Source organism: Pygocentrus nattereri, chromosome 16 (genome assembly GCF_015220715.1).
Source record: "Pygocentrus nattereri isolate fPygNat1 chromosome 16, fPygNat1.pri, whole genome shotgun sequence".
In the NCBI taxonomy this organism is placed as follows: Eukaryota; Metazoa; Chordata; class Actinopteri; order Characiformes; family Serrasalmidae; genus Pygocentrus; species Pygocentrus nattereri.
In genome coordinates, this window is record NC_051226.1 from 39,938,164 (window position 1) to 40,010,252 (window position 72,089).

At 43.6% G+C, this 72,089-nt stretch overlaps 5 protein-coding genes across 5 annotated transcripts; all 5 read right to left on the reverse strand.

Moving 5' to 3' along the window:
* Positions 1-7,460: 7,460 nt before the first annotated feature.
* On the reverse strand, positions 7,461-13,007 carry f2rl1.2 (coagulation factor II (thrombin) receptor-like 1, tandem duplicate 2). The gene is made up of 2 exons (XM_017688304.2): positions 12,723-13,007; positions 7,461-9,060 (listed from the first exon to the last, which is right to left on the reverse strand). Exons 1-2 carry the CDS (start codon positions 12,859-12,861, stop codon positions 7,961-7,963), a joined length of 1,239 nt encoding a protein of 412 aa, XP_017543793.1. The 5' UTR covers positions 12,862-13,007; the 3' UTR covers positions 7,461-7,960.
* Positions 13,008-14,589: 1,582 nt separating this feature from the next.
* LOC108415283 (proteinase-activated receptor 2-like) lies at positions 14,590-23,810 on the reverse strand. Its single transcript, XM_037546290.1, has 3 exons — positions 23,574-23,810; positions 23,364-23,441; positions 14,590-19,491 (listed from the first exon to the last, which is right to left on the reverse strand). The coding sequence occupies exons 2-3, from the start codon at positions 23,431-23,433 to the stop codon at positions 18,392-18,394; spliced, it is 1,170 nt and encodes a 389-aa protein (XP_037402187.1). The 5' UTR covers positions 23,434-23,441; positions 23,574-23,810; the 3' UTR covers positions 14,590-18,391.
* Positions 23,811-37,585: 13,775 nt separating this feature from the next.
* Positions 37,586-41,847, reverse strand: LOC108415280 (proteinase-activated receptor 2-like). Its single transcript, XM_017688303.2, has 3 exons — positions 41,739-41,847; positions 41,296-41,427; positions 37,586-39,661 (listed from the first exon to the last, which is right to left on the reverse strand). Exons 1-3 carry the CDS (start codon positions 41,845-41,847, stop codon positions 38,556-38,558), a joined length of 1,347 nt encoding a protein of 448 aa, XP_017543792.2. The 3' UTR covers positions 37,586-38,555.
* Positions 41,848-45,776: 3,929 nt separating this feature from the next.
* LOC108416692 (proteinase-activated receptor 2-like) lies at positions 45,777-48,617 on the reverse strand. The gene is made up of 2 exons (XM_037546270.1): positions 48,471-48,617; positions 45,777-47,023 (listed from the first exon to the last, which is right to left on the reverse strand). Exons 1-2 carry the CDS (start codon positions 48,499-48,501, stop codon positions 45,924-45,926), a joined length of 1,131 nt encoding a protein of 376 aa, XP_037402167.1. The 5' UTR covers positions 48,502-48,617; the 3' UTR covers positions 45,777-45,923.
* Positions 48,618-56,574: 7,957 nt separating this feature from the next.
* Positions 56,575-59,685, reverse strand: LOC108415711 (proteinase-activated receptor 2-like). Its single transcript, XM_037545791.1, has 2 exons — positions 59,565-59,685; positions 56,575-58,301 (listed from the first exon to the last, which is right to left on the reverse strand). The coding sequence occupies exons 1-2, from the start codon at positions 59,572-59,574 to the stop codon at positions 57,175-57,177; spliced, it is 1,137 nt and encodes a 378-aa protein (XP_037401688.1). The 5' UTR covers positions 59,575-59,685; the 3' UTR covers positions 56,575-57,174.
* Between the last annotated feature and the right edge of the window lie 12,404 nt (positions 59,686-72,089).

Genomic DNA, 72,089 nt, shown 5'->3' on the forward strand with positions numbered 1-72,089 from the left:
ACTGAAAGGGTTAACTTCTGCCGCGTGCACCGTGAGGTCGCCTCTCAGCCACGCGCAGCACAGGCTGTGTCTAAAACGCGCAAAAAACCTGCAGGAACTCTGGAGTTCGACAGATTTCTCTTATATAACTTACTCTGGGTTCGCTGTTCTACTACCGAGTTATAAGAACACGTTCAAACACATTATACCGCTAGTATTTAACGCATTGCATATAAGTAAATACTAACTTAGCTTAGCATAATCGCCTGTAGCATCGGCAATGCGGTCCACTGACCAATGCGAAAATCCGTTTATGTCGGCAATTAGAACTCCTTGTTCGCCGGGGAAGTGCTTTTTTAGGTCCAACCACTGAGCAGTTTAGATAAACAAAAGACTCTTAATCCCAGCGCTGTTTTTATTGTTTTTATAACTTTTAGCTTATCTCTGTTCTCTTGCAGGGAAATCCACCGCCTTGGCTGCTGGCTGAACCCAAAAAAGGGAGTTGGGCACCAAGTCCAGCAGTATTTCACCCTCACATTAATGTACCTGGCCACCTTATTGGCTGGCTAGATCAGTGACATGAACTCTCTCTCCAATCAGTGAAATGGATACTTACGAACTAAATAAACCTATTTTTGTTTTTAATATTTGTGTCCATTTTATTTTATTCTTCTCAGCTCATTTCATATAGATTGAGCTTGGCTCAGGCTCAGAAATACTTGTACATTAAACTTTAACAGTTAAATATTAGTTTCTTCTCTTAGAATTAAGAACGAGTTATTTCGTGGTTCCAGTGTTCTGTAGCGAAATTCTTAATAATTAGACTGTCTTATTCAGAACTTTTGTGACCTGGGTTACACAGGTCTCTGTTACCCGATGTCCTGATCTCGATTCTGAATACAGCTGCGCCCCAAATGTACAAGAATGTAATATTTCTGATTATTTTTATGGATTGCAGCATCACTTTAACCTCTTAACCAGCCAAAGCTGTATTATATACATCTATAGCCGGAGAAGAACTCAGCCAGTTTGCACTGAAGTGCCTGATGTTACTGATTAATAGGCCTTAGTGTGGATCAAGCCTGGGATTTTATGGGGTTAAAGGTGGACGGTTATATCCACTGGACGGTTTCAATATCCAGTACCTGCTTTATCTAATAAGCACAGATGGAGTTGAATAAACACACTACGGCAGGTGAACCACGTACAGGTGATGGGGTTTCTGTGTAAGGGTTGTTTCTGTAGAAACTGATGGTATCTGTGTTGACGCCGCTGTGCGTTCCTCTATCTCTGGTATGATCAAAACCACAGACCACGTCACTTCGTCACTCCATCCAGTTACTCGGGTGACAGTCGTCCTCACGGCTTTTACCTGTGGGATGTTTTCTGCCTCGTGCAAGAGGAATAAACCTCAATCGAATAGGAAGAGCAAGACTTTATCTGAAGGCTGAAGGCTACATAAGGACGTCATAAGACGCTTATAATGCGCTTAAACAGCAGGACTTCAGGATTTATCAACAGCTTGTGCCCGTGTTCATAAGGTGACATTACACAAAGTAAAGTAATGAGCATTGGTCTTATTGGAAGTGCTGTTATGAGGCATCACTCCCAAGGAAGGGCTCTAACAAGGCAAACACACTTTAGCAAAGGAGATGGTTCTCTTTAGAACCGTAGATTTATATAGAACCATTTTATGTGGTGCAGTCGTTTCCCAGAACATCGATGGAACATGTGTTGGCACCGTAACAACAGCGGGACCCTTTTTGGTGATAAATAGAACTATTTTCAAAAAGGTTCCATCAGAACCAAATGCAACACTTTCTCCAACAACCTAAAGAACCATTTCAACGTGCAAAGAACCAACCTCTGTGAAATCGACTGTTTATAATCATGTTTTAATCATGTTTTTCTTTACCTGGCCGACTGGCGGGCCCAAAGTCTTCTATAAACGAGGAGTGGCTGAGCGGGTTTGCACTAAAGTCCCTGTAGTTACTGGTAATGTAGTTAATAAGCCTGCGTGTTTAATAAGCCTGAGATTTTAAGGGGTTAAACTTGTTCTCAGGGTTTTAGACCATTCCAGGACACTAATGCAAACATTGAGACAAAGGCCTGCAGCAGCATAACAACATGCCAACCCAACTGCTACCGTAAAAGGGAAACGTGAGTGACCACAACAAACAAACCGCTCGTAAAGCAGAGACACAGCACAACAGGGTCTCAGCGCGGAGAGCGAGGCAGGCTTTGAAGGGCGGACAGAGAGTCAGCCTGGTGTCATTAATACTCTGCTGTTTTGGAGCAGGTTGTCCTGGAAACAGGAGCTGGAGGTGTGGTTTCTGGCTGGGCATTGTGGGAAATGTAGTGTTAAGAGTGCGGCTGTAACAGTGTTAAACCGCAGTGTTCACTCACCACACACCTCACTGCAGCTCCACTGACCGTTCAGCTGCACTCTGTAGTTCTACAGTTACAGACTGTAGTCCATCTGTTTCTCTGATACTCTGTTACCCTGTTCTTCAGTGGTCAGGACCCCCATGAACCCTCACAGAGCAGGTACTATTTGGGTGGTGGGTCATTCTCAGCACTGCAGTAACACTGACGTGGTGGTGGTGTGTTAGTGTGTGTTGTGCTGGTCTGAGTGGATCAGACACAGCAGTGCTGCTGGAGTGTTTAAACACCTCAGTGTCGCTGCTGGACTGAGAACCAAAAATATCCAGCCAACAGCGTCCTGTGGGCAGCGTCCTGTGGGCAGCGTCCTGTGGGCAGCCTCCTGTGGGCAGCCTCCTGTGGGCAGCATCCTGTGGGCAGAGTCCTGTGACCACTGATGAAGGACTAGAGGATGACCAACACAAACTGTGCAGCAGCAGATGAGCTGTCGTCTCTGACTTTACATCTACAAGGTGGGCCGACGAGGTAGGAGTGTCGTTTAATAATAGGACCAGGCTTAAACTAAACTATACTACAAATGCCTGGATGTTAATCATGAGGAACACTGTGTTCTGCAAAACTAGATATCAAGAACTATTCAAACTATTCACACTGTACACACAGCACTGCACACACACACACACACACACACACACAGCACCGAACACACAGCACTGTACACACAGCACTGCACACACACACACACACACACACACAGCACCGAACACACAGCACTGTACACACAGTACTGCACACACACACACACAGCACTGAACACACAGCACTGTACACACAGCACTGCACACACACACACACACACACAAACACACACACACACAGTACTGCACACACACACACACACACAGCACTGTACACACAGTACTGCACACACACACACACACACACACACACACACACACACACACACACACACACACAGCACCGAACACACAGCACTGTACACACAGTACTGCACACACACACACACACACAGCACTGAACACACAGCACTGTACACACAGCACTGCACACACACACACACACACACAAACACACACACACACAGTACTGCACACACACACACACACACACACAGCACTGTACACACAGTACTGCACACACACACACACACACACACACACACACACACACACACACACACACACACACACACACACACACAGAACCGAACACACAGCACTGTACACACAGTACTGCACACACACACACACACAGCACTGAACACACAGCACTGTACACACAGTACTGCACACACACACACACACACAGCACTGAACACACAGCACTGTACACACAGTACTGCACACACACACACACAGCACTGAACACACAGCACTGAACACACAGCACTGTACACACAGTACTGCACACACACACACACACACACAGCACTGAACACACAGCACTGCACACACACACACACACACACACACACACACAGCACTGTACACACAGTACTGCACACACACACAGACACACACACACACACAGTACTGCACACACACACACACACACACAGCACTGTACACACAGTACTGCACACACACACACACACACACACACAGTACTGCACACACACACACACACACACACACACACACACACACACACAGCACCGAACACACAGCACTGTACACACAGCACTGCACACACACACACACACACACACACAGTACTGCACACACACACACACACACACACACACACACACACAGTACTGCACACACACACACAGCACTGAACACACAGCACTGAACACACACACACACAGCACTGAACACACACACACACACAGCACTGAACACACAGTACTGCACACACACACACACACACAGCACTGAACACACAGTACTGCACACACACACACACACACACAGCACTGCACACACAAATACACCTACCAAAACATGACAGTACTATCAACTCCACATTCTCCCTCTCCCTCCCTCCGTCCCTCCCTCCGTCCCTCCCCCTTCCCTCTAGTACATCACTTTCCGTTAGCATATCTGAGGCCGACTGGCCAGACCGGTTAAACAGGCCTGGACACTTTCCCAGAAATGAGAAGACAATAGTGAACATGTAAACAGCGCTGAGCATTTATTAGAGTCGGCAGAGGAGACGCTGCCTCTGTGACACCAAACACTGAGGCCTCCAAAATGAGCCTCTTGGGATTCAGCCTGGGTCTGACGGGACCTCTGACTGAAACACGGAGCTTTTAAGTGTGTAAAACATTCACGTGACGTTCTTTAGTCCTTTATCCAGCAGTTCTGCAGTAAATTATACTGGAAGTGCTTTAATTCAAGCCTGTGATATGAATGATGGAGCTGTTTAGCCCGTTAGCTGACTGACCAGCCTGGTTCTAGAACATAAGCGTCCAGCCCCTCAGTTTAGACAAAAAAAAAACAGGTTCTAGCTTCATCCGTTCACCCGGTGATCCGTGCGAGCAGCACTAGAGCCAAAGATGAATCATTAACAGCAGAGGGTTTACCGCCGTGGCGCACTGAGACAGAGGTCAGTCGTGGGTGTGGCTATATTGTGGATTTTAAAACAGCTTAGAAAAACGTGGCTCAGCCAATCAGGTTGTAGGACACAGACTTGTGTGTCTGTGTCTGTGGGTGGCCTTGAGGCCTGGAACAGGGAGGCCTACTGTGAATGGCCTTGAGGTGTCGGCTGTGACCTGATGGGACACACATACAGCTGGAGTCTGTTTATATCATGAGAACAATGAAAACTATCGTTGGGAAAAGAGGGAACGTGCATGTGTAGCAGGAACAAATGAAATAGATGAAGCAGATAAAGCTGGAAGGTTTGGGCCCGAGAGCGGCCGAGAGCGGCCTGGACCTGCAGCGTATAGAAGATGTGTCGTATAATATATCAGAAGCCGGAAAGCCTTAATCTTCACGAGAAGAGTCGCACCTTTCCCTGCCTCTGGTGCTGAATCCTGAGATCTTTTTTTCCATGACAGTCATTCAGACAGGTTTGGTGTGAAGTGGTCTTTACAGTGGTGGTACCCAACCCAGGTGAAACCCAAGGTTCGGCCCACCCGTGCCCATCCGAACGGCACTTCTGACTGTTAGTGGTATAAACACAGCGATTCCCAACGTTGGTCCTGGAGGACCCCCTGCTCCCAAAAACATAATCCAGCGAATCAGCTAATTAACAAACCCTTCCTTAGTTAAACTGCATGCCATTTGGTCCAAAAATATGCAGAACAGTGGATCCATCAGGACCAGGGCTGGGAACCACTGGTAGAACATACTGTAACCTGTAAAAATAAAAATGCAGTTCAGGCTTTTTTTGTCAGCTACTGCTGTTTTTAGCTGTACAGCAGGTCATTTTTGTGTATAACTGTCAGTAGCAGACCACATTCTTGCTCTAAAGCTACTGCGCAGGTACATGTTTAGTTCGCAAGGGTAAAAACTGTAAACGCAGCCTCAAATCAGAACAACAGTGGTGTTAAGATCTGAGCGGGAAGTTTTTCCCGGTGAAAAGCTCGGATTTGTACCTCGGAGTGCGTGGACTCTATATAGCTTAAAAACAGAACTGAGATGGATGATGGTAAAATTATGCTCCCTAACCAAAAGTACTGAAGAGGTACCCTTGAGGGTTCCACCCCTGTGACACCACCTTGCAGTGAGAGTGTAAGAAACGTCTGAGGACCCGTTTGAGAACCACCGTCAGAAACACATTAGCAAGTCTGTATAAACTCCAGACTCATCATGGGGATGAAGCGAGGAATCTGCTTTTAAAGAGTCGCAGTTTGTTTATTAGACAGGTTTCACAGCTCATGCCACACTAACAAGCCAGGAAGTCTTCCAGTGAGGTCACCATGACTGTAGTTTCCATCAAGTCTCATTACAAAGGAATGAAAACAATCCACAGTTTCAGCAGCACAGCTTCTCCCCCGCTCCGGTTTAGTCCGGTTTTTGGCTTTCGGGATATACGGCACTCAGTCACAGTGTCAATATTTAGATAAGTTTTTTTTTTTTTTTTTAGATAACTCCTTTTTCTCGGCCGAGCAGCCCAGCTTGAATTCATTATTGGTGTGAGGTCATTAATAACAACACGCTGACATAAGGAGTGTTTCAGCCTGATGACAGCACAACATAGGACAGCCAATCAAAGCAGAGCTCATTTACATATATGAGTTTTAATAGAGGTACAGAGAGGTAAGACAGTGGAGCTAAAAATCAATGTTTTTTTTTTCCTTTGGTACATGAAGTCACGCAAATGAAGTGGGGAAAATAAAATACAAGATCTAAATATCTGGGCCATAAAGTCATAAAGAGTTCTGCCGGCTTGAGCTGTTCTCTCAAATAAGCCCAACTTAACTCGGTAAGAGAACGAACTCGCACGTTACAAACCACACTGTGGACGGAAAGGACGCTGTGGAAAGCAGGTCATGTGCAAGAGCCCAGAATTGGGCTCAAATGACCACAGAGGCTATAAACAGAGCTGAACAGAAAGAACTATAAAACTGAGGTGCGTCACGTAGCCGATACCAATGGTCAAGTAACTAGGACACGTCCACCACGGTGAGAGAGAACAAACCAAGTGAGTTCAGTCTATTAGTAACATCACATTCACAGACTTATCAGAAGAGAAAACAAAGCAGTAGCACTTCATCATCAATGGAAGGCAGCATTTAAAAAAAGCTACACAATTAAATGTTCAAGATGTTCCCAGTGGAGGTGATGGGAACCAGACGTCCCCTCTAAAAGCTCCTCACAGTGGTGGTGATGGGAACCAGAAGTCCCTCTAAAAGCTCCTCACAGTGGTGGTGATGGGAACCAGACGTCCCTCTAAAAGCTCCTACAGAAAGTTCCTACATGAACTGGTTCTGAATTCACTGCCTGATGACTGAGACACTGTTTTATGAGAGTTTAGAGAACTTCAACTCCATTCATGGTGGAGGGAGACATGCAGGGCGCTGTGCGGCAAAATAGTCCCCAAAGAAAACTCATTATTCCAGATTTTCCACTGTTTTCCATCATCAACATTCCATATAAGCTCAGAAGACTTGTGTAGGTTCTCTGGTGGTTCTGGATGGTAAATAAAATGTCTATATCTGTGTTGTAGTCATGGCAACGCCTGGTTCCCATCACCACCACTGGAAAGACGTCTGAACCGTTTCACTCCAAACCCTCCGAATGACTGTTTACATCCAAGCCACTGAATTATGGTGAAATTTGGAAAGATCACATTTTACATTGCATTGTAACAGAAATTCAGTGCACTATGCCTCAGACAGTCATTTGTGCGCCACAGTGCTGACCGTTTTCAGATTGGCCTTTTGCAGATTTAAGGTTTAAGGGCTGAACAGAGTTCGGTTCAGTCTGAAATAGTCCATAACTTTCATTTCCAGTACAGGCGTTCATCCACCACTCCTTTGACCCCACCTATCTGTGTTTTTGATTCCTGAGAGGACGGCGCAGGGGTTAATATTCCCAGTAGGACCTCAGAGCATCACGGTCAGTCATTTGCTCCCTCCAGCTTATTTCAAGTGTCACTGCCACATACAGGTGCGCTAGGTCTGCACTCAGCATGTGCTGCTATCCGTGTGGCCACTGCTGGATGTGTAGATTTTGCTCTTCTTGGAATACTTCATGGAGCTGAAGGAAACCCTCATCCTCTCTACAGTCCGGCTGCTTCGGCAGAGGAGAGTGTTCTTCACGTGCTCCCGGAACTCCTCCGACACGTAGTAGTAGATGAACGGGTCCAGGCAGCTGTTGAGGCTGGCCAGACAAAGCGTGGTGACGTAGAAGGCGTATCCGTTGTTGGAGAATCCATTGCCCAGCAGAGCGTAATGTATCACCAACATCAGGTTACTGGGAATGAAGCACACCAGGAAAGCGATGAGAACCGTAATGATGAGGATTATGGCTCTGCGACGGTTCTTGCCAGCGCTACTTCCCTCCATGTTGGAGTCCCCCAGTTTGCGGAGCATCAAGACGTAGGCGACTATGATGACCACGCATGGCACGAAGAACGCCAACCCCGCCATCACCATGAAGTAGTAGTAGGGATTCTGTACATCTTGAAACATTTCCTGTGCCTGGAAGTTCTTCCGGCTGATGACGTTGACATCGTGGCAGGTGGTGATGTTCGGGTCAGCAAGTTGGGCCGTCTGCTTGTACAGGTACAGCGGCGTGCTACTGATCCAAATAAAGGCCCAGATTAACAAGGACACTACGATGGCCAGTCTGTTGTCCATCCTTTGCTGGGTGAGAGGATGAGCCACCACCCAGTACCTCTGGACGCTCAAGCACGCAATGAACAGGACGGAACAGTACATGTTCCCGTAAAAGAAGCCCACCAGAACTTTGCACATCCCCTCTCCAAAGGTCCAGTTGTTGCCGTTGAAGTGGTAGATGATCTTCAGCGGGATCCAGATGACGAACAGCAGGTCGGCCAGCGCCAGATTAGCCATGTAAATCGCTGCCGGGTGGATTTTCTTGGACCTGATGACCAAGACCCATATGGCCATGCCATTGGTGGGCAACCCAACGGCAAACACGAAGATGTAGACGAGAGGCAGGAAGACGGTGGTCAAGCTGCTCTTCAAGGTGTTGGCGGTGACTTCGTCAATATAGACGGTGCCAGAGTCCTCAATTCCAATGAAACCTCGTCCTCGTTTACCTGAAATAAAGAAGAAATAATAATAGTATCACGTTTATGTGGTGCGTTTCAACAACAAAGACATTTACAGGTACTGAAACCTCGAGCAGCCGATGCAGATACCATCGCAATATTTAAACCATCACGTGATCTGAGTGCGGTATTTCAGACTAGCAGGGTTACAGCATCGGATCTCATTCTTCTTCATCCCTGCAAAATCCCTTACAGCATTTCCAGCCCAGTCCCGGGACCTGGGGGTGTTCCACAAAGCAAGATCTCTCAGTCAGCCAGACAACTTAGGCCCAAATATGAGGGCTGTCCAGTAGGAATGTCCCTCAGCTCATCGAACAGGCTTGACTTTGGGCTTAAGTTATCTAGCTAAACTGAGAAATCCTGCTTTGTGGGACAAACCCTGGTGCCATTTATTACACTGCTTGAGAACATGAATATAAAGTAACACACAAAATTTAGGCCAGTTAATGAAAATAAAACGAAATAAATACAGAAGCAAACAAAATGTTTTATTTACAGTTAAAAAAGTTTTAAAAATCAAAGTTAATTTGAAGTTTTGAGAATCATATCATTAGTACACTGCATATAAAAACTCCACTACAAAGTCATTCTTATGACCATGATTCATCTCTAAAGCAGCTTTGCTCATCACTGCATGCTGGAGGGTCATAACCACAGACATCCACGGCGCCCAGTTAAGCGCTTATTAGACTCCCTTTCCATGACAAATAGAATAAACCTTAAAATATACGACAAGAATATTAAAGAAAGGGACGAATACAGAATGTAAAAATATAGGGATATAATAACACTCGTAGGTGTGTGTACTGCGCAGACGTGTGTGTACTGCGCAGACGTGTGTGTGTGAACGAGCAGGAGGCAGCGGAACTGAAAGGGGCTCATGAACATCGTATGCATTAATAAGCATTGCCGTGTGTTACGCCTGCAGGGTGTATGGGTGTTGCTCTGAACTCCAGCTGTGTCTAAACAGTCCTAGTTATCGTCCTGGTTGAGGGCTTGAATGTTCTAGGGGAAAGAAGCTCCTCCTGGATTTGGTCCAACACCACTGCATTTTACGTTGTTGATGCCCGATCACTTATAAGCTCTACACTGTTAGAAATGAAGGTTCTGTTCAGGTCCAATTCTCCTTCATCGAGGTCCAATCAGTGTAAAAGTTCCCTCAAAGCTCCAGCAGTGGTTCTAAGGTCTGATTGTGGAGCTTAAATCAGGTTCTCCAGGTGAAAAGTTGGTATTTGTTCCTTTTCATAACCGAATGTTTTAAATCAGAGCAGTAGAGTAAAAGCCTGGAGGCGAGGCGAGGCGAGGCGGGGTGTGTGGAGTCAGTCCAGCTTAGAACAGATCATCTCAGTGGATTATGGTTCAGTTATGTTCCCTGACTGAAGGCACTGAGATGGAGCCTTGAGGGTTCCACCCCAGTGACAGGAGGGGAACTGACCCAGAGGGAGTCTAAAACCTTTATTTCTGAGAGTGCACAGTAAACAAAGAAACTGCATATAGAAACATTAATAAAGCAGCCCTTAGATTTGGTTTGTTTGGTTTCCATCGAAAGTAGGTCTAGGTCTGAAAACGTGGGCCTAGGCCATCTGGTCAGTGTTGTGGGGTCTGTAAATGTAGGACAGGACGCTGTAAATGACTGAACAGCAGCGTTTGATCAAATATGGTTTAACAGCTGGACAGTTTATGAAACTAACTACTGAAAAACATTCTCTAACAGAGGGAAGTGTTAGTCACAGTATGGGACTGATGATGGCTGTATGTGCACTCTTAGTAATGAAGGTTCTGTTCAGGTCCAATTCTCCTTCATCGAGGTCCAATCAGCGTAAATGTTCCTCAAAGCTCCAGTAGTGGGTTTAAGGTCTGATTGTGGAGCTTAAATCAGGTTCTCCAGGTGAAAAGTTGGTGTTTGTTCCTTTTCATAACCGAATGTTTTAAATCAGAGCAGTAGAGTAAAAGCCTGGAGGCGAGGCGAGGCGGGGTGTGGAGTCAGTCCAGCTTAGAACAGATCATCTCAGTGGATTATGGTTCAGTTATGTTCCCTGACTGAAGGCACTGAGATGGAGCCTTGGGGGTTCCACCCCAGTGACAGGAGGGGAACCGACCCAGAGACAGTCTAGAACCTTTATTTCTGAGGGTGTAGGGTATCTAACAATGCGCCTTGGAACAAAAACCTTCATTTACACAATTAAGATTCAATTACATAAAAAGGGTGGATTGAAACCACAGGTCATAAAAATCTGGCATGTGTAACAAAAATATGCTTAAAAAATGAGACCAGCTCATAGGTGGAAACGCTTTATGACACAAATATAATATTTCTCTATGATTTTCACGCTAAAAACGTGAGAACACGCATCCGAAGAATCTACCGCGGGACCTATTTGCGGCTTTTGCTGAACGGTTGTTCAATTGGTTCTTTTGGTGCTATACAGAACCACATACAACACAATTTCAACACAGTTCTTTAAAAGGATGCCTCTTTCAGGGTTCTCTAGTGAAGAGAATGATTTTCATTTGGAACCTGGAGTTCTATACAGAACTCTTTCTTGATTAAATGGTTCTTCAGATTGAGGGGAGATGTATTGTATGCTGTTTTATACAGAACCTTTCTGAAAGTGGTTCTATATAGTAGCAAAAAGGGGTTCTTCTGTTATAAATGTTACAAGCTTGACATCATAGCACCAGAACGGTGCTATGAAGAACCATTTCAACACTCTTTAAAAGGTGGCTCGTCAGGGTTCCTCAGCAAAGAAACTGTTCTGTATAGTACCAAGAATACTCAGAGAACCCATTGCATGATTAAAGGATGGAGAATGTGCTGTAAATGATTCTATATAGAACCTTTTTTGAAAATGTCTCTAGCACCAGTAGGGTTCTTCTATGATTACAAACTTGAGGTCATAATAAAAGAAGAACTACTTTGGTGCTATATAGAACAATTTCAAAGGGCTTCTGTATGGAACCACATACAACATCGATCTGAGGAACCATTTCATGACCCTTTAATCATGTAAAGTTCTCATGGTGCTATATAGAACCATTTTAAACTAAAAATCCATGAAGAACCATCTTATAGTAAAGAGAATGATTCTATGTAGAACTATAAGTTCTAAACAGAACCATTTCATGCTTGTTTAAGGTTTCCTTGCATTGTGAAACGGTTCATCAGATGTTCTAGAGTTCATCATATGGTTCTATATGGAACCAAAAATGGTTTTACTGTTACAAGCTCGACATCATAACAACAGCAGAACCCATTTTGGTGCTTTGAAACCACTGAGTAAAGAACCTTTTTATTTGAGTGGATGAAATGGTTCTAGATGGAACTTGTGCCTGAACACCTTCGCTGTTGGTTTGAGCAAATTACAGAAGTCATGCAGGTGGATCAAAATCCCTGGGTGGGTTTTTACTCTTTGGACCTGGATTATCCGCCTCTATTAATGAGGGACACCTGAGAAAGAACCAACTCCGAGAACATCTTAAACGGCAGCTGAAGGTCACGTGATCGAAAAGGGTTAAAAGGACAAAATAATGATTGATGTGTCGCGCGAGGGCAGTTGTAAAAGGTTCTAAAGACGCTGGAGAACCCCGTGAAGCGTCGCGTACAAAGACACGGCTCAGACAAAAGGAGAGGAGCAGGAGGAGAAGCTCACCTGGTGGCCTCGTGGTGGTGGCGCCTCCAGCTTTCTGCGCAGCGCAGGCGAGCACGGCGCAAACCAGCAGCGCAAACAGACTGCGCAGCGCGGCTCCAGCTCCAGCTCCTGCTCCTGCTCCTGCTCCTGCTCCAGCCATGCTCCTCTAAAGCGTCCCCACTCAAAGCTCTCCCTTCTGTCCGCCTGACGACCAGCAATGCGCGCGTCCCCTGAGCTCTGCCACTTTTCTTCCTGACTGAGCGAAGGGCGCACCCTCAGGTTGGCCAACACCTGAGTTACGTCACAGAAACTGCGCATTCTCACGCGTCTCTCTCTCTCTCTCTCTCTCTCTCTCTCTCTCTCTCTCTCCCACGCGCGCACACACGCCCACTGGTTTCAGGTGACCTAAAGAAGAACGTCTCTGGCCTGAAGCTCAAACCATTTCCCCGTTTGTGTCCTCCTGAAAGGGAAACTCTACCCGCGTCTCTTCATCATTCCTCCCATCTCCTCTAAATCCCACCATCATTCATCATTTCAAGCTTTTATATAGGCGATCATTCACAAGAAAGCTTATAGACTATTCTATACAAAAGCCTTTCAGTGGTTTGGTGTGAGGCGGTTCATCGTCTTCTTTACGGTGGCGGTGATGGGAACCAGGCGTCCCCAACTGTAGACATGTCCTACTATCCAAAAGCAGCAGGGAACCTACACGTTCATTTATCGAATACTGATGGTAAAGTAGTGGAAGATCTGAAAGTATTAGGTTTTCTTTCATTTTAGGGACTATTTTCCCTCACAGCCATGACCACATGAGGTCCGGCGTTGCATCCGATTCCGTTCCCCTTCAAATTCACCTTCCCCTGATAAGTCATGGCTGCCGGCGCTTTCCGTAGTTGCAGTGTTTGGTTCTGACTTGTAGTCGGCGTCCTGGTTCATGAAGGGAAACGTGGGCTGTCTAGCCTAGGCTGCACTTCTCAGCCGCTTCGTATACAGCCTAGAAACAGTCTGAGTGATTTCAAGGACTCCTCAGATGTTTCCTTCCAGACCTTCAGTTACCCACAGCTCTCTGCGCACGAACAACACGAAGGAAAACAAACACAGCACCAATGAAATGGAGAACGCAGCCGCTGGAGCAGAGCTCGTTTTACAGGGTTAGTCGTCACCTTATAAAGTGTAAAATGACCGATTAATTAAAGCTTTAGTTCATGAGTTTCATGCCGATCTGGTGTCGTCATCACGCAGCCTCGTTAGGGCTCTTCCATTTGTGTAACCAACAGGCTACTGAGGAGGAGTCTTCACCGGACAGTCCTACCGAGGACCTCGTCTGCTACCTCGGCTTTGGAGCGCGCCTGTGAATTTGAGGGGGGACTGAATCGGACGCAACACCAGCTTCTTTTTCTGACTCGGTCAGTTTCTCTAGAACAGAGCGTTTCACACCAAGCCGCCTCTGTTTACATCTGAACTGCTTAATTATGTAGGGATTTTGAGAACGCTCCGACTCATTTTCAGAGCATTCATTTGTGCAGTTTCAGCAATGCTCCCTCAGGACTGTAATGGAAGTGATTCCCCAGGGAGGATGAAGACGTTCTAGGGCGCTGAACGAGCTGTGGTAAACGTAAATGATATTACAGCACTATAAATAACCGACCATAAACGGCCACCATTCGCAAAGTCATTGCCGGTTAATGATTGGCCAGTGTCATAAAAGCTGAAGTTCAGACCCCATTGTGCAGTTCCTGTAAAGGAAGGTTCTCTCTTCCCTCCCCTGTTCCACGCCACGGCACTGCGTCTGCATATACAGTGATAGACAGCGTGTAGAGAATTACAGTAAACAAATGCACCACCTTTCAGCGACAGCATCCCACTCCCACCAAAACATCAAACCCTGTTAAAGTGTAAAACTCAGCTTTATTGTCGTTAAAAATGCATAGCGAATATGACAATATGACTCCAGAAGTAATAGGACAGGATTTATAACACACTCTGGAAGATGGTCAACATCATATACAAAACACTGTAGAACACAAATCTTAAATTACATTTAAAGCCTTTCAGTTACAAATAAATGCCTTTTAAATGACCGTTGAAAAAACAGAAACATGGCCCTCGGCCAAAGCGGTGGAATAAACTGGACGTGGATTGTTTTGGAGCCACGGACGCCAAACGCCTCGTCATTTCATTCCTGGTGAACCAAATGTTGTGAAAGGAAAATAAGTCTACAGAGTCCTCCTGCAGTTTTCCACCTCATCCACTTCCAATCATCCATTTTTGCTGGTAACAGTGTCACCGTGGCAACGCTTGCACGGCTTAATGCCACTGTTGGCCAAGCACCGCTATGACAAACATGAAGAGTCTGCAGACTTTAACGCCAAGGTTTCCTGAAAAAAGCAAATGTACAGTGTTTTAAATATTTCAGATATTTGAGACTGTGAGACTAGGAGACCCATCAGTTACATCAGTAGCTCAGTGAACCACCAAAATCCTTGACCAGACCAATGGTCTAGATTTAAGGACCAGTGACTTAAACTGAAATCTATATGTTAGATGCTCAATAAGCATATTTAAATGACCTGTAATAGTAATCATTGTCTGGGCAGTTTCACTGTCCTGTCAGAATGACCCTACAATGATACAATACACTGTAAAAGTACTGTATAAAAATAATATACTGTACAGTCTTAAAAGTGAAGGTTCTTCAGGGGTTCTTTACTAAAGACCGTGGTTATTAAGTATAATTCAACTAAATATCTAGTAAATGAAACTGAACTTCAAGTTCAGTGTGAAAGAGATTACTAAATCTATTCCTAAGCCTAAGCCTAAGCCTAAACTTAACCTCAAGGTAAAACCTGCACCTACTCCTAACCCTGACCCTAACCATAACCATACTGTTGGTGATAATCCACTGACCATCTACAGAAAGTGATTTCAGTATCTGGAGAGCATCTATAGGAGACCATCCAAGTAAAATGTGACCGAAACGTTTTGATAAGGTTTTTAGCACCAATAAGGGTTCCTTTGACTTCGTAATGATAGCAGAACCCATTTTGGTGCTATATAGACTTTTTAGATATGGCCAAAGCAGATTTAATAAACTGACCAAGTGAAAAATGACTAAGTAGCCCCCAGTTTGAGAACCGCTGATGTATAGAGGCGCGGTACATATAAGTTTTAAGGAAAGGTCTGCAATACATGAGCGGCGAGTACAGATGCTTTTATGATGCAGTTAAGCCATTAGCATCCTACCGTGCTCTGTGGCCATGTGCAAACAGGAGCAGGAGGGATATTATAGCAGAGCTGCAGTGCAAAAACCCCTCGTAACAAAGGCAACTGGCTGTCTGAGAGGGGTTGTTGTTATGTTGTTTTTTTCCCTTTAATTTGTCAGATCAGGACCCGGACTGATCATAGGCCTGCACATTTAAAGGCAGAAAATATTTCTGGTATTTGATTTGTTCTGAGCGCTGTCACTGTATCATGGCCAAAACTTTTATGCTCGCCACCAAGCTCCGGCTTATTCTCCTCCAATCACTGCTCCGCAACTGCTGCTTTCCCATTGTTTCAAGCCTTAGTACAATATGAGCGCCCATCATGTCCAAAAGCAGCATTAGGACGCTGAGCTCCCTCGTCGTTTCCCGTGTGGAAACAGTGACGTATCTACACAGTAAACAGCTCTGGACTCCCACGATGTTTATCTCTGTACAGGACGTTACGACAAAGCTATCCAGACTGAGTTATTCAGGTATGAAGGACACAGATGTGAGAGCTTCAGTTTAGGTCTGTGAAATGCAAACCCGTTTTTATTTTGACATTATTTTCATGTCCAGGCTGAGTAGCTGCTCAGTTGAAGCCAGCTCCTTAGGCTGCGATATTGGCAATCAAACGAGGAAGAAATGGTAGTCTGAGCTAGTTTTTGTAACGTGTTACCACAACTTTCAAAAACTCCCTGTTAACTGTGAGATTGGTGGTGTAGTATTATGTAATGTAATTCAGACACCAACAGGTACATTAGGTTGATTGTGTTCTGTGAACTGTAGGAGTAGCCGCCGTTTTCTTTAGCTGGGGTTCGGTAGAGACCGACTTTTTAAATGTGATTTCACAGCAGTCGCTGAGAAGGAGTCCTAAAAGGTGTAACGGTGAATGCACTGCTGTTAGCTATAGGCTACAGTCTGATATGACACTGAACACCTGGAAATTATATCTGCTGACACCCTTTTCCACTGGCCTAGCCAGCGATGTCCTTCTGCCTGCACTGCTGCTGTTTAGAAAGTTTTGAGTCTTCCACATCTGGCGGAAAATGTGTAGTCAGTGTCTGGCAAAGAACTTTGTGGGCTTTCGTTTTGCGTTCAGTTTGGCTATAAATCTGTATCGTGTCCATTCCCCCAGTTAGGAGCAGCTCTGTGCCAGGACCATTTCTACACTGCTCGTGGAACATTCTCAGTCGCCGTTTTCTGACCAAACATGGAAAGTTGTCCAACCACGCTCAAGTGAAAGGTCTCGTTCTTGTTGTCAGTGTACTAGTGTGGATACTGAGACCATCTCAGGCCTGGATGTTTCATGCGTAGCATGATGTCATGTGTATCAAACTCCAGTTTGCATCATTATTCTTCCTTGGGTGCATCAGGCTACATGAGCTGGCATGCACTGCTTTTGGCACGGGAAAGCTCTGGCTCTGTCTGCTAAGGTGTGTCATATCATAACAAACACACTGCAGGAAACCTGGAAGAACCTGGCAGAACAGTAAGTCTGAAATGTACTTTCTGAATCTACGAGTGACAATTCGTCCTCAAAAAAGGCGGCTGCGACAGCGTCAGCGGTTCTTTTAGATAAGAATCATAATCAAGCTATGCGGCAATTTGTGGAAGAGCTGGTATAAGCACTGCTGAGATTTATCCACCTTTGCCACTGCATTCAAAGTAGCCAGCTTGGACAGGTCAATGGAGTGCACCGTTGTCTTGGTACAGTGTGGTGCATTTTATTACACCATGTCTACGACCATCCTGGCTACAGCATGAGGCCAATTGTTCCAGTCTTCTTGTAAACACTGAAATAAGGTCGAACAAATAACAAGACGCTAAATTGTGATTTTTGAAGTAACAGTCGTCTTTTGAATAGAACCCAAAAACCAAGGAACAGCGCCGGCGATGGGTTGTGGTATATAAGCCGATTTGCACATGACTCGCCGCACAACAATCAGGTTTCTGCTTAGCTGACTAGCAAGTGTGAACACCTGGTTAAGTTCCTATCAGGTTACAATCACATAAGCGCAAGTCGAGAAGGTGTATATGGTCGCCGTGGCCGTTTACAGAGACTTTCATTAAATAGTCACTCAATCTTCTTGTTCTAGCTCTCCTTTCAGTTCTAGGTGCTTTTCTAGATGTGCTTGTGTTTTAATCATTTCCCACAGATGCATGTGGAATAGTTTATAGAAGATAGAACAACTGCTAGTGTGCTTTTGTTTTTGAATCATTCATTCATCACCTACATCTAGATAACATTTGGCGTATAGCCTGTCTTAATGCAAACAGAAAGCATTTAGTTGAAAGATGCTGGGGCATGATGGGGAATATAGCTAATTTGAACAGGCATCATGCATTTTAGCCCCACGTTTTAAACCAAGAAAGACATTCCTTGTTTTACCATAACTCAGTAGGTAATCATTTAGGCATCGATGGTTTGGCTGTCCATTTATACCCCTAATCAGATGTCATATTCTGAAAACTCTCATGCTGTTGATCCACTGAAGATGTGCAAGTTGAAGGTGTTGGGGTATCTGTGGAGTCACTGACAGGTCTGAAGGAAACCTTCATCTGTTTGGATGTACGTTCACTGCGGCAAATCAGCGAGTTCTTCACATGATCTCTGAACTCCTCTGAGATATAATAATACACGAATGGGTCCAGGCAGCTGTTCAGGCTGCCCAGACACAGAGCAACCATGTAGACCCCATAGACATTGTTCTGAAGATCTGCAGCCAGCAGAGAGTAATGGACCATCAGCATGATGTTACTGGGAGTGAAGCAGACCAGGAACATCACCAGCACAGTAACCATGAGGACTATAGCCTTCCTTTTCTTCTTACTGCCGCCACTTTCGGTTATGGACCTCCTGAGGGAGAGGAAGGTCAGCAGGTAGGACACTATGCAGACCACACTGGGAACTACATATCCCACAGTGCCCATGGTCAGGAAATACCCAACAGGGATGTGTGTTTCATTGCGGCGAGTGACATCATGGCAGGTGGTTATATCGAGATTACTGACTTTAACGGTCTGGTCATACAGGTATAGCGGTACAGTGAGGACCCAGACTACAATCCACACACAAACACACACACACACTGTTACACGGCTGTTTGGTTTCCGCGAAAGTGGGTGAGCTACTGTCCAGTAGCGCTGGACGCTGATGCAGGCTATGAAGATAGCGGAGCAGTACATATTCCCGTAGAAAAACCCCACTAGGACTTTACACAGCGGCTCCCCGAAGGTCCAGTCATTGCCGTTGAAGTGGTAGGTGATCTTCAGTGGGAGCCACACGATGAAGAGCAGGTCAGCCAGCGCTAGATTGGCCATTAGGATGGACGCTGGATGCTTCTTCTTGGTCCTGAAGAGGAACACCCAGAGGGCCATGGCGTTGGTGGGCAACCCCACAATGAAGATGAAGATGTAAACGAGAGGGAGGAAGACTGTGGTGAGGCTGCTGTTCAGGACCATTTTTGAAATGTCAGCGATGTTCACACCCTGGTCAGTCTCGCTGTGCACAGGAAATCCAGCAAAGGTAAACTTAGTGCTACTTTCTGTAGTGAGAGAAAGAAGATTCAGTAAAACCGAGAGCAGTTATATTCCAAATCTACCAAAAAACTTCAAATATAAACACATTTATACGTTTCTGTGATCTCTGTAGGTGGCAGTTCCCCGGGGACCCCATGCTGCAAATGTTTGCGCTTTTATCTCATCTAGCATACCTAATTCAGCCTCAACAAAACACTGAGTGTGTTTACATGCAGTGAATAATCTGATCATAATCAGATTTTTGGAGATCGAGTAAGGTCTAGAAATCCGGCTAAGAAATCCAGTACAGAAGCTGGATTTTATCTCAGTAATCGGATTTCTCAGTGAATGTGAACTGATACTCTTTCATTTCTTTCATATCTCTGAGCTTGTGTGAGATCAGACTGCAGTACCCGAAATAAGCGAGCAGTCCTGTCCGTCTGAAAGTTGAGATGGTTATTGTTGTTTTTGAAATATTATCTGTTTTATTTTCACTTTGTACATGGATGTTGCAGTTGCAGTACCAGTTCTATCCAGGCGAGGGCACTGCCAAATTAGCAAAGACTTCACCGGTGTTTTGCATCCCTGGACTTGTCCTACACATTTTAGAACTTTCCCACTTTTTGGGACGCACCTACTTCAGCTCAGAAGGGGCTGGTAATGAGCTGATTCACTGGATCATGGGAATTGAATGCTTGGAAGATCCTGTCATAAATTTTTGCCACTGAATGTTTGGTACGTCAGTAAGAACAGATACCAAAATAGCAGCTAAAGTAAAATTATGTACAGTATGTGATTGGAGAAAACTCAATCCATTCCAAATTAGACACGATGGTTTCGTTTTAGAAGGTAGTTCTGCTTTTAAGATCTGACCGTTGAAAGACCTCACAACCAAATTCTGTATTGATGTGTGGAAAATAATCTTTGACTGTTTTGTTGCTGGATGAACATGGTCTACAGTTCTTCAGCTACACTGCTGGACACAGTGATGGACACGGTCTACAGTTCTTCAGCTACACTGCTGGACACAGTGATGAACATGGTCTACAGTTCTTCAGCTACACTGCTGGACACAGTGATGGACACGGTCTACAGTTCTTCAGCTACACTGCTGGACACAGTGATGAACACGGTCTACAGTTCTTCAGCTACACTGCTGGAAACAGTGATGAACACGGTCTACAGTTCTTCAGCTACACTGCTGGACACCGTGATGAACACGGTCTACAGTTCTTCAGCTACACTGCTGGACACAGTGAGGAACACGGTCTACAGTTCTTCAGCTACACTGCTGGACACAGTGATGGACACGGTCTACAGTTCTTCAGCTACACTGCTGGACACAGTGATGGACACGGTCTACAGTTCTTCAGCTACACTGCTGGACACAGTGATGGACACGATCTACAGTTCTTCAGCTACACTGCTGGAAACAGTGATGAACACGGTCTACAGTTCTTCAGCTACACTGCTGGACACCGTGATGAACACGGTCTACAGTTCTTCAGCTACACTGCTGGACACAGTGATGAACACGGTCTACAGTACTTCAGCTACACTGCTGGACACAGTGATGGACACAGTCTACAGTTCTTCAGCTACACTGCTGGACACAGTGATGGACACGGTCTACAGTTCTTCAGCTACACTGCTGGACACAGTGATGGACACGATCTACAGTTCTTCAGCTACACTGCTGTGCTGGGTCTGTCGGGCATCGGGTCTGTGCCTTGGGGTTCTTGGGTGCCTGGGTGGCGGGGGTGGGGCGGTGGCCATTGGTGGGTGTGTAGGGTGGGCTGGGGGCAATGGGTTCCTGACTCAGGCCAGCTTGTCTTTTGTCTCATTGATGTCTGTTGTTGTTTGACTGTTGTTTGACTAGAATGGTTTGGTGCAGGTGTATATAGGTGTGTGGGTCTATGTGTAGGTGTATATATGAGAGCAGGTGGATGTGGTGGTGCATATATGTGTGGGTGTATATGGAGGGTGTCTAGGTGTACATATATGTCTAGGTGAATGTGTGGGCACACATGAGTGTGGATGTATGTGTGGGACGGGTGTGTGTATGTGTGGGGGTGTGTGTTTGCGAGGGGAGGGGGGTGGGTGGGGTTGGGGTGTGGCTGTGTGTGGGTGGGGGGAGGGTGTGTGGACGTCCGCGTTCGCACGGGCATGTGGTGTTGTGTGGTTGGTGCTGCTGGGCGGGCTGCTCTCTGCGGTGGGGGCGGTGGGGTGGCGGCGTGGGGTGTCTCCGTGACCTCCCTGGGCCGACCTCATCCTGCCTCGAGCGGGGGGGACAGTGAAACGCGGAGCCTCATGAGCCAGCTAGTGAGCTGACTCTCCTCTTCCAGAGGACCATTGCCTCTGGACCTACATACCCCCCCCTCCATCCACCCCCAGACACACACACACACATAACGCAAAAGACAGGGGAACAGGCACCAAGACAGACACAGGAACAGAAACGGGCACAGAAACAGAAACAGGAACAGAAACAAAAGGAGACAGAGGAACGGGAACCACAACAGGAACGGGAACCGAGACAGACACAACAGTAGGGAACAGGACAAAACCAGGGACTGAACAAGGCAGAAACAAAGGAACAGAAACAGACACAGGAGGCACAGAAGGACCACAGGGAACAGAGACAGGAATGGAAGGCCCAGGGGGAACAGACACAGGCGAGGGCGGGAACAAAGGGGATGTAATGTCCACGGATGCAGACGGGCTTGCTACAACGTCCGCGGAGGCAGGCAGGCCTGCTACGACGTCCGTGGCGACTGGCGGCGGGTCCGGAGGCGCGGCGACTGGCGGCGGGTCAGGTGGCGCGGCGACTGGCGGCGGGTCCGGAGGTGCAGGCTTGCCGTGGGGTGCGGCCACGGGATCAGGAGTGCCGCGGGGTGCGGCCACGGGATCAGGCTTTCGGGCTAGGGACCTCTGCTCCAACCTGGAGGAACACACAGACACTGGACCCACTCGGCCGTTCCCAAGGCTCACTCGAGCGATAGGCAGCTCGCAGTGGCGCTTGCGAACGAGCCGAGTTCCAAGAAACGGGTCATCTGAATGCTCCTTCCGTCTCACCTCGACTTGCGCTGCAGGTCGCTCCTCCCTGCAGCGCTGTTCAAGCCGGGTGGACCCAAGGCGCTTATCTGAGCGCTCGTCGCCCGGACACAAGGCGGGAAGGTCCTTCGCTTTCTTGCGGGACCGACGAGACGCTCGTGTTCCCACAGCGCCAGGGGATTCACTCTCACTGGCGGGACGGTGTTGGGACGCGGGTAACTCGGGCTGCATGGAAACAGCCGGAGTTTCGTCCCAACGGAACTGCCACAGGCCAGTGTGTTGCTTACCTGCTGCGTCCATAGGCGGCTGGTCGTTCTGTAACGGGGAGCGAGGTAGCGGACGCAAGTGCGGAGGTAAGCGACTTTTATTGAGGGCAAATCCAGAATCAGGGTCATAACGGTCCAGGGTCAACGAGCCAACACGAACAGATTGCGGGTAAGACATAATAAACAGCTGGTTACGGCAAACAACACCAATACGACAAGCATACAACGACCAGCGAAAACAAAGGGCAAACAAAGGGCTTAAATACACAGGGGCAACGAGCGACAGGTGAAAACAATCAGGGCCGGGGTTACAAAACCAAAACAAGAACACATGGACAGGACTGGGAGGGGCCAACCGTGACATCACGGTTCTACATAGAATGATTATCTTTATTAAACATTTCCAGTTTGGTCAAAATCTCACAATATGGTTTTATCTTTAATAAAAAGCTGCATCTTTACATGAGTTACATTTCCTTTGAAATCTGAGTACGAGTGAAGTTACCCCAGGAGCTCGTGTCCTTGTTCGCTCTGATTTTCTCACGAATATGGTTTGGTACTAATGCCAGAGAACTCACCAGGTGGATACGGCCAGGGGTAGTCCTCGGAGGAGGAGTTATCAGGTGCTGGGTTCTCGTAATATTTCATAGCGATATCTGTTTGGACAGAAAGTAGATTGAGGCTCTGAGGTTGGTTGATTGATTGCTTTTACTGTATCATAAACATTGTGTACGACTGGTCCTTTTCCATACCTTTCAGCAGCAAAGACAAAGAGAAAGAGCGCTTACCTTCAAACACGGAGGTGATGTTGAATAAGTCTGTCTGCTCTGAAGAATTCCAGCTTAAATCCAGGCGGGTGGCTTTGAGTGTTGTTCTTATTTTTGATTTAGTGAAGTTAGACGGCTGTTTTCACATTCCCTTCATCTTCTCTGGCGGAGAAGAGCTGCGCATACATACTTTCAGCGGCGTGTGTGTGTGTGAGTGTGTGTGTGTGTGTGAGTGTGTGAGCGTGAGTGGCTGCCACGCCTGTTACCAAACACACTTCCAGTGCTGTGGGTTTGCTCTTTAGAGAGAGAGAGACAGAGAGAGAGAGAGAGCGAGAGAGAGACAATGGGAGGAAATGGAAAGAGTGAGCCTTGAGGAGCTTAATGGATATTAATGGAGCTTCTGTGGAGACTGATGAAGACTGATGAAGACTGATGAAGGAGACTTTCTCTTAATTAGAAGCACATCCTGTCCAAATCACATTTTAGCCAGTTTTCCAGTCAAAACAGTCGTTAAGTACATTTTTTTTATTTAACAGCCAGGAAAAAAACAATAAAACGCTTATGTAACACAAAAACATAGAAGCCTCAGCCACTAAGTCTAATATCAGAGGTTTCAGTGTTTACTGTGTCCACTTTTAACCCTTCATTCCAGCTTCCGTTCTTCTCAGGAGCCTCACTTTCAGCTCCTCAAAGAACCTGCAGACATGCCTCCAAAGTTCAGTCTGAGAAGCTGGTTGATGATCAAACCCATTCAGTGGTGCTGAGGTCTGGACTCTGTGGCGGTCAGTCCATCGTCCAGCTTCTTTGTTTGGTGTGTCCGTCTCCTTTTCTCAGTGAGGTTCTTCTTGATCAGCTACACGTCCTTTCAGACCCACAGCGCTGAGTGGTCTTCTCACAGTGGAAGGATGGACAGAAACACCTGTGGATGTTTTCAGATCTGAAGCAGCTTGATCTTCTCCTCTCTCTCAGAGATCAAAGATTTCAGTGCTGTTTATCTGATGGGGGAAGTTTTGGGGTCGGCCAGCTCTTCCAGGTGGTTGTTAGGAAACATTTTGTCTTAGTTAGGATTATCTCCTAACTAATCTTACAAATATCTCATGGAAAATCAGTTACAGGTATTTTTGGGTGTCTCAGACTGTAATGTGTCATCTGATATCACAGTCCAGGAGATGTTCCCTGAGAATGAATCATCAGTTGTGTTTTTCAGCTGAATTTCAACTGAATGCCTCACAGCATGAAGGGCCTGGGTTCACTAGGGGTCCTTTGGTCAATGTAGGACTATGAGTTTATCAAATGCTATTTCTTTGGCATAAGTTGCCATAGTAACCAGCTCACAGTCTCAGAGCGGCATAAAGCGAGGGAGTTAAACTTGTTTAGAACCTGTTTTTTTCAGCAGAGTGAATCCAGTTTCACATTTATAAATGACACAAGTGCAGATTTGTCCGAGGCTTGTTACTATATGCATTTGCCTGTATCTTAAAGCCAATGGGGGCATTCGTTTAGAACGAGGACGGGATGCTTTTTCAATCAGAAGGAAACATATTGCAAAGCAATCATCTGCTGGTCTGCTCTAAATGTGGATCTATTTCTGAACACATTTGTTGTTACATTTTCCCATGAGGTGGATCTCTAAGAAATCTGTGGCCCTAGACATTCGGTGATTTATTCACAAACATATAAATGGTGCAACATCATGCTCACAATCCAAACATAGACCTCTGTCTGCTGGACGCCGGCCACGTTAAATGCATGACGAGTTTTCACAGGCTGTTGCTTAGGTTATGTAACAGGAGCAGATATTTTTTTTTTGGCTTTGTACAAGAAGCAAAGTGGCCCTGTGGGAGACCTTAACGCATTTGTGATTGCTGGAGGTCATGGTAGTGAAGCTGCATAGAAACAGCCACTGGAAACTTCTATAACATAGACAGTATTTGTTTTTGAATTCAGGGACTGTGGATGTCCTGCATAGCCATTATTTATCATACCGTCTTCACTCATTCACTGGCGTTCAGGCAGCATGACAAGTTCATAAAACCCGCATAGTGGTGTTACATTTGTACTGTGACACTCCTGCATTCCTTCTAACATGCCCAAATGAAGCATGCTGACACTTGCATTCACTAAGATTTAAAAAATACGGCAATATGAACTTTCAGGCAGCCTTCCTATATTATTTGGCTGAATTTCTTGAGATTCTTGAGATCTATGTCTATTTTATGTTTATTTTAATTATTATTATTATTATTATTACCCCTCTTTTCCCCTTATGGCAGGCCATAGTACATAGTTTACATACACTATGTGCATGTACAATATGTTATTATTATTATTATAAAACAGGAAGCAAGCGAAGGTCAAGAATCGGAAAACAGTACAAACAAAGGAACAATGACTAGGAACTTGGCTTGACCACATCACCTCTAAATCACATGTGTCAGGCTCCAGTCCTCGCAGGCCAAGTCACTGCAGACTTCAGCTCACCGCCTCGTTAACCACACCTGATTAAGCTCATCAGCCAATTAGTAAGGCCTTCGTTAACTGAATTCAGAGCGTTAGATCACGGTAAACTCTGATCTCTGCAGCGCTTTGGCCCAGGAGGTCCCCAGTCTGACACGCCTACTATCAACCAAACGAAGGGGTTTATATGACGTAGTTACGAGCTCAGGATGACTTGCAGGTGTGTAAGTGGGTGGAGTCGTAAAGAGTCCAAGCTCTTTCAGCCGGAAGGTCCTCAGTTTGAGATGCCTGGACATCTTGTTCTGACTCATGCTTAGCATTGGTACTGCCCCCCTAGTGGTGCAGTTCCTGCAGTGACACTTTGCATAATTCTGAGCAACATGGAGGAGCTTGCAAGCAGCAGTCAAAACTCAATCTTTATTTCTTGTTGTTCAGGCATTATCTGTGAGTATTTAGTTAATTGGACCTTTTTTGTAGACTCTTTGTGCCTTCTGTTTGCTAGATGTTTTTGTTTTATAGCATAGTTTGATCTGTGGATTTATGCTAGTCAGCCACTGTTAGCTTCTGTGTTTTGGTGTTTGTGATACCTCAACTTGACTGTAGTGTATTGTAACAACCCCACAGCCAATTCAGTTGATATCTTTTGCTTTACATGATAAGTGGTTCATTTATTTATATGTTGGAACTGAAAGTCATGTTTCCTGGTTTTTATTTTTTTCCTAGTTTTACACCGCTTCCATTAAAACACTTAAAGACTCCACCACGTGTCTTGGTCACTTAAGGAAGAGTGTTAAGCTGTCTGCATAGCTGTGTACGCAGACGCACAGTGAAGGCAGAACAGTAAAAAGATAGCTTCATCTAAAGATTGGACTGGAGACACAACTGCTTGCATCAACAACAACAATGGCAGAGACAAAAGCTGGTGACCCTGATCTTCATGGACTGGAAGTACGGTCTGAGTGCTCTTCATCTTCCTCCTCTTCACGACGCTCAAGTAAGTCCTCAGTCAGTGCTGCTGCAGCTCGTGCTAGAGCCAAGGCTGAAGCAGCACGCACACGAGCTGTATATGCTAAGCGTGAAATAGCCATGAAAGTGGAACAGGCCCAGATTGATGCAAATGCATCCATAGAGAAAGCACGTATAGAAGCAACACTCAATGCTCTTAAGGAGGAGTGTGAAGCTGAGGCAGCATCAGCGGAAGCTCAAGTACTTGAAGCAGCTACAGATGTAGAAATCAATGAGCACTGTAGTAAAGTCAGCCAGTGTACATCACATCGTCAGTCACTTGGGCGCACCAGTGAATATATCCAGACTCACTTTGCTCCTCAGCAAGTTCACCACCCTACTCAGCCAAGTACTGTAAATGTAGAAACCGTCACATCAGTGTCACAGCATGTTAATACTATAAACCCCGAAGATCAGAGTGCCAATAAAGGCTTGCCAACACCAGGGGGCATAGCTTCTCAACCTCAACAGAAGCAAAGGCCACAATCTAATACCCAGCTAAACTTTAGTGACACCACTCTTAGTCCTCCGAAGCATCCACAGTATTACAGTGATGCCAGTAAAAGGAGACAGCCTAGTCACAACATCCAGCCCAAGTCTTCCAATGTGTCAGATTTAGCTATTTACCTAGCTCGTCGAGATTTAGTCACAGCAGGTTTGAAAACATTTGACAATCAGCCTGCTAATTACTTGTCATGGAAATCTAGCTTTCTCAATGCTACTGAAGGGCTTGACCTTAAATCAAGTGAGCAGCTTGATCTTCTCATAAAGTGGTTAAGCGGTGAGGCACTGCAGCATGCTAAAAGAATGAGAGCAGTTCACATCAATCAACCTGAAACAGGCCTGTATATGGTGTGGCAGAGACTTGACCGGTGTTATGGCTCTCCAGAAGCCATCGAAGGTTCTCTCTTTTCAAGACTCGAGAAGTTTCCAAGAGTTGCACATAAAAATTACCTCCAGCTTCAAGAGCTTGCAGATCTGCTCCTCGAAATCGAAGCAGCAAAATGCGAGGGTTACTTACCAGGGCTCAGCTTTCTTGACACAGCCAGAGGGATTAACCCTATTGTTGAGAAACTACCTTACAACCTCCAAGAGCAATGGATGAGTCAGGGGTTTAGGTACAAAAGAGAGTATGATGTACCATATCCACCCTTTTCCTATTTTGTGGATTTTGTGCGTTGCAATGCAGAAATGAGGACGGACCCAAGCTTCAGCCTTCCAACGCCCAACACAGTGCCCCTTCGCAGTGATAAAGTTCAATCAAAACGCTGGAGAGATCCTGTCACAGTTAACAAAACAAAGGTTGAACAGCAGTCATCCTCCTCTGTGTCTAAGAGACCTGTAATAGATCCTGAAAAGGAATGTCCTATGCACAAGAAACCTCATTCCCTCAGGAAGTGCAGGGGTTTCAGGGAAAAGCCACTTGAGGAACGTATGACTTTCATGAAGGAGCACTTTGTATGTTTCAAATGCTGTGCTTCCACTGCACATCAGGCAAAAGAGTGCAAAGCAGTCATTCACTGTTCAGAGTGTGATAGCAATCGTCATGTTTCTGCTCTCCACGCAGGCCCTGCACCTTGGGTCAATAAGGAATCTGACACACCTCCTGTAGACCATGGTGGGGAGCATCATGAGCATGATTCAGCTATTCTAACTTCTACATGCACAGAAGTCTGTGGACAGGGGTTCCAAGGCAAATCTTGTTCTAAAATATGCCTAGTGCATGTTTATCCAGAAGGGCATCCAGAAAAGAAGGTCAAGATGTATGTCATATTGGATGATCAGAGCAATGTATCATTGGCAAGGTCTGCATTCTTTGACATTTTCAATGTACACAGCAACAGTTTCCCCTATGCTCTCAAAACGTGCTCTGGCACAGTAGACACAGCTGGGAGGCGCGCTGTGGGCTTCATGGTAGAGTCAGCTGACGGGAATGTTCACCTGCGACTTCCTACCCTCATTGAGTGCAACCAAATTCCAAATAACAGAGAGGAAATTCCTACACCAGAAGCTGCACACAGCCACCCTCATCTCAGGGAGATTTCCAATAAGATTCCACCTCTCGACCCTTCTGCTGAAATTCTTCTATTACTGGGGCGAGACATCATCCGCGTGCACAAAGTTCGAAGCCAACGTAACGGGAAACATAATGCTCCCTATGCCCAGCACCTGGATTTAGGATGGGTCATTATCGGTGATGTCTGCTTAGGTGGTGCTCATAGACCTATTGTGAATGTCTTCAAAACTAACATCTTAGAGAATGGACGTCACAGCTATCTTACTCCGTGTGAGAACAGCATCTCTGTGAAAGAGAAATTGGCACATGAGCAGCAGACATGCCCCAAAGTCTTGCCTACATACACACCAATGAAAGAGAACCCAGAGAGACAGTTCTTCAACTGTTCAGAGGACAGCAACAAACTCGCTCTTTCCATTGAGGATGAAAAATTCCTCCACATCATGAACAAGGAGTTTGTTAAAGATGAGACAAACAGTTGGGTGGCACCTCTACCATTTCGTGTTCCCAGGCAACGCCTACCAAACAACCGGGATCAAGCCCTCACTCGGCTTATGTCACTTCGTCGCACCCTGCAAAAGAAACAAGAAATGAAAGATCATTTTGTAGCTTTTATGGAAAAGATCTTCATCAATGGGCATGCTGAACCTGCCCCTCCTTTGGAAAGCAACACGGAGTGCTGGTATCTGCCTAGCTTTGGGGTTTACCACCCCCAGAAACCAGGACAAATCAGAATTGTGTTTGACTCAAGTGCAAAATGTGGTGGCGTCTCACTCAATGATGTGCTCTTACAGGGCCCCGATTTGAATAACAGTTTGCATGGGGTTCTCATTCGCTTTCGGAAAGAACCTGTTGCTGTGATGGCTGATGTTGAACAGATGTATTACAGTTTCCTGGTCAGAGCAGATCATCGTGACTTCCTCCGTTTCCTATGGTTTCATGGTCACGACCTTGACAGTGATGTGGTAGAGTACCGCATGAAAGTTCATGTGTTTGGAAATTGTCCCTCCCCAGCAGTGGCCATGTACGGCCTTAAGCGGTCAGCTATAGAGGGAGAAAAGACCTTTGGCGCTGAAGTGAGACAGTTCATAGAGAGGCACTTCTATGTTGACGATGGTTTGAAATCTTTTCCATGTGCAGAAGAAGCCATCACTGTACTCAGCAAAGCGAAAGACATGCTGGCTCAATCCAACATCAGACTTCACAAAATTGTATCCAATAGCCTTGATGTCATGAGGGCATTTTCAGGTGAAGACTTGGCTAAAGGCCTACAGGACCTTGATGTTGGGCATGACCTTCCTCCCATGCAGCGGAGCCTGGGTCTTAGGTGGGACATTTTGACAGACACATTCACATTTGAAGTGACTGTTGATAATAAGCCATTCACACGTCGTGCGGTGTTATCAACAATTAACAGCCTATTCGATCCTCTTGGCTTTGCTGCACCTGTCAGTGTCCAAGGTTGCTTAATCCTCAGAGAGCTCACATCTGACACTCACGAATGGGATGCACCATTACCTACAGAGAAGTACGCAGAATGGCAGCAGTGGACCAAATCCCTCAAAGACCTAGAAGAGTTGAAAATTCCTAGGCTCTACACAACACTGCCAGTCTCTGCAGCTCAGAAGAAAGAAGTTTGCGTGTTCTGTGATGCATCAAGCAAAGCTATTGGCGCTGTTGCGTATCTTAAAGTCACTGATGCTGAAGAAAAAAGCCATGTGGGATTCATCTTTGGAAAAGCCAAGCTAGCTCCCAAACCTGAACTTACCATACCAAGGCTTGAACTATGTGCGGCTGTGCTTGCAGTGGAGATTGCAGAAATCATCACAGAGGAACTAGACACTCCAATAGATGACATGAAATTCTTCACTGATAGTAAGGTTGTGCTTGGCTACATTTTTAATGAATCCAGGCGATTCTATGTTTATGTTCACAACCGAGTGCATCGAATTAGGCGTTCAACACAAGCAAACCAATGGAACTACGTGCCCACCAGCTTAAATCCAGCTGACCATGCCACAAGACCACTTTCTGCGAAACAGCTTGCCCTTTCTTCCTGGCTCACTGGCCCTGCTTTTCTGAGTGAAGTACAACAGAGTACATCAAGCCAGCCTACGTTCCCTCTTGTTGATCCCACATCAGACACAGAGATACGTCCAGAGGTCACAGTAAAGGCTACACGAATGGTAGAGAGTCAGCTTGGCAGTGCTCGGTTTGAACGTTTTTCAAGTTGGAAGGCACTCACAAGAGCTCTTGCTCGCCTCTTGCACATTGCACAGTCCTTCACAGAAGCAGCAAATGACAGCTCCTGCCACGGCTGGCATGTGTGCAATAAGCCCCTCCTCAAAGAACTTGAACAAGCAAAAGCAAGTATCATATGCACAGTTCAGAAAGAGGTTTTTGCAGATGAGATTGAATGCATCAAAAGAGGAAGCCTCATTCAGAAACACAGCTCCCTTGCGAAACTCTGCCCCTTTGTTGATTCACAAGGAGTTCTTAGAGTTGGAGGAAGACTCCATAGATCACAGTTCACACAAGACCAGATGCACCCAGTGATCGTTCCAGGCAGACACCATGTAACCAAATTGTTCATCAGACACTACCACCAAAAAGTCCACCATCAAGGCCGGCATTTTACTGAGGGATCCATAAGAACAGCTGGATTTTGGATTGTTGGTGGAAAACGAGCCATCAGTAATGTAATATATAACTGTGTAACCTGTCGCAAGCTACGTGGCAAAACTCAAGAACAAAAAATGGGAGACCTGCCTATTGACCGTTTAAGCACAGAACCTCCTTTCACCTATGTAGGACTGGATGTATTTGGCCCATGGTCCATTGTTTCCAGAAGAACACGTGGAGGCCATGCGAACAGAAAATGCTGGGCCGCCATTTTCACTTGTATGAGTACACGAGCCATCCACATCGAGGTTGTTGAAACAATGGAGGCTTCCAGTTTCATTAACGCTCTCAGACGTTTCTTTGCTATCCGAGGAGCAGCAAAGCAATTAAGATCTGACTGTGGGTCCAATTTTGTGGGAGCCTGCAAAGAACTCCAAATCACAGCTGATGGCTGCAACAGCAAGGAAGTTGAGAGCTTTCTGACAGATCAGGGGTGCAGGTGGATCTTCAACCCTCCACATTCTTCACATATGGGTGGTAGCTGGGAACGGATGATTGGCATAGCACGTCGCATTCTCGATGCAATGCTTCTCCAACTTGGCTCAACAAGGCTTACTTACGAAGTTCTGGTGACATTCATGGCTGAGGTCACTGCCATAGTTAATTCTAGACCACTCACCTCAGTGTCTACAGATCCTGATCAGCCACTTATTCTCACTCCAAACATGCTCCTTACCCAGAAGATTGGCACACCCCCCATACCTCCAGGACACTTTGACAACAGTGATCTCTTCAGACGTCAGTGGCGGCAAGTGCAATGTTTGGCCAATACATTCTGGGAGCGATGGAGAAAGGAATACGCTATTGTTCTCCAAGATCGCCGCAAATGGAGAAATGACAAACGTGACCTGAAAGAAGGAGACATTGTCCTGTTAAAGGACAATCAAGCTAAGAGACATGACTGGCCGGTTGGCTTGATCATTAAAACCTTTCCCAGTGCTGATAAGAAGATCAGAAAAGTTGAAGTGAAGATAAGTAAGGATGGCACACACAAACAGTTCTTGAGGCCTATCTCTGAAGTCATCCTTCTGCTGTCTGAGGATGTGAATAAGTGACATGCATGATCACATTTGTTATGACCGTTTGGCATCTTGAAAGATGCCAGGTGGGGAGTGTTCTGACTCATGCTTAGCATTGGTACTGCCCCCCTAGTGGTGCAGTTCCTGCAGTGACACTTTGCAGCATTCTGAGCAACATGGAGGAGCTTGCAAGCAGCAGTCAAAACTCAATCTTTATTTCTTGTTGTTCAGGCATTATCTGTGAGTATTTAGTTAATTGGACCTTTTTTGTAGACTCTTTGTGCCTTCTGTTTGCTAGATGTTTTTGTTTTATAGCATAGTTTGATCTGTGGATTTATGCTAGTCAGCCACTGTTAGCTTCTGTGTTTTGGTGTTTGTGATACCTCAACTTGACTGTAGTGTATTGTAACAACCCCACAGCCAATTCAGTTGATATCTTTTGCTTTACATGATAAGTGGTTCATTTATTTATATGTTGGAACTGAAAGTCATGTTTCCTGGTTTTTATTTTTTTCCTAGTTTTACACCGCTTCCATTAAAACACTTAAAGACTCCACCACGTGTCTTGGTCACTTAAGGAAGAGTGTTAAGCTGTCTGCATAGCTGTGTACGCAGACGCACAGTGAAGGCAGAACACATCTAGAATTAAGTCTTATAATAAGCTTACAACTGTCTCAAAATAAGTCGCCGAGATGAAGACAACGTTACTTAATTCAATGCATTTAAGACTGGAAAGTTAACGACTCCGACCGTATTGAAGAGCGTCAAAACAATCACTCTCTTTCAATTTAAGAAGTGTGTAAAATTGGCTCATTGGCATAAACGTCATAACTAAAATTTCTAGTCTAGTTTATCTTTAACCTGTTTTAGATTGCTGTACCAGTACCAGCACACTTCCAAATCCCTCACATCGTCCAGAAATACGGTACAATATACCGTTAAAAAAGGAAAATCTCAGGATTTGTTCCTGCGGTCCGTTTTAACAACGTTGTTAAAGAATCTTTTTTCGAAAATGGTTCTGTATAAAAGTTCTTCTACTGTTACAGGCTTGATGTCATAACAGTAGGAGAACCTGTTCTGATGCTATTGAACCCCTTTCAAAATGTTTCCATATAGAACCATCTACAGCACATCTAGCTAAGGAACCCTTCAACGACGCAAAGAAGCCTTTATCATGCAAAGGTTTCTGTGAGTGCTCTCGGATCTGTACTGAACCATTTTATTGACTAAAGTCCTTGAAGAAGCATCGATTTTAAGAGTGTGGACTCAAACTGACCCAGACAAACAGGCATTGAGTGGTCAGGTGGAAGGAAACTCCTCCATTCTGGCCTCTGCTTTCAGGTCATGACTGTAGTCCAAAGTATGTAGAAACAGCACCCTCTTTCAGTTTGGCTATGCTATTACAGGCAAAAGCTTTGGAAAATGTGTCAACAGTTAAGAGCTTAAAAAAGGACGATCTATTTTTCGTTTTTAAGGTTTTCTGGCCTTTTGTTGTGCAGTGTTCTGCCAGTCGGGAACCAAGAACCTGCTTCCAGTTCCGCCTCCAAGGCAGAATCAAAGAGTCAACTGAGGGTAGCATAACCTTATCTGAGCTGGTTCCTCAGGCTCCAGGAGAGAGAGAGAGAGCACTGACTGTGTTTACATTAGCCTGAAGCAGAACAGTTTAACTACCTGATCATCCTGAGATTAGAAATCATGAGTTCAGATCTTGGGACTGTGTCCCAGGAGGATCTCCAACCATGGGAATGGGCAGCAACTCAACAGGAAGACAAACTAAACAATTTCTTCTTGCTTGAGTTATTCTAACTGTATCTTGTGGACCCAACCAAAAAGTTGGTTCTTCAAGGGTTGAGTAAAGGGAATGGTTCTATTTAAAATCACAAGTGCTACATAGAAAAATTTCATGCTTAAAAGGTTCTTTGCATGGTGAAATGGGTCTTCAGACTGATGAAAAATGCATTGCATGTGGGTTCTGCTGTTGTGACAAGGTGAAGCTTGTAACAGTAGGAGAACCGTTCTTGGTCCTACTTACAGAACCATTTTCAGAGCACACTTAAAAATGATGGGTCTTCAAGGTAAAGAAGATGGTACTAAATGGAATCATGAACAATGCAAGAATCTTTTCATGATTAAAGGGTTCTTTACAACATGAAATGGTTCTTCAGACTGGTGGAGAATGTGCTGTAGGTGGTTCTGTATATCATCAAAAAAGGTTCTGCTATTGTGACAAAGTCAAGTTTGCAACAGTAGAAGTGTCACGATTGGCCCCTCCCAGTCCTGTCCATGTCTTCGTGTTTTGGTTTGTAACTCCGCCCCTGATTGTCTTCACCTGTCCCTCGCTGTCCCGGGTATTTAAGCCCTGTGTTTCCGCTGGTTGTTGTGTTCTCGTCGTGTTGGTGTTGTTTGCCGTCTCCAGCTGTTTGTCATGTCATCAGTCTGTTCGTATCGGCTCTTTGACCCTGGACTGTTACGACCCTGATTCTGGATTTGCCCTCAGTAAAAGTCGCTGACCTCCGCACATGCGTCCACTACCTCGAATGTGCTGCAAATGGTTCTATACAGCACCTTTTTAATAAGGGTTTTATATAGCAGCAAAAGTGGTTCTTGTATTGTTATAATGTCAGGCTTGTTACAATAGAAGAACCTTTTTGGAGCTATGTAGAACCTTCTTGAAAAACGTTCATCTACAGCACCTTCTCTATCAATCTAAAGAACCATTTCATGATGCAAAGAACCCTTCAGTCATGGAAAGGGTTAATTGAGTGTTCAAGGTTCTATACAGAGCCATTTTCTTTATGAAAGAACCCTTCAGGAACCGTCATTTTTAAGTGCATACTTCTCTTGGTTTTAGTGAGGTTTGGGAGGACTGTGAATGGTCAGGTCAATAAAACTGAACCGAATCCATTTGTAGTGGAGGATGGACGCGTTCCAGTAGAGCACGGCACTAAATGCACTGGAGGAAAGTGACTGTGGTGGATGTGAATTAAATTACAGCGCTATAATTATGAGAGAATATACCACTTGCAAAGCATTGATGGTTAATAATAAATCAGCATCATAAAAGCTGAAGTTCAAACTGTCTAGTGCAACACGGTTTCCTGCGTTTCCAGTGCTGTTCTGTTAAACTGCACCCCTGCATCAGATTTTGCATAAATAGTGATTAATAATGTCAAATAATTATTTCACCATAAAAATATGCAACAGCAACAACAACCAACTCCAGGAATATAGTTTTCAACCTCATTTCTAAAATAAGCTTGGACAGTGTGCAAAATGTAAATAAAAACATGATGCAGTCAAGTGCAAATCATTTAAATCCGATATTTAATTGAAAATAGTACAACGACAACATATCAATATCAGCAACACATTTAAAAAGAGTTGGACTGGGGGCGTGTCCATGATTTCCATGAAGAATTTCAAATGCTGATCCGTCGGACCGCCGGACACTTTTCCACTTCCACTCAGTCCATTTTAAATGAGCTCAGGCCCAGAGAAGGTGGCAGCGTTTCTGGGTCCTGTTTATATTTGGGTTCTTCTTTTTAGAGTCTTTGCTTCACTGCTAGTATATTTTAGAATTCATGTGCATTTCATTAAAAGTGCTTCTATTTGTTCTTACAGCATTTAATGGCCTGGCCTGCTTATCCCGCTGATTCACTCTCATTCTGACGGCTCAGAGATCCATGAGGTCTTCCTCTCTGAAATTGCTGGCTGTTGCCAGTTCACAGTTAAAACCTACGTCATCTGTGGTTTGATGTCTGTTTTTAAAAGCTGTCTTTATAAACTTGCATTTGAACAGGACTGAGAGACAATGGTATTGTACCTCTTTTGTTGTCTGATTTTATTTTATTTGAGACATTTTATGACTCTTGTGTACAGCACTTGTTTAAAAATAAAACTTAATAACTTACCATACACACAATCAGCATTAACAGCTAGACTTTTTATTTTTAATTTTAATCATTTTATTTCACAATTACCACCAACACAGTACTGTTCTGACATGGATGCTATAACTTTAAACATGTGGTGTTTTTTTTAATGCAATATTGTGACAGTAATCATAAACTATGATAAATATTCATTATCCAGATATTACTTTTTATTTCAGCACATGCTTAGTTACAGACTAGTATATGTATAGTAGTATAGTGTACAGATCAGACATCTATAAGCTGCTGTATAATAATATAATTCAGATTAAGGAACGTTTACACCGAATACAGTTTTTAAAAGGAAACTGGAATAGATGACAGACCTTTTCTACACCATTACACTGGTGTACATCCAACGTTTCTGGAGTGCTGACCTGCAGGCAATCATTCTGGTACATGCACATTGTGGTTGCCTGGTAGAGCATTTTGAAGGCCTTCACTTCAGTTTGACCATCTATTTAGTTTGGCATTTTTGGAAAAGGTTTATTTTTCACTGGACTAATCAGCATATTCTGAAGATCAAAGGTGCTTCAGTGAACGGCAAAGATAAAACTGCATAACAAGAGAACATCGATTATGGATACTTCAGAGAGTAATACACACTATTAAACGGTTAGGTAATATACGTTTGCAATTACTCATTATGTCGTTTTTCAGTTTTTGACATCACTTGAAAATACCGGTGGTCCTGCATATTGTGTGTAAATGGACCAACAGAAATTACTTGGAAAAAAGTCTGGCTCCACTGACTGACATTATAAGTAAAGAAGGTTTTTTCCTTTTCCTGTTAAATTGAAATTTGTGAGGTTTTCTTCCGGCAACAGTGATTTACACACATGTGTATATATATATATATATATATATATATATATATATATATATATATATGACTGTATATAAATCAGTTAATCACCCTATCCCAGCGCTCATTGGGCAGGAGGCAGGAAACGCCCTGGACAGGTTGCCGATCCATCACAGCGTAGACGCGCATCTGTGTATGATTAGGGATCTCCAGTTAGCCTGACTTCATGTCTTTAGACTGTGGGAAGAAACCCACACAGACATGGGGAGAACATACAGACCCCACATAGAAAGGACCCTTATTCCCTGTGTGGGGAACCGAACCCAGACCCTTCTTGCTGTGAGACATTGCTACCCACTGCACCACTAAGCCGCCCTGCATATCTAATTGATAAGTATATTTACATTTGTGCACGGACAGTTGTTGCTAAGACATACTCTGTGTGCAGGCAAGTTTACAATAAGGGTATCCAGTGTTGACTGGCTGCTAACTCACTTGCCTTAGCTGTGCTGATGGTGGCTTCAATGGCAGAACAATGTTTGAACAATTTGTCAATTCATTTTCTGGCAATTCTCTTTTCTAGTTTGGTAATGTACTGCCTCACACATTAATTGGGATCTTACCCATCGCCTCTTTTGTCTTTGAGTTCCAGTTCACAATCCACCTTGTGAACGCATCTTATGAAACCAGGCAAGTTTTCAGATTTACAAATATACTGTGGCATATTGTAAAGATTTTCAGAGGCACCCCAGGCATACTTGCAGTTGTTAGGCTATGAAGGACCAAATGGGTGAACTAATTTGGTACAGCGCCACCCTGAGGCAAACCATTGCTGCATCTGTAGTTAGTAAAGAATAAGAGACATAAACTTGCTGATTGTGAGCAAGGCAGCCAAACAATGAGCTTTCACTCATTTTTTTAAAGCCACAGTATGAAAGTTTACACTAAACATTAATGTTACGTCTTCATTCAGTCTGACTCATGTAGACCAAGAGTTTTCCCATTATATGATTAAGTGCATGTAAATGTGTTGAGATTCCTGACCAAATTCATCATTTGATCACACCAGACTGTCCAATTATTCTGCTAATCTTGTGCTGCATTCAGAGAATCTTCGATTGGATGTTCCACTGTAGATGTTGTTGTGTTTGTTGGAGGCATTGGAATTTCTTCTGTGACCTGCAAAGGTCTGGAGGAAACCTTCATCTGTTTGGATGTACGTTCACTACGGCACATCAGCGAGTTCTTCACATGATCTCTGAACTCCTCAGAGATATAATAATACACGAATGGGTCCAGGCAGCTGTTCATGCTGCCCAAACACAGAGCAACCATGTAGATACTATAAACATAATTCTGATGCTCCACACCCAGCAGAGAGTAATGGACCATCAGCATGATGTTACTGGGAGTGAAGCAGACCAGGAACATCACCAGCACAGTAACCATGAGGACTATAGCCTTCCTTTTCTTCTTACTGCTGCTGCTGTCTGTTATGGACCTGCTGAGGGAGAGGAAGGTCAGCAGGTAGGACACTATACAGACCACACAGGGAACTACATATCCCACAGTGCCCATGGTCAGGAAATACCCAACAGGGAAGTGTGTTTCATTGCGGCGATTGACATCATGGCAGGTTATTATGTTGAGATTGAGGATTTTAACGGTCTGGTCATACAGGTATAGCGGTACAGTGAGGACCCAGACTACAATCCACACACAAACACACACACACACTGTTACACGGCTACTCAGTTTCTGAGAAAGTGGGTGAGCTACTGTCCAGTAGCGCTGGACGCTGATGCAGGCTATGAAGATAGCGGAGATGTATGTATTCCCGTAGAAAAACCCCACTAGGACTTTACACAGCGGCTCCCCGAAGGTCCAGTCATTGCCGTTGAAGTGGTAGGTGATCTTCAGTGGGAGCCACACGATGAAGAGCAGGTCAGCCAGTGCTAGATTGGCCATTAGGATGGACGCTGGATGCTTCTTCTTGGTCCTGAAGAGGAACACCCAGAGGGCCATGGTGTTGGTGGGCAACCCCACAATGAAGATGAAGATGTAAACGAGAGGGATGAAGACTGTGGTGAGGCTGCTGTTCAGGATACTCACAGCAGTATCGCTCACATTCACACCCTGTTCATCCTCTGCCGTTGGTAAAACTGCCCCTGGTCCAAAACCAACAGGAGGTTCTGTAGAAAGAGAGAAAGAAGGTAATGATTAGAACAGCATCAAATGCTTCTACTGTCAACAAATGTGAACAGAACATTCAGTGATCTCTGTAAAACACCCAGCGCATGGCAGTGCGAGTCCCAGTACAGGAACAAGCTCTAAATATTCTGTGGTACTTAAACCTACATGCAGACCAGGACTTACATAATGCAGACCAGGACTTACGTAATGCAGACCAGGACTTACGTAATGCAGACCAGGACTTACGTAATGCAGACCAGGACTTACGTAATGCAGACCAGGCAAAGCTAAACTCTAGCTGTAATTTCTCTCCTACACACACTAAACCTTGCTTTGTGCTCTGTAATATTCTGCTAGCTAACCACATTTCAGAGAGTATTTCTCACTTTCCACCTCCTCAGAATTCTTTCCTTTCTTTCTTGATACCACTCGTTTTTTTCATTTTGTAATCCTAGTCCAATCCCAGACCAATATTCCTCGGCCACACCACATCACCACATCACACGCTGTGTGCCCAGCACAGCCACTGACCCCTAAACATCCCAAAAAAGAAAGATGAAAGAGAAAAAAACTGAAAGAATCAACACAAATAGCTTCCCTCGCCTCCCACCCCAGACAAAATGCTCACAGGCAGATGTTAGATAGGCCAGCAGCCGACAGAGGAAGAAACAGATTAGAATATGCGATGCTTTCATGATGCCACACTGATTTTTCTTCTACTGCCGTCCGTCTTCACATGATTTCTATATGAAAATTGCTACGCTGCCTGAGGACGGGACCACAGATTTTTCCTACAGAAATATATTTGCCAACATGTACAATTTAATTTGTGTGTTTAAATGCATGGCTTTAAATTTGTTAGGCCAGAAAACATCATCCATCTAAATGCAATTCACTGGACTCTCCCGATTACCCACTTTGCTACTGCCTGCATGCCTCAGTGCTGTATTATTTCCTATTATCAGCCTTAAGAGGACAGACAGTAATAATGGCTTTAGAGTTGTGGAATTTGAGGGAAAACATCCCCAAATGCCATCATTCTTACAGCCAAATTAAAATAAAAATATATTGTGTTATGACAAAATGTAATGTTTAGTTAAAAATCTGAGATTTAGTTTCGATTCACAAATGTGTTGCGTTGTTGTTTTAGTAGTTGACTGATATACATCTATGACTGCATTCATCGAAAATAAATTCTCATTCCTTCGACATCCTTTTTTCATGGGCTGTACAAGCAGACAAGGACACTGAACAAAAGACTGAGTGGAAGACTGAATTAAAGACGGGACAGGAGATGAGATATGGACAGAACAGAAGATGGGACAAAGGACGGGATGGAAAATTGGACAATGAAACAGATAGGGGAATGGACAGTGGACTTGAAAAAAGACTGTGGGGAAGTCTGGATATGAGGCTGGACACATGGCTGGACAGGAGGCTGGAAAGTGGATTGGACACTTGATGGAACAACAGATGGAACATGAGACTCAATATAAATGTAGGGACAGGGACAGACACAGTTACAGGGTGGAGACACTGAAAGGAATGAATACAAAAACATACACACCAGGACAAAACTAGGGATAGTAGACGGGGCAGACACAGAATTAGGTCTTTCGTTCTGGATAGGAACCTGAAGGTTTTGGGGTGGCTGGCAGGGCAGAGAGCTGGAAAGGCTGGGTGGCTGGCTGAACAGGGAACTTGAAAGGATGGTCATCTGGCAGAGGAAAAGGATGTGGCACATGGACCAGGAATGGGAGCAGCCCTAAGAACAAGATCTGGAGACACAGAGCCTTGTGAATCAGGAAACATCTAAGATCATGGGCAGGTCCTGGGACTATGGAGTCAATGTAAAGGCAGGAGACTCACAGGCTGTGGGCAGGTCTGGAGATGTTGAGACCACAGGCAGGTCTGAACAAAGGCTGGTTGGTCAGAAAAGTCGGAGGCTGGTGGGTCAGGGAACTTGAAGGCTGGCGGGTCAAGGAATTTGGATGTGGCTGATCAGGAAACTTGGATGTCACCTGGTCAGGGAACTCAGACACCAACAGGTCAGGAGATTTTGCGATAACAGCAGACATGGCTGTGCCATGTTGATGTCCTTAGGCATAGGCTGAGCAGCCATGATGTCCTTGGAGGCCGGTGGACTTGTAGCAATGTCCTTGGAGACAGGCAAACCTGCACCCATGTCCTCAATGGCTGGCAGTTGCTTGGCACTGCTCTCCAGAACGGCAGCACCAGAGATGCACTGAATAGAAAATCCAAAATGTCCCAGGGGGCAGTCAGATCATCTAGTCGACCAACAACTCTGTGACTTCAGCCAAACAACCCCCTCCCAAAACTGTTCTGCCCCATTCAGAAAGCAGTTGCCTTGCTTCCGGTTAAACATTTTCTATGGCTCTTCTTTCTGAACCTAGGGGTCTCGCCCCTGATGCTGGGGCATTCTGCTGCAAGCAAGGTGGTGTCCTCAGTTGCAATAGGGTCCTTTAGAGTAGCCAAGGGGGAAAACTGCTGTTTCACACTGGTTAGGGTTCTGTGTGTCTGAGTCCCAATTGGTGAGCCAGCATTCTGTAACACATAGGGGGGTGAAGGGGAAAAGGAGGCGAGGTACAAGTGCAAGTGCCTTTTAAAGTTTTTACACAGAACATCCAGGAAAAGGTAGGCAAGGAAGGGGCATGGGGATCCATGAATGAACACATAAACATGATAACAAATACAAAGAATTAAGAAAAACAAATAGACTATGAATACAAAGAAACACTAACACTAGACAAATGCAAAGAAACTATAGAGGAACAACCATGAAGAATTCAACAATGCTGGCTGGGCACGAAATGAGACAAAGGTGTAAATATATAAGAAAACAAAGGCACATGGCTGTCTTAAGGAAAAACACATGGCACTGGGAAACAAGAAAGCCAAGGCTAAAACAGAGCAAGACAGGACTTTACACTAATGTAGTGGATGCAGGAAGTAAGACGGGTGGCCTGAAGCCCAACATCTTCAACCGGTTTTAGGATTGTTCGGTATCTGAAGATGTAGCAACAGTTTAAAGGTTTTTGGAAATTCCTAAAGTCGTCGTTATTATAGTTTAATTTGTCTAATTATTACTGTAGCACATCATTTTGTTTCTAAAACAAAACTGTTTATTATACATGTTGTAGCAACACAGCCAATAGGAGCTGGCGCATGTTTAATGAGGGAACATCTGGTACTGTGTCCACAGGATGGTAAATAGTGCTATCTGTTTGGAGAGAGAGAGTAGATCGGCTTTTATCATGTCGTAATCTTGATGACTGCTACATTCCCATAACTTTCAGTAGCAAAGAGATAAAGTGTCTTACCTTGAGACAAGTCGGTAAAGTTGAAGAAATCCATCAACTTTGAAATGTTCAAGATTAAATTCAAAGGTACCAATGCAAAGAAGTGAAGTGCAATTTTTTTTTTTTTTGCTTTCTGGTTCTGTTTAAAAAGGTTTGAGGGGAAAAGTGTTCTAGCTATTTTCACACATCTCTCTTCTTCAGTGATCGCATGAAGCTGGATGTGCCTCCTTTCAGAAACAGTGTGTTTGCCACACCTTTTACCAGTAAAGACGATTGTTCAGTGCTGTGGGAGGGAGGACATTTCAGGAAAGCCAAATGGATCATAATGGACTTGTATTGGTGCTACTTAAAAGCGGAGCTTAATTTGTGGTGGAACCTCTCAAATTGACTCTGCTTCCTGCACCTCGCTTACATATAAAAGCAAAAAAACAAGCGTTCTTCTGAAAGATGCCCTCATGGTTTTGAGCTTCTCTGTCCGTGTGGTGACTTTTTTAAGCAAGAACACACATCATGAGCGAAATCAGTGGTCAGCGCCATGGCTGAGCACTTCTACCTGACCTAATCCCGTCCACTGGCAGGATGTGGCTTCCATATCATTAGCGTGATGTAAGGTGAGAGGATGCATATCAGAGTTGGGTGTAGCTGGTTACATGACGGCAGAGCCCTGTCCTGTTTTCCTGCAAAGCTAAAGGAGAAAATGTGAGCTGTTGTATGAACATCAGAGAAGAACAGGTGCAGTTTATTTTGAAAAACCCACTGCCCAGCAAAACATCTAGTTTTGTAATCTTTACCCAACAACATAAACTGGTCATTAAACTTATTTTGAAGCTGGACGCCGTTCTACCTGTTTGTCCTGGGAACACAGTGAATCTGAGTCTTTTTAGATGTAATAAACAAGACGATGCGTAACATATGAACAACACATCAGCAGCTGTGGAAATATTCAGTAGATTATCGAGAGACTTTAATATAACTGTGTGAAAAAATTTGTTTATAATCTGCTCAATTCAGTTGCTTTTAACTTTATATGGAGCGTCCAAGTTCATACCTGTAGATGTTGACCTGAGAGATCACTGAACATGTACCATCAGGGCAGATTGACCTCATCCAGAGATTAAAGAAAAGTTTGAACTGCTTTATCATCTGCAGAACATCCCACTTTGCAGTTCTCCACCACTGTGCTGATGCCCTCTTTTTTTTATTTTGTATAGACAGTAAACAGAGCAAATGTCTTTGTATTGATGAATGGCACATCATTGCATTTGGTGTTTATTACTCCTTACTGCACATACGGTACTGATCCTCTGCTGTCTGAAATGTGCTGAACCACATCTCTGGATCTCTTCTCTGATCAATACACACTGTGCAGTCTATCACAGCTATTACTGTAACGACACATTCATTATGCACTTTACACTTCAATCCTGATGCAACTCAGAGTTAGTCATGTCTATAATCTGTGCTGTTAGCCCGCGCATCACTCAGTGCCTGCTGTCTGTGAATACAGTGAATATACAGTATATCTATCTGTCTATCTGCTTTTAAGTGTGGTCTTAAAACCTGTTTACAAACTTGCATTTGAACAGAACTGAGATACAATAGTGTACTTTGTCTCTTCTGGACAGCACTTTGGTCAGTGGTTCAGAATAACATTTACCTTATAATTAATCTTACTTAATAACTCATCATACACAATGAACATCAACATTTAGACTTTTATTTTTAATTATTATTGTGTTTCACAACTAACACAAACACATGAGGTCATAAGCTTTAAACGTGTATTTCAAGTACAATATTGTAATAATATCGTGAGGCATGATAAACTGTTAATTATTCTATTAATACATTTTATATCAGCACATGATTAGTTATAGATCAGACAGATCTATAAGCTGCCATATAACAGATTAATGAACCTTTACACCGGCTACAGTTTTTAAAAGGAAGCTGGAACAGATGACGGAGCATTTCTACACCTTTATGCTGGTGTAGATCCCACATATGCATTGTCGTTGTCTGGTAGAGCATCTTTCAGGCCTTCGCTTTGCGCTGTTTGTGTACTTTTCCGTGTTCAGTTTGAGAAAGTATTCACTGTGGTTTTATATCAGGAAAATCATCTGTGTTATTTTTCATTGGACCAATCAGAATATTTTAATGACCAAAGATGGTTTAATAAATGGCACTAACAGCAAGGAAATGACATGTATCAGCAATACTTTAGAGAGTAATAAACATTACTAAACAGTTCAGTAGTATGGCAGGTAATCATGAAGTAATGAAAAAGGAAAAACATTATTCTAGATTTTGTGAACTAGTTTAAAATGATTAATAAATGCTTAGTGTCCTGATAAATCAATGACTAGTCGTAGTAAATATAACTACCACATTATTTTAGTTAATTCGTTTAGTTTAGTCATGTAGTTTTTTAATGTTTTAATAATGTAACCTCGATAATTGACCATTTGAAATGAGCACTCATGATTATACATACCTATCACTGCTGTCGGAACAAAACCTCGTATTTTTGTCATTTTTCAGTTTTTGACATAATTTGAAAATGCATGTTGACCTTTATGGTATATGTAAATGTTACAAAGGATGGACCAAAATAAATGAATTGACTTGAAGAAACGTCTGGTTCCATTGATTTTCATTAATAGTAAAGTTGTTTTTTCCCCTCTCCTATAAAGCTACTATATTGGAGATACAAGGTTTTGTTCCAACAGCATATATATATATATATATATATATATATATATATATATATATATATATATATATATATATATATCTGCCATTTAAGTTGTTAAGATATGTTCCCATTTTGTAAAGTATTACAACTCTAAATACATGGAGTGTCAGCCACAATGAAGCCCACTCTTCCATTCCTGATCCAGACATTCATCATTTGATCACACCAGACTGTCCAATTATTCTGCTAATCTTGTGCCGCAGTCAGAGAATCTTCAATTGGATGTTCCACTGTAGATGTTGTTGTGTTTGTTGGAGGCATTGGAATTTCTTCTGTGACCTGCAAAGGTCCAGAGGAAACCTTCATCTGTTTGGATGTACGTTCACTACGGCACATCAGCGAGTTCTTCACATGATCTCTGAACTCCTCCGAGATATAATAATACACGAATGGGTCCAGGCAGCTGTTCAGGCTGCCCAGACACAGAGCAACCATGTAGATACTATAAATATAATTCTGATGCTCCACACCCAGCAGAGAGTAATGGACCATCAGCATGACGTTACTGGGAGTGAAGCAGACCAGGAACATCACCAGCACAGTAACCATGAGGACTATAGCCTTCCTTTTCTTCTTACTCCTGCTGCTGTCTGTTACGCACCTCCTGAGGGAGAGGAAGGTCAGCAGGTAGGACACAGTACAGACCACACAGGGAACTACATATCCCACAGTGCCCATGGTCAGGAAATACCCAACAGGGATGTGTGTTTGGTTGGAGCGAGTGATGTCATGGCAGGTGGTTATATCGAGATTATTGACTTTAACGGTCTGGTCATACAGGTATAGCGGTACAGTGAGGACCCAGACTACAATCCACACACAAACACACACACACACTGTTACACGGTTATTCAGTTTCTGAGAAAGTGGGTGGACAATCGCCCAGTAGCGCTGGACGCTGATGCAGGCTATGAAGATGGCGGAGCAGTACATATTCCCATAGAAAAACCCCACTAGGACTTTACACAGCGGCTCCCCGAAGGTCCAGTCATTGCTGTTGAAGTGGTAGGTGATCTTCAGTGGGAGCCACACGATGAAGAGCAGGTCAGCCAGCGCTCGATTGGCCATTAGGATGGACGATGGATGCTTCTTCTTGGTCCTGAAGAGGAACACCCAGAGGGCCATGGCGTTGGTGGGCAACCCCACAATGAAGATGAAGATGTAAACGAGAGGGAGGAAGACTGTGGTGAGGCTGCTGTTCAGGATACTCACAGCAGTATCACTCACATTCACACCCTGTTCATCCTCTGCCGTTGGTAAAATTGCTCTAACACCAGCAGGAGGTTCTGTAGAAAGAGAGAAAGAAGGTAATGATTAGAACAGCATCAAACGCTTCCACTGTCAACAAATGTGAACAGAACATTCAGTGATCTCTGTAAAACACCCAGCGCATGGCAGTGCGAGTCCCAGTACAGGAACAAGCTCTAAATATTCTGTGGTACTTAAACCTACATGCAGACCAGGACTTACGTAATGCAGACCAGGACTTACGTAATGCAGACCAGGACTTACGTAATGCAGAACCAGGACTTACGTAATGCAGACCAGGACTTACGTAATGCAGACCAGGCAAAGCTAAACTCTAGCTGTATTTTCTCTCCTACACACACTAAACCTTGCTTTCCTCCAAAAAAGCCAACAGCCAATCCAGTCACTTTCCTTCATTTCTAAAAATTGATCATTTCTAAATGTTAACTAACAGATAAAGGCAAGTTAACAGCATTGGTCATTTTTAATATTCTGGATGTGTTCATCTTCATTTCTCACTCTTATTTCCTAATTAGCTGGCAAGCTGTTGATAAATCACACACTGGAGAATTCATGATTAATTCATTATAAGCAGCAATGTGTAGAACACTGTCAAACAGCCTGTCAAACAGCCCCAGATTAAAAGAAACAAACTCTGCATTCCTACAAAAATATATTTGGTGACATTAAATTTGTCTTGTCCATTTATGGACATAAATTTTGAATGTTAACTCACAGTGAGCAGCAAAACATTATCCGCCCAGTGGGAATTCTCCTGACAGTCCTGATTACCCACTTAGGCTTTGCCCATGTTCTGCTTTATGCCTATCAGACATAAAAAGATAGAAAAGCTGAAGCAAATAGTTCAAATTTATGGAATATTGAAAACCAAAAAAATGTTGTTATTTACATCCAAATTAAAACAAAAAATGTATTCTGTAATGACACAATGTAAAGTTCAGTTATAAAACTGAGATTAAGATTACGTGTGTCTGGATTTGCAATCGAACATGGTTTTTAATAGAAATATACATCGAGCACTACATTCATCAAAGTGTCAGTCCTTTGACATCCGCTTCTTCTGTTTTCTAATATAGTGTATGGAGGATATAAGATGAGTGATCTCAAGCCCAACATGTCAAATGGATTTTGGGTTCATTCAGTATTTTAATTTTAGTAAATCAACAGCTTTAAGGTTGTTGGGATTTTCTTAGATTGTTGCTGTTGTTGTTTAATTATTCTAATATCTAATCTAATCTTCAATTATATATAGTTTAATTATTGCTGTAGCACGTCATTTTGTTTCTAAAACAAAACTGTTCATTATAACTGTTATAGCTACACATCCGGTGGATACAGCCAATAGGGGGCTTGTTAATGACGGAATACGCCAGGTACTGTGTCCACGTGGTAATGATCAGTGATATCAGTTTTACTTGGTCACTGCTACATTCCCGTATCTTTCAGAGAGAAAAAGTATCTTACCTTCCGAAAGGTCAAGGTTGAGGAAATCCATAAGAACCCAACTCTGAGTTCTCACAATCAGATTCAAAGGTACAGATGCATAAAAGTGAAAGAAAAAAAAAGATTTTCCTCTTGCTTCCTGGCTCTGTTTAGAAAGGGTCAGTCTATTTTCACACTTTTTTCTTCTTCACTGACCGCATGAAGTTTTATGCGCCTCCTTTCAGCAGCATTTTGTGCCACGCCTGTTTCCAGCAAAGATGTTTATCCAGTGCTTTTGTTTTGCTGTAATTATCTCTAAGTAAGAGACGGAGAAAACAGCAGGAAAGCCAAATGGATAGGAATGGATTTATACTGTTACTTAAAAGCGGAGCTTAATTTGTGGTGGAGCCTTTCAAATCGAATCAGCTTTCTGCACTTTGTTCAAACCTTTTTTTAAACACTCCATTGAAAATCATGTTTTTAAACTTCTTTGTTCATGTGGTGACTTTTCTGAGAGAAAACCCATCATGAGTGAAATAAGTAGTCAGCGCCCTGGCTGAGTATTTCCACTTTGAAACTTCAGTGCATTAAAAAGGCTGAGTCAGACACATCGCAAACCTGAGGACCCAATCCCGTCCACTGGCAGAGTGTGGCCTTCCATATTAGCATGGCATAAGGCGGAAGGAGGTGTGTCTGAGTTTATATTACCAAAGGATCTGAAAATCAGAGACAAGCAGATGAAAAATCATTTCAGCCAAACATCCAGAGAAAACTGGGGTTTGCAGTAGTCATTTTCCAGAGGACTGTTTTGGAGCATCCAGGTCTGGAAGACCACGCATGTTCGTATGGAAAGAACTTAAAGAAGGTCAGAGTAAGAGCTGGATCCCTACAGCAGTGAGAAACTGGTCTTTCAACAGGTGATAGAGTTTGGCTTTAATCTTGGGACCTTAAGCTCAATCTGCCATGTGAAAAACCCAGACCTTGGTTTGTAGGCCCATTTTGGGTAGTGAGCCCTGAATTCTGTGTCTTACCATCTTTTCATGTTTCGCGCCTCAAGCTGGTGGTTCCTGGTCCCTTCGCAGAGGCTGTTAAATCAAATCAAATCAATTTATTTGTAGCACTTTTTATTGGGGGTAAATCCAGGGCCATGGTTGAGACAGTCCAGGGTTAGAGAGCCAACAAGGAGAGCAGGAGGGACAGACATGACTTAAATAAACACAGACTGTAAACACACTACACGAGAATACATATCAAACAATACATTCAGCACAAACCATACAAAAACCAACAAACAACTAGGAGAAACACAGGGCTTAAATACAAGAGGGCTAACAAGGGATAATAGGACACAGGTGGAAAACACAGGTGGTAACAATCAGGGGCGGAGTCAGAAAAGAGGGGGCCAGACTGTGAAGAAATCAAAACAAAAGCACATGACAGGACTAAAAGGTGAACAAAGGCACATGGAGGAGAAGGAGGGGCCAATCATGACAAAAAAAAAAAAACCTGGCGGGCAAGCCAGGGGCAACAGTGGCAAAGAGAACCTCCCTCAGAACTGAGGAAGAAACCTTGATAGGAACCAGGCTCACCATTGGGGACCCATCCTACTACCTACAGAGTGATAATATTACTAATATTAATAGCAGTAATATTGGTAGTAGTAATAGCTGGGAGTCTATGAGAACATCAGCGTAGGGTGGGCAGCTAGTCCAAGGTGGTGGCAGCTGGTGCATGGGCAGCTGGTCTGAAGTGGGCAGCAGGAGGGCTCGACAATCAGTCGTCCTTCAGTGTCCAGCCGGACATGTGGGCGATTGTATACTCAGAAAGAAAGCAGGTAAATGGAATTAGTTTTATTCTATCCGTTTGTACATAAACAGGGAATGTGAACATTTCCAGAGTGTGGCTAACGACTCCGGCAGATCTGACTATGACAGCTTAACTAACAGGAGAGAACCAGAAGGACACACAGACACGGCAGCACTCTGAGACAGTTCGGCATCCCTCCGCTCCACCGTCCACAAACCTGAGTGACCGCGTGCAGGACGACAGCACCAGCGTCTCAGTTTACTATAATTCCTTGTGTCCATGGACCCCTGGATCTGCTGCCTTTATCTAGGGGGAACATTAGCTACCAAAAGCTAAACTGAACAAGTGAGTTTTCAGCCTAGTCTTAAAGACTGAGACTGTGTCTGAGTCCCGAACAGTTTCTGGAAGATCATTCCAGAGTTTGGGGGCTTTATAAGAAAAAGCTCTTCCCCCAGCTGCAGCCTTAGGAATTCTGGGAACTATTAAGTAATACTGGAAGTAATAAAGGCGTGTACTAGTGTTTCTGCGTCACGCAGGGACAGGGCATTACTTGTCCTGGCAATGTTGCGAAGTCTCCTCCCCCTGCATTGGAGGTTGGTGGTGCTCCAGCCTATATCGTCTGCAGTCCTGGATTCTAGAAGGTATGGGGACTATCTCCAGTACCTTCTGGATTGAGAAGTGATGTTGGGTGGTGGCTGGGCACATCCTCGACCCTGACCTCATCAGGGATTTTTAATCAACATCATCCTTATTAACCAGCACTACACCCGGCCTCCCCGGCTGGCTTTGTTTTGCAGCTGGAGCTGCTCCTGGAGAGGGGGTAATGTCACATCCCAAGCTCTGCCCACTACTGTCCCTTATTCAGCTTCACTGGATTTCTGATTGTTGCACACGCCTTCCGTCACCTGGACCTCATCAGTCCTTGGTTTTGAAAGCGGGTTTGTGACTTTCAGTCTCTGCAAAGCCTCTGGAATTTTTACTAGATTCTGATCTGTTGTACTTTTGTTGAACTTTGTTGAACCCTTGGGATTTGTAAGAACAGGAATATTCGAATAAGTAGCTGACTTCAGCCTCAGAACAAATCTGCAATGTACTAGATAATGTTCGCCACCGTTAGCCTTAAAAGATGATTAATGACAAATGCTGACAGGAAACTTTATATGGATTAAGTACTTTGACAAAAAGAAAGAAAGGCCAAAAATTACAATTATTATCTGAATTAGAATATGGCCACATTCTTTACACTAATTTTGACAAATCATGACTTTAGGGCTGTTCAGGAAGAAAGCAAGTCATGATTAAAGATTATCCTCAAAGGGTGCTAGTATTGCATCAGCAAGAGAAGGTGAACTCATTCACTCAGGACATGGAGAGAGCTGTTCCTGGAAGGAGGCCCTGAATGAAAACTTCATTTGCATATTCCATGCATCCATGCATATTGAATAAAGGTGTTGACCTACATCTAAGCAACGTTTAAGGCATTAGGGGATCAATTTCTTGGAAATAAATTTAAAATATATGATGCTGATGAACAGAGATGAAGGTCTTAAGACTTTCATCAATGCCTGGAGAGGGTCATCAAACATGTCCTCATGAAGTCTCGTTACCACAATGAGAATAAATCAATACATTCCCGGAACAGAAATAGTAGACGTTGGTATGAAACACAATTCTTAAATTCAGTTTTAAATTCTATTTTTGTGCAGCAAGGCAGAGCTAGCGCAAGATTTGGAGACCTTACAGAATTTACTATGCTCTGGAATCATCAGCCAGACAAGTTCTACTGATTCTTTACCTGCTAAACCACCCTGGAAGAGTCGATAAAGGCAGGAACTGGAAGGGACTCAAAACTTTTGTATTTAACATTTAACATCTGCTTCTCTAATTTCCAGTGGGAGGTGCTAAGCTTACATTGGTAACTAACGCTGGACTTGGGCTTTTACCAGACTCATCTCCAAAAATATGCCAATTTATTTTTATATGTGAATTGAAAATCTACACAAATACATGAAGAAAACAGCTTCTCCAGACAGCATGGATAGATGTTAATAATCAAAACTTAAGTTGCCTTATCAGCGCCCTGCTTTGTAGTTCTCTGCCACTATGTAGATACCATGTTCATCGCTGCTGTCGAAACAAAACCTCATATCTCCAAAATGGTAACTTTACAGGAGAAGGAAAATTGTTCTCAACTGGAAGTAAATGGAAACATTTTTTTCCCACGTAATTTTGGACCATTTCTGTTGGATCATTCATCGTGAAATTTTGACACAACATAAAGGAAAGCTGGTCTTTTCAAATTAGGTCAAAAAATGAAAAATGGAGATACGAGGTTTGGTTCTGACAGCAGTGATATCTTTAATGTAGCTGAGGCTTTATAACCGTAAGACATTTAGCTAGAAGTTGTATCTTGGATGATGAAGTTGCAAAATGAGGTGTTGAATTCCGTTTTGTATGAACAGTAAACAGAACAAACTGTGAAACGCATGTTGAACAATCAGCTGAGCTTTATTTCACTGCAAAGGTTTATTTAATTTTCACCTACTAATCTAATTTTGTCATGGAGCCACAACAGGGCAGTAAAGGTAAACACGTGTTGCTGAAACCTGCCCTATGCAAAGATTTTTATAGTCTAAAGTAAGTCATAGATCTGCTTCTTTTCTCCTGCTGTAATCTAGAGAAACACATATGAGATCACGCCTTGGCTGACTGACTGCAGATGGGGAAAGTGATAAATCATGATCATTTGGTTTTTCAACAAACTATTCCTTTAATTCAGTCTGAAACAGTGACGAGTTACCATGCAGCCAAACTGGCCACCTTTGAAATTGACTCATGAGTAGCCAATAAACACCTGCCTTATCTTCATCTGATATCTTCTGCATATCTTACAGGATTCCCCTGGTCTGGCAACTAGTCCCACTCTGGCTCTGATCATCTCTAATTTACTTACTCTAAATAATCCTTAATATCACAGTGGTCCTGTGGTAGCATCACTTCATGGACACATCTGTGCAGCCAGTCCCATCCAGAGAGCTGTTGAGAGGGCTTAATGTGGACTTAGTGCCACATAGTTTATTGTTGACACTTTAATTGCTTGGTGATGTAACACACCTTCTTCCTATAATGCAGTTATACTGTAACCATAAAGCACAGCACACTGGCAGTGCCATCTACACTACTCAGCATAGCAATATGAAACTAAACCCAGTAGCGGCGCTGATTTCTGGTTTATGATCTCACAAAGAAGGTTTCCAGGTTCCTGCCAGCTTCACAAAACCTTATAAATGTATCTGCAATTAAATAGTTTTACATCTTTCTCTGCTGGATAAGATTAATCTGAGCATTGTAACAGGGAGCGAGAAGATGGACGCGTATGTGGAGATAAGCGAGATTTATTAAGGGCAAATCCATGGTCACAGTCGTAACAGTCCAGGGTCATAGAGCCAACACAGAGAGCAGGAGAGACAGACATGGCAAAATGAACACAAGCATAAACATCCAAAAAACACAGACAGGGATTCAAGCAACAGTGCAGATAACAATTCAGACAAAGACCAGTAACCAGACAGGGGGAAACAGGCTTTAAATACATAAGGGTAAACGAGGGACAGGTGGAAACACAGGTGGGGACAATCAGGGCTGGAGTCTTGAAACAAGGGGGCTGGACTAAAAACCAAAACAAATACACATGGACCAGACTGGGATGGGCCAATCGTGACAAGCACGGGTAATGTAAAACAATAAGGGTGAAAAGCAGAACTGCTTGTTCTCCAAAGGATGGCAGAGGCAGGTTTAATATTTAACGTGGAAAAGTGTGAACGAGGTCAGAGAAAATCACAATACCTGTTATTTATCAACAAGGAAAATGATTTGTCCAGGTCCAGTTTCATAAAGAGATGGTCTTAATCGTTTACCTGGCTTATTACAGTCCCAGGGCAAGCTGGGGCAACGTGGACCAATGGTTTGGTCCAAGCAGTTTGTTCCTTGTCTTTAGTGAATTTAAAAATTTTACTTTAATTATTTTAGTTCTGTTTTAGTTAAATAATTAGCAGAATAAAGACAACCACATTTGTACTGATGTTCTGTCTTCTAGAATTTATGCTGAGGTATGAAACACAGCAAAGCAGACTTTATTTGATTACGACTTGCATTGCATATTCAATATCAGATATTTTTCCTACTCAAAATCAATGTGAACTGAAAGACAGAGCTAAATATTACTAATTACAGCAATACAAAATGTAAAATGTACATAAACCAGTTTAATAGGGAACTGATCTTTTCAAATTTCCTACATAATTAAGTGGTTGAGATGTAAACAGAGTTACTCAGAGTGGTTTAGTGTGAAATGCTCCTTTCTGGAGAAACTCACTAAGTCAGTATAGTTCACAGTGGCAGTGATAAGAACCAGACGTCCACCTTTAAAATCTCCCTCGCGAGAAGATACTACATAAAATGGTTGTGAATTCACCTCCTAATGACTGAGACGCTATTTTATGGTAGATTTCAGAAGATGTGAGAAGGAATACATGCAGGTGTTATGAGGCAAAATATCCCCAAAGAAAATGTTTCCACTATTTTCAATCATCAACATCCCATATTAACTCAGAAGACTCGTGTAGGTTCTCTGGTGGTTCTGAATAGTAAATAAAATGTCTATGTTTGTGTTGTGTTGGTAGTCATGGTGATCCCTGGTTCCCATCACCATATCATCATCATTCCTGAATTCTTCTTTCCCATATCTTTCTGCAGTGAAGATAGTGAGAAAGTAGCTTGGAGGGACAATGAAGCTCGATAAATCCAAAAACACTGAACTCTTAAGCTTACAGCGTGTTAGAGTGGATGTATAAGAGTTATAAGACTTTGGCTCTTCGGTTCTGTTCAGTGAAGTCTGAAGGCCGACAGCGTCTCTCTTTTGTCTTCACTGATTGTGAGAAGCTGCTCTGCATGAATAGTTTGTGTATTCCACGACTGTTTCTGGTGAAGAGAGCTTTCCACTGGTGGGTGGTTTCCATTAAGCTTAATCTTAAATTGGAGAGGCAGATAAAATGGAGTGGGCACAGAATTTGGTCTGCTGGATGAACAAGCCTGAGCCTGTACTGATCAGTCTGGATCTTAGCAAACCGTTTCAAGGGCGAGTGGATGCCTCAGCTGTTGCAGTTGGAGCTGTCTTCATCTAAAGAATGTAAAGGGCATCCTGTATTATGTCTTAGATGTAAGTTGCTGCTGCACGAAACAAGGTAAACTACAATAAGGGGACCTTGGCGAGTCTCTGGCACTCACATGGATAAACACAGCGCCACCCAGGGCTGAAACTAGGACCAGGATTTCTTTGCAGAAATGGGACCTACATCCCAAACTGATTAACAGCCAAATATGAATATTACACCAACTGTTTCTCCTTTATTTTCTTTTTTTTTTTAAATAAAATGATTGCCTCTTTTTAACCATCCACAGCTGCTATGCTCCTGTTTCTTCCTTTGTTTCTTTCCCATCCCTCATTTCTTCCATTAACTGCTATCACTGGTCCACAAACTGATTTGACTCCAGTTACCCTGTTTAGGTTTATTTGATTTAATAACTTTGTTTATTTTCAGCTGAAAAATTCATATCCAAACCTATTTGCCAGCTTTGCCTGTAAAAGCAAACATAAGACATAAGTTATAAAAGGCTGTCTGTTCCAAACCCCAGCTACTCAGTAAATGAGACAGAATACAGCCTAATGTACCTTCTGAATTCTTAATCATGTTAGCTACACCTACTATACCACCTGTATGCTGGTCAGCAGTGAACTTTCTCGTGCCATGTGTAGTTTGTTGTGTGCAGGTAATAAAGTTCAGCTTTAATTTCTCCTCTAATCATTAATATAGCTGACTGTGGAGCCTGTAGGCCAAACTGAGCAGCTGCTGGAGCTGTACAAAAGAATTCTAATGAAGCCAGCAAGAATAATGACAAATGTCGAGTTGGACTGACGGAAAAGTCGCATGAATTCCAATCTGGAGTCGCATCGCCCGCAGATCGGATATGGACTGGATTTCAGTACCACATATGAAAGCGTCTCATGACACGTCAGTGTTACGTATGAGGGAACCGATCGGATTTGGGCCGTATTTACACGCCGTGTAAACACAGCCTAATTGTAGGGTTTAGAAAACAACAAGGAGCTCAGCAGATTTTGATTGGCCGTAATAGAGTGACAGCGCTCACAGAAAACAAATCAAATTTCATCCCAGAAATACAGCATAATACATATTCTGCCCCGTTTGATTGGGCACACCTGCGGTACTGTGGCTCCGCCCCTGTATATATTATATACATAAATCCATTCAGAACTGTATACATTTTATAAACAGTTTTATTGTTCATTGTTGAATTTCTGCAGCTTTTCACCAAACCAAACACTGGTAAACACCTGCTGCACTGACCATCCCATCACAGTGTGATGCATTATAGCTTTTATAGTGTGACATGTTTCTCTGGAACTTACAGCCCAGACTGTCCTCACCAGAGGATGCTGTGATTAACGGAGTATATAGGTCTACCTGTAAAGATGTATTTGATGCACTGTCTTAGTAAATTGTGTCCAGCCATATTTCAACAATGTAAGTAAAACGTATACATTGTGAATCCGAGTTCATACTCTGTCATTTACATTTACATTGTGAACAATAAACTCAAGATCTGAGACCACATTTTAAGGCCACGAGGTCATAGTGACCTGCCTTGTGGTGACCACAGCTATTCCACACTCACAACACATTAAACTAAAAAGAAGTGGGAAAAATGACAGTCACAGACGAGGCTGTGTCTGAATGGGGTAGGATTCCAAATGTTCAGCATTTTCTGTTTATGTGGATAAGCACCCATGGTCAAGCTGTTTAAGCTCTCCGTTTTCATGTTTGCCTGTGGCATTCAGAGAAACTTCCATGGGGTCAGTCTAGTTGTACACTTTGAGTGCAGGTATAGGTGTAGACGTAGGCGAAGACGTAGGTGTAGATGAAGATGTTGTGTTTGTTGGAGGAGTTAATGAATTTGTGTATGTTTTCACAGCACTGTATGAAACACTCATCGGTTCGGTGAGGGGGTGGTGACACATGAGGGCATTCCTCACATACCCTCTGAACTCCTCCGAGATATAATAGTACACGAATGGGTCCAGGCAGCTGTTCAGGCTGCCCAGACACAGAGCAACGATGTAGATCACATAGACATTGTTCGGAATTTTGGCACCCAGCAGAGAGTAATGGACCATCAGCATGATGTTACTGGGAGTGAAGCAGACCAGGAACATCACCAGCACAGTAACCATGAGGACTATAGCCTTCCTTTTCTTCTTACTCCTGCTGCTGTCTGTTATGGACCTCCTGAGGGAGAGGAAGGTCAGCAGGTAGGACACTATACAGACCACACAGGGAACTACATATCCCACAGTGCCCATGGTCAGGAAATACCCAACAGGGATGTATGTTTGGTTGGAGCGAATGATGTCATGGCAGGTGGTTATATCGAGATTATTGACTTTAACGGTCTGGTCATACAGGTATAGCGGTACAGTGAGGACCCAGACTACAATCCACACACAAACACACACACACACTGTTACACGGCTACTCAGTTTCTGAGAAAGTGGGTGGACAATCGCCCAGTAGCGCTGGGCGCTGATGCAGGCTATGAAGATAGCGGAGCAGTACATATTCCCATAGAAAAACCCCACTAGGACTTTACACAGCGGCTCCCCGAAGGTCCAGTCATTGCCATTGAAGTGGTAGATGATCTTCAGTGGGAGCCACACGATGAAGAGCAGGTCAGCCAGCGCTCGATTGGCCATTAGGATGGACGATGGATGCTTCTTCTTGGTCCTGAAGAGGAACACCCAGAGGGCCATGGCGTTGGTGGGCAACCCCACAATGAAGATGAAGATGTAAACTGTAGGGATGAAGATGGTGGTGAGGCTGCTGTGAAGAGCTTTCATGGAAGTGTTGGTCACAGTCACACTGTGATTCACAGAGTCTTTATTGTCATGTATTATGTCAAATCCAGCTTGAATAACTCCAGTGAAATTGTCTGCAGTGAGAGAAAGAAGACTGTGGTTTAGTGGACGGCTGTGCTCTTTGTGCAGGTTTTGCAAACTCGTGACTACATTTGCTGCATGACGGCAGCACCAGGCACCATTAGCTCTATAGAGTATTACACTACAGTGTATACACCAAATAAAATTTCAATGTAGGGGCTGACAGTTTGATCATCTACCACAACATGGAACATAAGGAACATAAACACAGGTTTCCGTGATCTGAGTAGAGCACCGTCCGCAGAGCAGAGAGAGTCTTACTGCAGTACATGGCCTTAAATATATTGTCGTACACACATTGTAGAAGTCTCACGGCTGTGTAACCCGTAATTTCGACCTTTTAAAAGATTTGCAGAACAAAAATCAGCAGTAATCAAAAGCTTATTGTGGAGCACATTATTTATGAATGACAGCAAATAAGATAATTATTGAATGACTGTTGCACCTTTTTAATAAGCTGGTCTAACAAGTTAATCTTGACTTCACCAACTGAAGATGTATGTTTTTAAATAGAAACCCCGAAAGTAATTTGCTGTTTTTTTTAATCTTTTTTGGTCATTTTTGTAGTGATTTTTTTGGCGTTTTAATTACAGCAAGAGCTTAAAGAGGTGCAATTTAATAAGCAATTCCATATTTTGTTCCTAAATTCCTCCATTATTAATCAGTTAAGACATAAATCAAGTCATTCTGAGCGGTTTGGTGTGAAACGCTCTGTTCTAGATAATCTTACCGACTCAGAGCCGTTCACAGTGGTGTTGATAGGAACCAGATGTCCCCCTCTAAAAGCTCCTCACAGTGGTGGTGATGGGAACCAGACGTACCTCTAAAAGCTCCTACAGAAAGTTCCTACATGAACTGGTTCTGAATTCACTGCCTGATGACTGAGACGCTGTTTTATGAGAGTTTAGAGAACTTCAACTCCATTCATGGTGGAGGGAGACATGCAGGGTGCCGTGCGGCAAAATAGTCCCCAAAGAAAACTCATTATTCCAGATTTTCCACTATTTTCCATCATCAACATTCCATATAAGCTCAGAAGACTCGTGTAGGTTCTCTGGTGGTTCTGGATGGTAAATAAAGTGTCTGGATCTGTGTTGTAGTCATGGCGACGCCTGGTTCCCATCACCACCACTGTAAAGACGTCTGAACCATTTCACACCAAACCCTCTGAACCTCTGATTACGTTTCTAACACTGTTCCATGGCTCTTACATTCCTGTATCTTTCCACACTGAAGAGAAAGGGAAAGTAACTTACTGTCAGGCATGTTGGTAATGAAATCGGAATGCAAATCCAACAACACTGAAGTTTTCCGTTTAAACCCAAAGCTGTGGATGTAGAAGAGTGAGGCTCTTGCTCTCTGCCTCTGTTCAGTAAAGACTGCTATTTTCCTTTCTTTTTCTTCACTGGCTGTGGGAAGCTGCATGCACAAGTTTGGCCACACCTGTTTCCAGTGACGTGAGCTTTCTGAAGATTCCGAGGAAGAGTTTTTTCACGATAAATAAGTTGGCTTTGGTGCTCATCAACCACAAGTATGTATATTTGCTATTTCTGTTCAGTGTAAGGAAAGAAAATACAGCTTTCTTGAGATGGTTCAAAAATGTATTGAATGGTCAAATTTCATACATTTTTGACAAAATTCTAATAATAATATTTTTTGAGTTATGAGAGCTGAAGGTTCCCCCATTCATGGGACTACAAAGCAAAATGCAACATAGAGAAACATGGAAGGAAATGTACTGACTGAGAACAATCAGTGCACCATGCTAGTTTCATTACAAACATCCATATTTAAAACCAAGTATTAAACTTAGTTTTCAGTTCCATTATAAACACCCATATTAAAAAAACAAGTATTAAAATTAGTTTTCAGTTTCATTATAAACATCCATATTTAAAACCAAGTATTAAACTTAGTTTTCAGTTCCATTATAAACACCTGTATTAAAAAAACAAGTATTAAAATTAGTTTTCAGTTTCAGTTTCATTATAAACATCCATATTTAAAACCAAGTATTAAACTTAGTTTTCAGTTCCATTATAAACACCCATATTAAAAAACCAAGTATTAAAATTAGTTTTCAGTTTCATTTTAAACATCTGTATTTAAAACCAAGTATTAAAATTAGTTTTCAGTTTCATTTTAAACATCTGTATTTAAAACCAAGTATTAAAATTAAAATACATATTGTTTTTCTTCAGATTAACACCTTATTTTATGATGTGCTTTATAATGACTGTTAGTGTTGGCAAGCAATTAATAATGCCTTACTAAATAGAACTGTATCATTTCTAAGCACAATTAGAAATGTGGTATTAACGTGTTCATATGAGGCCTCAATAAAGCGTCTCTAAATTGTTTAATGAGTATTGTTGGTTAATATTAATTACTTGTAATCTTTTAAACTTACTTTGTCTTCATTCGAGATGTTAGTCAGGAAACACACGCATGCAGTAAATGCTTCCATTTCCATTTAAAGCATTATTAGTATGTCCTGTTAATCTGGACTGATGATGAACTGACCTCTAATTTTACACTGATTAGTAGAGCAACGTGTGTGAAAGGGTGGTGATCAACTGCTGAGGCCTGTAATAAATACAGTGGATATTTAAAAGCAGGACGTTTGACCTGAAGACTGAAAAGCCTGTGATGAATGCATTCCTCAGCTTTTGCTGCCAAGACAAGATCATATAACCTACTTAGCCTGAGGAAGTGTGAATCATCCATATGGTGGTTAAAGGAGGAGCTTCTGGTTAAAAGACTGAGCAAGTTCACTTGCAGACTTTCTTAATGATCAACATTACTGATGGTAAAGGCTCACAAATGATCTGGAAACAGCTTCCAAAGAGCCAATTAGATTTCAAAGATTTGTATTCATGAATTTGAGAGACCAAAGCTAATTCATACTTAATAACTGCTGCTTTAGAAATGACACCAAACGATATTTCCAGGTTGTAAACTGTTAGAACGGTCATTCATTCCCAAACTTTACAGTAAAATGATCAAACTTTTACAGCATCATGAATTACTGTCATAAAAAATGTTACTGTAAAATTACAGTAACGTTCACTGTGAGATCAGATACCTGTTTATTGAGTTATTCCTCATCACTAAAAGACATTTGTTTACTGAAAGTTTACAGTTTACAGTAAAATGTAACTAAGTCAACAAACCCTTAATAACTAATTTAGAGGAGATGTTATTAAGACCATATGAATACATTTATACCACATATCTAAGCCTGCTTACAAACTATATTAATTGTTTGATAATACTTAATTGTTAAGAAGCAGACCTCTTAAAAATAATAATAAGCACAGTATACAGGGCCATTATAATGCCTTTATAAAGCTCTTATCAAGACCTTTGCTCATGGGTAATAAACTGGCTCCCTATTACTACATTATTACACATTAAGTGATGTGTATTAAGCATTTTAATTGTGAATTATACATCATAATCTTCTTATGGCTTATTAACAAACCCTGTAATGAATGTGCCCTTGTGAAACTTTTATTAAACCTTAACAAGCCAGGAGCTGCTAATTAAATAACTGTTTATTACAACTTTATTGAGCTATAACTGGTAAAAAGTTAATTAACTTGTCTCCAATGTAAATAATAAGTAAAAATCAAAAGTTACACATTTAGAATAAATTTTATTTAGATGTAATCAGTGATTTTCTGCTGAGTTATTGGTAAAAAACCAAACTAGGGCTTTGAAAGTAAATAAATACATATTGGTGGGATGAAATATAAGTAAGTTTCATTTCATTACAGAGTTTAGACTCAATGTTCAAGTAAGGCTGTGCACAAGATTATACTGTATAACAGGCTTGTTGAACAGGTCAAACCATTTGCATCAAAGTGGTGTAGATATCAGTGTTTACCTTCATCTAACCCTCTGAATTCAGTTAATGAAGGCACATGGAGGAGTAGGAGGGGCCAATCTTGACAAAAAAAACCCTGGTGGGCAAGCCAGGGGTGACAGTGGCAAAGAGAATCTCCCTCAGAACTGAGGAAGAAACCTTGGGAGGAACCAGGCTCACCAGGGGGGACCCGTCCTCCTCTGGTCAAACTACCTACAAGTGATTATATTACTAATATTAATAGCAGTAATATTGGTATTAGGAATAACTAGTCTATGAGAACATCAGTGTAGGGTGAGCAGCTAGTCCAAGGCAGGTGGCGGTAGCTGGGGCGTGGGCAGCTGGTCTGAGGTGGGCAGCAGGAGGGCTCAACAGTCAGTCGTCCTTCAGTGTCCGGCCGGACATGTGGGTGATTGTATACTCGGAAAGAAAGCAGGGAGAGGGAATTAGTTTTATTCTGTCTGTTTGTACATAAACAGGGAATGTGAACATTTCCAGAGTGTGGCTAACGACTCCGGCAGATCTGACTATGACAGCTTAACTAACAGGAGAGAACCAGAAGGACACAGACACGGCAGCACTCTGAGACAGTCTGGCATCCCTCCACTCCACCGTCCACAAACCTGAGTGACCGCGTGCGAGCAGCGGGACGACAGCACCAGCGTCTCAGTTTACTATAATTCCCTGTGTCCATGGACCCCTGGATCTGCTGCCTTTATCTAGGGGGAACATTAGCTACCAAAAGCTGAACTGAACAAGTGAGTTTTCAGCCTAGTCTTAAAGATTGAGACTGTGTCTGAGTCCCGAACAGTTTCTGGAAGATCATTCCAGAGTTTGGGGGCTTTATAAGAAAAAGCTCTTCCCCCAGCTGCAGCCTTAGGAATTCTGGGAACTATTAATAAGCCAGCACTCTGTGATCTGAGTAGTCGTGATGGCCCATAATAGGAAATAAGGTCTTGCAGGTACTCAGGAGCGAGACCATGTAGGGCTTTATAAGTCAATAAAAGGATTTTATAATCAATACGGAATTTAACAGGCAGCCAATGAAGTGATGATGGCGCTGGACTGATATGATCAGATGTTCTAGTTTTAATGAGGACCCTGGCTGCTGCGTTTTGGACTAGTACCTTCTGGATTGAGAAGTGATGTTGGGTGGTGGCTGGGCACATCCTCGACCCTGACCTCATCAGGGATTTTTAATCAACATCATCCTTATTAACCAGCACTACACCCGGCCTCCCCGGCTGGCTTTGTTTTGCAGCTGGAGCTGCTCCTGGAGAGGGGGTAATGTCACATCCCAAGCTCTGCCCACTACTGTCCCTTATTCAGCTTCACTGGATTTCTGATTGTTGCACACGCCTTCCGTCACCTGGACCTCATCAGTCCTTGGTTTTGAAAGCGGGTTTGTGACTTTCAGTCTCTGCAAAGCCTCTGGAATTTTTACTAGATTCTGATCTGTTGTACTTTTGTTGAACTTTGTTGAACCCTTGGGATTTGTAAGAACAGGAATATTCGAATAAGTAGCTGACTTCAGCCTCAGAACAAATCTACAATGTACTAGATAATGTTCGCCACCGTTAGCCTTAAAAGATGATTAATGACAAATGCTGACAGGAAACTTTATATGGATTAAGTACTTTGACAAAAAGAAAGAAAGGCCAAAAATTACAATTATTATCTGAATTAGAATATGGCCACATTCTTTACACTAATTTTGACAAATCATGACTTTAGGGCTGTTCAGGAAGAAAGCAAGTCATGATTAAAGATTATCCTCAAAGGGTGCTAGTATTGCATCAGCAAGAGAAGGTGAACTCATTCGCTCAGGACATGGAGAGAGCTGTTCCTGGAAGGAGGCCCTGAATGAAAACTTCATTTGCATATTCCATGCATCCATGCATATTGAATAAAGGTGTTGACCTACATCTAAGCAACGTTTAAGGCATTAGGGGATCAATTTCTTGGAAATAAATTTAAAATATATGATGCTGATGAACAGAGATGAAGGTCTTAAGACTTTCATCAATGCCTGGAGAGGGTCATCAAACATGTCCTCATGAAGTCTCGTTACCACAATGAGAATAAATCAATAAATTCCCAGAACAGAAATGGTAGACGTTGGTATGAAACACAATTCTTAAATTCAGTTTTAAATTCTAGCTAGCGCAAGATTTGGAGACCTTACAGAATTTACTATGCTCTGGAATCATCAGCCAGACAAGTTCTACTGATTCTTTACCTGCTAAACCACCCAGGAAGAGTCGATAAAGGCAGGAACTGGAAGGGACTCCAAACCTTTGTATTTAACATTTAACATCTGCCTCTCTAATTTCCAGTGGGAGGTGCTAAGCTTACATTGGTAACTAACGCTGGACTTGGGCTTTTACCAGACTCATCTCCAAAAATATGCCAATTTATTTTTATATGTGAATTGAAAATCTACACAAATACATGAAGAAAACAGCTTCTCCAGACAGCATGGATAGATGTTATTAATCAAAACTTAAGTTGCCTTATCAGCGCCCTGCTTTGTAGTTCTCTGCCACTATGTAGATACCATGTTCATCGCTGCTGTCGAAACAAAACCTCATATCTCCCGAATGGTAACTTTACAGGAGAAGGAAAATTGTTCTCAACTGGAAGTAAATGGAAACATTTTTTTCCCATGTAATTTTGGACCATTTCTGTTGGATCGTTCATCTAGAAATTTTGACACAACATAAAGGAAAGCTGGTCTTTTCAAATTAGGTCAAAAAATGAAAAATGGAGATACGAGTTTTTGTTCTGACAGCAGTGATATTTTTTGTGTACCAAAGATGGACCAAGATGGCGCCGGTGTGTGGCTGGCCGTCTGCTACTTACAATTTGGTTTGTGTTTTTACTGTTGTTAAGCGTCGGATTTTCACAAAGTAATTCTCTACTGGTGTACGACCGTAAATCCCTCTTGGACATTAAAAATGTAGTCACCCATCTAGGTGCGTGTGACTGCAACGGAGAGAAAACCCGATCTACTTTACTCTTGGGTATCCCATCTCGCCTGTGCCGTGCGTTGGCTCAGGCGTCTTGTCGGAAGCGCCGCCGCCGCCGCGGTAGACGTAGCGGTCTTCTTGTGAAGCTGAATCTCTGCCTGTCGGGCTCTTCGTCCAGTCGTCGGATGAACAGGGGATTGTGTATTCCACCTGCTGTGATCGGACGTTTTGGGGAGCCCATCGGCACTTTCCTGGTGCCTGTCGCCGGCTTTGATAGGGACTACCTCCCCCACCGTACCTGCTCTCCTCGGCTCCGCCAGCGCGGGGTAAACCACAAAAATTTGAAGACGCCGCTCCGGGCCACAAAACGTTCAGAACCACAGACCTAAACCCCGACCAGGATTGCCCTGGTAAACGCCAGATCAATGGTAAACAAAACTTTTATCCTGAGGGACTTTTTCAGCGCTCAAAGTCTGGATTTTCTCTGTGTGACAGAGACGTGGATTGGTGTGGGTGAGCACAGCGTTTTGGCTGAACTTTTACCGACTGGCTGTAATTATTTTAACTCGCCGCGGACGTCCGGACGTGGTGGAGGTACGGCGACTGTGTACAAAAAGGATTTTAAGTGTAGACAGTGCGCTATGCCATCCTCATTTTCCAGCTTTGAAGCGACTACATTTGAGGTGGGTCGCACTGACCCGGTGCTGTGCGCGGTCATTTACCAACCCCCTAAATAGAACAAGGATTTCGTGAATGACTTCTCCGAGTTCCTGGCTGGATATGTGCCCAGCTACGATCGTGTCCTTATTGTCTGGGACTTTAACATACATGTGTGCTGTTCTGATAAGCCACTGGTAACGGACTTTGCCTGCTCGGCTCTGTCGGAGTCTTAACCCCTTCACTGCTGCTCAGTTCTCTACTGCCTTCAATCTGCTTAGAGACAATCCGGACTCAATACCTGTTGATACGGAGGAGCTTAGCTCTAGATTTCACTCCTCCTGCCAAACCATTCTGGACTCTGTGGCTCCATTGAAATCCAGACAGCTGCGAGTTAAACCTGAGCCCTGGTTCAGGGTGGACAGAGCTCTTAGCAGAGCGGGAGCAGGTGTCGCAGAGCTGAGCGAAAATGGAAGAAGGACAAACTGCAGGTTTCATTTCAAATTTTAAAAGATTGCTGGCTTTCTTATCAAAATATTATTAAAGAAGCTAAAAGGGAATATCTGGCCAAAATTATAGTCACATATCAGCATAACCCACATGTACTGTTTAAGACCATTGACTCTGTTCTAATGGCCCCTCAGCCACCCTGCTTGGAAGATTCCCCTGAAACGTGTAACCACTTTTGCACTTGCACTTTTTCATAGATAAGGTTGTCACTGCCTGAGCTCTTATAACAGCTCCTGCCTTTGACCCATCTGATACTGCCCCAAGCCTGGCTGTTTTTGAAATCTTTGAGCCGGTGACTCTGTCAAATCTGCAAAATGTGGTGGGCCAGATAAAGCCTTCAGGATCACCATATGATGCTGTGCCTCCTCACTTTTTAAAGAGGTTTTTCCCAGTATAGGGCAGCAGGTTTTAACCATTATTAACAGCAGTTTGTCACCTGGTGTTGTTCCCAAAAGTTTTAAACATGCAGTAGTGCATCCCCTGCTTAAAAATGCCTGGTCTTGATCACATAGTTCTGGCTAATTACAGGCCCATTTCCAAGCTGCCTTTTATCTCAAAAATATTGGAAAAAGTGGTCTATGCCCAGCTGAAATCCTATTTGGATGAACAAAATATCCTGGAGGTTTTTCAGTCTGGTTTTAAAACCCGTCATAGCACAGAATCAGCACTTATTAGGGTTTTTAATGATATCCTCCTGTCCAATGACTCTGGTGATCGTGTGATGCTTCTGTTGTTAGATCTCACTGCAGCATTTGACACAGTGGATCATGACATTTTAATATCCAGATTGCAGAATTTGGTGGAAATTTGCGGGGTGGCTTTGGAATGGTTTAGGTCATATTTGTCAGATAGAACCCTGTGTGTGAAACTGGCGAATTCAAAATCCTCCTCTGTTGCCCTGTCATATGGGGTTCCACAGGGCTCAGTTTTAGGACCTTTACTGTTCTCTCTCTATCTGCTCCCACTGCGTTCCATTTTAAGAAAACATGGCATCGCTTTCCATTGCTATGCTGATGACACCCAGATTTATGTCCCGTTGAAGAAGAAAGATGCCTTTTCTATTAAACCTCTTCTCCTATGTCTCGAGGACATTAAAGCCTGGATGTCTGTAAGCTTTTTAAATTTTAATGAAGATAAAACAGAAGTGATGGTGTTTGGTCCCAGTGGTTTCGGTGGAGCCCACATTCTTGTGGAATTGGGCCCCCTTAAGCAGTATGAGAGGAAAGTAATTTCTAACTTGGGTTATAGCACATGAGCACTTTGAAACAGTAATCCATGCCTTCATTACATCTCGGCTGGATTACTGTAATGCACTTTATTTTGGAGTCAGCCAGTCTTCCCTCAAACGTCTCCAGGTGGTGCAGAACGCAGGTGCCCGGCTACTAACGGGGTCACGCAAGAGGGAGCACATAACTCCCATTCTGGCCTCCCTCCATTGGCTGCCTGTGCATTTTAGAATTTGTTTTGAGATTCTCTTATTTGTTTTTAAATCCTTAAATGGACTTGCCCCGCCTTACCTCTCTGAGCTCCTGCATCTGCATGTGTCCACACGGTGCCTCCGGTCAGCTGATCAGCTAATCCTGGAGGTACCGAGGTCTAGGCTTAAGCTCAGAGGGGACCGAGCCTTTTCAATAGCAGCTCCGAAATTAAGGAACGAACTGCCAGTTTTTATTACACAGGCCTCTTCTTTGTCCACTTTTAAAACCAGCCTCGAAAACCCACTTTTATTCCTTGGCCTTTCATGTAAGTTAATTTTATTCCTGCATCTTATTTGTGTATGGTTTTATTTATATTTACTTTTATTTTTATTTATTATCTTACTGTTTAAGATACTGTTGATCTCGACCAAGATGGCGGCGCGTGAACAACGCGAGGCTCAGCGTCTCTCCAGAATCTGCTTTTTAACGGTTTTCTATCTACTTCTGACTGGACTATTTATCTCGAATTGCTCGGCGTTTCTGTTCTACAGCAGACAGGAGCTTCTGGACATCAATACTCAAACCTCCAACAGTTTTATCGCCGATCTCCGACTCATTCCAGAGATCTCCAGAACACCGGAGGCTGCATACTCCTCCCGGCCGGGCGGAAGTGCACGCAGACGGCGCCGAGAACGTAAACAAAGGCGAGGTAGGCGCGGAGGGCTACGAGCTAAGCTAAAGCTTATACCACACCGGCTGCCCTTACCCAGCATTTTCCTCGCCAATGTTCGTTCTCTGGCTAACAAAATGGACGAAATACGGCTCTGCATCACCAACGACAGACGGATTATGGACTCAAACGTCATGATTTTCACCGAAACATGGCTAAACGGCTGCCCGGACAATGCTATTGAGTTAGCAGGGCGACACATACACCGAGCTGATAGGATAGCAGAAGACTCCGGCAAGACCAAAGGTGGAGGTTTGTGCATTTATATTAACAAAGCTTGGTGCACAAACTCTGCTACTACCGAGAGTCAATGCTCACCTAATGTGGAATTTATAATGGTCAAATGCAGACCTCATTATCTCCCAAGAGAAATAAACTGCATCATAATCACTGTAGCGTATGTACCCCCGGACGCTAATGCTAAGCTGGCTATGAAAGAACTTCATGCAGCCATTAGCAAACAACAGACCAAACACCCTGAGGCTGCTTTTATTGTTGCTGGTGACTTCAACCACTCCAACCTGAAAACAGTCCTCCCCAGATTCCACCAACATGTCTCCTGCCATACCAGAGGGGACAAGACTTTGGACCATGTTTATTCCAACCTGCCTGGGGCATGCAAAGCAACACCCCTCCCCCACATTGGACAATCTGACCATCTCTCCCTTTTCCTCACACCTCAATACTCACCACTCATCCAACGCGTGAAACCCACTGTGAGAACAATAAAAGTGTGGCCAGAGGGGACAGACGCCGTGCTCCAGGACCGGTTTAAAAACACAGATTGGAATATGTTCTCTGACACAGACTTGGATCAGTACGCCTCATCTGTACTGGACCACATCTCCACCACTATAGACAGTGTCACCACCCAGAAACAGATCACCATGTACCCCAACCAAAAGCCTTGGATGAACCGGGATGTTCGTCTCCTGCTGAAGGCCCGCAACATCGCCTTCAGGTCGGGAGATGCACAGGCCTACAGTGCAGCCAGGGCTGAGCTGAAGAAGGGCATCAAAAAGGCCAAACACCACTACAAAGGGAAGGTAGAAGAACACTTCTCCAACTCCGATCCCCGGCGTATGTGGCAAGGACTCCAGATTATGACAGATTACAAGACCACCAACCCCTCCCCCGCCTCCTCTGATGTTTCCTTCCTCAACGAGCTCAACAATTTCTATGCTCGTTTTGAGGTAGGGAACCCAACAACTGCAACCAAGGCAGATGTGTCTGCAGACCACCAACCACTGACTCTTTCTCCCACCGACGTAGGAGTGGCACTGGGCAGGATTAAAGCCCACAAGGCTGCGGGTCCTGATGGCATCCCTGGACGTGTTCTCAGAACATGTTCTGGTGAGCTGGCAGGAGTGCTGACGGACATATTCAACCTGTCCTTGGCCCGTGCTGTGGTACCAAGCTGCTTCAAAACCACCTCCATCGTTCCGATACCCAAAAATTCCAAACCATCACGACTGAATGACTACCGCCCGGTAGCCCTCACCCCCATCATCACAAAGTGCTTTGAGCGGTTGGTCCTAGCACAGCTCAAATCCTGTCTCCCCCCCTCCCTGGACGCCCACCAATTTGCATACCGCCAGAACAGGAGCACAGAAGATGCAGTCTCCATAGCATTGCACTCTGTCCTCTCACACCTGGACAATAAAAATACCTCCATCAGGATGCTGTTCGTAGACTTCAGTTCAGCATTCAACACAGTCATCCCCTCAAAACTCATCACAAAACTCACAGACTTGGGTATTAGTTCCCTCATGTGCAACTGGTTACTGGACTTCCTGACCAACCGACCCCAACATGTCCGGTGGGACAACCACTGCTCATCCACCATCACCATAAACACCGGTGTACCACAAGGCTGTGTGATGAGTCCCTTCCTCTACTCCCTCTTCACCCATGACTGCAAGCCTGTTGATGGTTCCAATACCATCATTAAGTTTGCAGATGACATCACGGTGCTTGGCCTCATCAAAAATAACGATGAGACAGCCTATAGGGAGGAGGTGGATCGTCTGGCTGAGTGGTGCGACACTAACAACCTTCTGCTCAACGCTGAGAAAACTAAGGAGCTCATTGTGGACTTCAGAAGGAATGCTGACCCACATCCACCCATCCACATCAAGGGGACGGCAGTGGAGCGTGGGAACAGCTTCAAGTTCCTTGGTGTCCACATCTCCAAGGATCTCACCTGGACGACCAGCTGCTCCAAGCTGGTAAAGAAGGCTCACCAGCGCCTCTTCTTTCTGAGGAGGCTGAGGATGAATCACCTGTCCTCAGACATCCTGGTGAACTTCTATCGCTGCACCATTGAGAGCATCCTGACCAACTGCATCACAGTATGGTACGGGTGCTGCTCTGCCTCAGACCGGAAGGCACTGCAAAGGGTGGTGAAAACTGCCCAGCGCATCATCGGTGCACCACTTCCTGCCATAGAGGACATCTACAGGAAGCGGTGTCTGAAGAGGGCTGGGAAAATCATCAAAGATCCCAGTTACCCAGCACACAGACTCTTCACCCCCCTGCCCTCTGGGAGGCGCTACAGGAGCCTCCGGACTAAGACCACCAGGTACCGGAATAGCTTCTTCCCAACAGCTGTCACACTCCTGAACTCTGCCTCCTGACATCTAAATAACAATGGACTGTACACACAGACTTACACACCACTCAACACCACTTACCGGCACTTACATCTGCTGTATATACTGCCCATTATTGTATATACTGTGTAAATACTCTACCTGTTCATAAGTACATACTTATCCCCCTTCATATTTATAACCTGTTCATAGTACTTTATACCCCCTCATATTTATAACCTGTTCATAGTACTTATACCCCTCATATTTATAACCTGTACATTCTTGTTTATAACCTGTATAACCTCCTTCATGTTCATACCCCCTCATATTTTTTTTAACCTGTATGTACTATAATTACTGAACATTGTAAGATAAATATTTATATATTTATACAATAATAAATATTGCTGCTAAGCACTTCTGGATGGATGCAAACTGCATTTCGTTGCTTTGTACCTGTGACATACGCAATGACAATAAAGTTGAATTCTATTCTATTCTATAGCTTATATTATTTTATTGGTATGGTTTTATTGGTTTACAGGTCTATATGTCTGTTTTATACCTGCAGTGTTCAGCACTTTGTTGCAGCCTCTGTTGTTTTTAAAGTGCTTTACAAATAAATTTGAGTTGAGTTGAGTTGAGTTGTGTAGCTGAGGCTTTATAACCGTAAGACATTTAGCTAGAAGTTGTATCTTGTATGATGAAGTTGCAAAATGAGGTGTTGAATTCCGTAAACAGAACAAACTGTGAAACCTGTGTTGAACAATCAGCTGAGCTTTATTTTACTGCAAAGGTTTATTTTCACCTACTAATCTAATTTTGTCATGGAGCCACAACAGGGCAGTAAAGGTAAACACGTGTTGCTGAAACCTGCCCTGTGCAAAGATTTTTATAGTCTAAAGTAAGTCATAGATCTGCTTCTTTTCTCCTGCTGTAATCTAGAGAAACACATATGAGATCACGCCTTGGCTGACTGACTGCAGATGGGGAAAGTGATAAATCATGATCATTTGGTTTTTCAACAAACTATTC

Coding starts and splice junctions, on each gene's coding strand:
- f2rl1.2 (XM_017688304.2), bottom strand. CDS start 12,861: ATGGCTGGAGCAGGAGCAGGAGCAGGAGCAGGAGCTGGAGCTGGAGCC. Junction 9,061..12,722: donor CACCACCACGAGGCCACCAG/GTGAGCTTCTCC, acceptor TCTTTATTTCAG/GTAAACGAGGACGAGGTTTC.
- LOC108415283 (XM_037546290.1), bottom strand. CDS start 23,433: ATGAAATATTACGAGAACCCAGCACCTGATAACTCCTCCTCCGAGGAC. Junction 19,492..23,363: donor CCCCTGGCCGTATCCACCTG/GTGAGTTCTCTG, acceptor CTCTCACTACAG/AAAGTAGCACTAAGTTTACC.
- LOC108415280 (XM_017688303.2), bottom strand. CDS start 41,847: ATGGGTGCAGGTTTGCCTGTCTCCAAGGACATTGCTACAAGTCCACCG. Junction 41,428..41,738: donor CATCAACATGGCACAGCCAT/GTCTGCTGTTAT, acceptor TCTTGTTCTTAG/GGCTGCTCCCATTCCTGGTC. Junction 39,662..41,295: donor AGCCACCCCAAAACCTTCAG/GTTCCTATCCAG, acceptor CTCTTTCTACAG/AACCTCCTGTTGGTTTTGGA.
- LOC108416692 (XM_037546270.1), bottom strand. CDS start 48,501: ATGGATTTCCTCAACCTTGACCTTTCGGAAG. Junction 47,024..48,470: donor CAACCTTGACCTTTCGGAAG/GTAAGATACTTT, acceptor CTCTTTCTACAG/AACCTCCTGCTGGTGTTAGA.